We start from the raw sequence: 60,948 nt of genomic DNA, 5'->3' as shown, positions 1-60,948 counted from the left end.
TTGAGATCACATTTTTTTCTGAATAAAGCAGGAGCCCGAGCATGGCCTGACTCCCCTCGCTGTCCATATTAATATATTAAAATACCAGAGGTTCTCAAACTACCACACTGGATTTGCAGCGGTGTTTCCAACATGAGTTAGAAGCAGCAGAAAAATGTTAATCAATAAATTAAATTATCTGCTAAATTAAAGGGTGTTTTCCCTGATGCTTTTTTTGTATCGAAAGTGAGAATTCCTGCATGCGTTAGGAAGCAGTGGTGAAAAAATGAGCCAGCGTCTTGGCAGGATGTTTCACAGCAGTTTTTGGCCTGAAGAGCTCTGAGTATTGTAAGAATGGAATATCGCAGGGTTGGAGCACAGCGTTCAGCTCCTCAAACAACAGTGGGAGAGGAAAATATTTAGAAAAACTGAATTAGACACTTGCAAAAGCTGCAGTTTTGTTTTGTTTTGATCTGATCTTTCTTGGTCTTTCTAAGACTCCATCTGAGTAACACAGAGCACCTCACAGCACTCGTCCAGGTGCTGTTTGGGGATGTATGTGGTGATTTAGAACCTGGGATTTGGAAGCTGCTATTGGGGCCCAAGGACACTACTGGGGACAGGAAGGTTTGGGCTGAATGTATATTGGCACTGTTGCTGTTACAACCATTAACAATGCAGATTAAAAAAAAAAAAACAACTGTTGGTGATAACCCTCCAAAAAGTGGGCTACAGCACTGTGTCATTGTACCTGACCTTGACGGCAAAGGGTCAGGCTGCGAGAAGTGCTGGGCACTTACACCTCTGCTTTCTGTCAGAACCCTTTGGGTAGAGCTGCTCAAAGGCAGAAAACCCCGTTTATAAAGCCTTAAAACTCTTTATTAAACTCTTTTAGAGTCCGGGCGCATGAAGTAGGGTGAAGCATCTAATAACCAGCAGCATTTCTTTGCAGCCGGTGCTGAGGTGCCCGCGGATCCCCTCTGAGGCAGGCTGAACCACCACCCGCCGCCTTTATGGCGACCTCCCCCCCACCCCCCCTCACAGCCCCATCCCCGGCCCCTCACGGCCAGGAAATGGCGGCGGGGCCGCTCCCGCCCCTCTCCCTCCTCCCTCCTCGCCCCTCCCTTCCCCGCGCCACCTCGCGGCGCGCCCCCGCGGCGCGGCCCCGCTCGGGAGCGCGCTCCTGCCGCCCGCCCGTCCCCGTCTCCGTCCCCGTCGTGCCCGCGCCCGCCGCCGCCGCAGCGCCGCTCCCTGCAGCGGGGAGCGTGGGGGGGAGGCCGGCGGCCGCCGCCCGCTGCCACCGCCCCGAGCCCGGAGCCCGGAGCCCCGCAGGCGCCTCAGGCCGCGCCGCTCCCCCCGCAGGTAGGTGCGGGCCGCTCCCCCCACACACGGCCACGGCGAGCCCCGGCCCGGTGCGGGCGGGCAAGATGGAGACCGGGGGGAGGGGAGCGGAGAGGAGCGGAGCGGGGCCGCGCTGTGCTTGGGGACCGGGGGGGGCAGCGCGGATGGACGGGCTCAGCCCCGCAGCGCCATCGCCGCCCTATGCCGGGCGGGGCAGGGGGGAGCCGTACCGGGCTGTACCGGGTTATACCGGGTTATATCGGGCTGTACTGGGTTGTACTGGGTTGTACTGGGTTATACTGGGCCGGTGGCAGCGCCCTGCGGCAGGTGGCGGCCGGCGCCAGCCCCTCCGAGCCCCCCGCACGCCCGGGGCTGCGGCGCTTTTGTCTCCCCGCAGCCCTCGCCCGGCCCCCGGCGGGCTCCGGCCTCGCCTCCCCCCCCCCCCCCCCCCCCCCCAAAATCCCCGATCCCCGGGGGGCTTCGATTCCCCTCGGGGCTGGAGCCCCCCCGTGCGCTGTGCTTGGAGTTGCAAGGAGTTGGGCGCATCCTGCTCGCTGCGTGGCCCTTAATTAATTAGCGAGGAGTTGCGCCTTTAATTGGCGTGCGGTGCTCCCTGGCTGGCTGGCTAAAGAAAGCAACAGTTATGTTGATCCATGCGGTGTGTTTTTTTCAAAATAAAGGAAGGCGAGGAATCCGTGTGTTTAATCCATTTTTAAAATTACATCTCGTTCCTATTTCAATTTTTATGTACCAGGGTTTCTCATAGAACTATTATTATTATTTATTTTTATTTTTTTTGGTCTATATCCTTAATTTTTAGGTCCAACCGTAACCAGAAAACCCCGCATCTTTGTCCAGTGTCCGCTGTTGACGAGATTCAACAAGTGGACTTTGTCCTTTTGCTCTCGTGCATTGCAGTGGCAGTGTCTGGGTGTGTTGGTGGGGGTCCGGAGCTTTTGCACTGACCCCACGGAGGTGCCCGTCGGGAGCTCAGCACCGGGACAAGGAGGTGTCTGAGCCCTCTCCTAAGCTTTAAACCCTTTCGTGGGAGGAGGTTGGGGAAGGAGGAGAGGGTAGGTGAGAACACCCATGGAGATGAATGAGCACCTCTTGCCTCTCGGAGCTGTTGTTCTGTTCCCTGGGGAGAGGAGCGGGTGGGTGAGAACACCCAGGGAGATGAATAACCACCTCCTGCTCCTCAAAGCCCTTGTTGTAGGCGATGGCGAGGTCTGCGCCGTGTTACCTGGGAACGGCTCCTCCAGCTGAACGGACAATTTTAAAAACACCCGTAATTCTTTCTGGAAAAAAAAAAAAAAAAAAGATGTACCTCTACCTGCCCTGTCATTCATATGCATATCTGACTTGCCTTGAAGTTGGGTAATTACAGAACCACAGGATAATCAGGGTGCAGCTTCACAACCTCGCTCCTCTAAGCCAGCCCGTCTGGCCTGATGGCTGCCTCCATCCTCTGCGGCCCCATCCCAGCTGTGGCTTTGCTTTTCCTCAGCCTCCGCTCCCTGTGCTGTGTTCAGGACTTGTCCGTACCCTTCATGAACGTCTTCTGAGTTCATTGTGTTGTCAAAAAGACAAATTTTTGAGGTCTGGCTAGCTTTTTAACTTAATGAGGCCAAGGGGGTAGACAGTAGGTAACGCGGTGTAGGCTAACCTAGGCCTTCAGTCTGTGCCGATGAAAATTGTGTTCCTGTTCCTCCTCTCCTGCCCCAGTGCCAGCCAACTGTTGTTTTTTCGTCCTCGCCGGATTGTTTTTCACCTGGGTATTGGCTCGTCCTGCTCTTGCACAATAGTTAGTGTTGGCACAAGGAATGGGAATGTGGGAGAGGAGGAAAGGGCAAGATTATCCTGTTCAGAAAAGCTGTGGATTCAGAGCGGTTTCTGTTGATTATGAAACCAAGCGGGCGGTTGTGTCGATGTAATTGGCGGTGCATGGTTAACGAGATCATTGACATGGCCCTCCTCGATTTTTGTGGACCCGTCTTTACCCTTTTAAGTGTCCTGTTTCTCCTCGTCACATCGCTCCGTGGTTACCTGACCTTAATTTCTGGGTGGAAAAAAAGTCAGCTGATGTTCTTGCTGATGTTGGCATGTGCCGAAACAGCCCGTAGGTATGCCTCGAGTGGTTTTTAAGGCTGGAGAGCCTGACAGTTACTTGTTTGCCAGGTTTTGCAATCAAATCCTGGTATCTAAAAGCTCACCATTAGCCTCGTTAGTGCGTGACTATCTGATCTTTGTGGGGGCAGCGCTGACCTCCGTGTACGGCACCAGGCTGGTGTTTGGGCTCTGGGGAGCTCTGCTTCTCCAGGGGTCCCAAGACTTATTTCCTCTTACCGCCAGGTATTGTAAGCTTTTGAGCTCGCATTGTAGCGAACAAAAGCAGCTTTCATCGCCTGCAGTCACACATCTAGAGCATTCCACGTGTGAGAAGTGTGCCGATCCTTTACCTCCGTGTTTTCAGCTGGGCATTTCCACACCCGCCGTGCAGGCCCGGGGCAGAGCTGCGGGGCCAGCGCTGCTGCCACCAGGACACCGCTCACGCCGGGGTTCCCCATGTGCACGTTATTTATTCTCGGCTCCAGGGAGGGCCCTCAGGGTGTCTTGGTGTTGATAAGAGAGGCCGTGGGCCCTCTGATCCCTGCGTGCACACAGGGGGCAGAAATTGGCTCGGGCCTGTGCGCGGAGTTCCCTTAGAGGGCACTTTGGGGGCTGCTGCTTGGGGTCTGGAGCGGGGGCTGTGAGGGGATGGTTTGTGTGCCCCCACAGCTCTTCCCTCAGCTTCCGTCACCCACCTTTGGCCGTTCTTCACGGTTATGTAAGAAAATGGCCTTTGGTCATCAGAGAAAGGACCGTGCTTGTGATTTCTCGTGTTGCATGGGGAATCCTTTGTTCCTCCATCTTTTTGCACAAAGAGTAACTGAGACAGACATTGTGCCCAAAATTACGTTTTCTCTCCTATTTGCAGCCTCGTGTTATTGCACCGGTTCTAGCAAGCCACTTGTGTAAAGAAATTGTCTTATATTGGGGCTGATTTTAATATATTTTACCTCATGTCAGATGAGAAAAATCCTATTACGTGATCAACACTGGGAAGCCCTTCATAAGCACGGGTTAGAGGAACCGCTTACCTAGTGTCAGAAGTAGATTATATTTCAAATGTAGGTTCAGACGTTATGGTATATGTTGTGACACTGATAGGGTTTCTTATTTAGTGTTTTTAAAATATTTACATTTATGGGGATAGTCCAGGTGCAGTATTTTTGAAAACAAGCAGCTGCGGGTTTTTTAAAAATCAGGCGAGGCCATATTTTAGTAATAGTTAACACATAGGAAAGGAGCTGACGATAAAAGCACCACTTGAAAATTGTTTAATGTGATATAATTCATCCTTTCTACTGACTGATGAAAGTATATTTCTCCCACCCACTATCCTGAGAGGGAGGAGCGAAAGCAATACTGTATCTCTGCCGCAGTCTGCAAAGGCAAAATGTCTGTGCTCTGGCTTCTTCAGCTTCCCCCCGCAGCAAAAAGGAGCCCTTTGGCATTCCCCGGAGCCTGCAGCCCCTGCGTTGCTGGACGTGGCATAGAGCTCTCTTTATGCAGGGAGCTCGAACAGAGTTGGTCCTGTGCTTCCCTCCAACTATTTTAATTGGTAGGAGTGACGTGCAGGGTGCCAGTACAGAAATAATGCTTCTGTTGCTGAGTGCGATGTCATGTACTTTATGTGGATTTGCTGTAAGGAGGGCTGGAGGATGATGAAAACGTGCTGGTATGGTCTCCTGCAGCTCTGTCGGTGCTGTTGAAGCCATTGCAACCTCAGCTGTGGAAAATCGCAGAAGTAGGAGTGGGTTTTCTACGCTCGCTCTTACTAAAATCAAAATCGTCCCTGTTGGCAGTAGGAGTTTACCTCTCCTGGTATCGTCATTTGAAAAGCTGGAGGTGTGCTTCCAGTTTTGTTCAGAGGCTCTGATTCAAAGCACATTTCAGCAGCAGCCAGCAGCGCTTGCAGAGAGCCAGGTCTGCTCCGGTGCGAGCCAGGCTGCCCGTGCAGAAAGCAGGCGAGGGTGAGACCAGAGGGGCTGCCTGCTTCCCCTGTTGGAGTGGGTTGTTCTGTTTAATGCAGATACCAGGTTGCAGCTCCAGGACTTTATAAAATACTTGATGTTTGAGTGCCTGTTTCCAGTCAGCTTTTGTACTTTCTCTGCTCTTGGAAGCTGCCATCTGGCCTGCGCCGACCACGAGGAAGGCAAAGGAAGGGGGTGATAGCCCAAGAAGGGTGTTTTATGCATCGAGACTTGACTAGTTTTGGTCTTAAAGTCTTGTATAGCAAACAGAACATGGTTGTTGTGTGGTTGTTTTTTTTTTTTTTTTTGGCATAGTTTCAAGCTGAGGGAGGGATGGGCTGTACCAGTAAAAGAAGCCTTAGCAGTTGTAAGCTAGAAATGTGCTGTATGTTAATCTGTGCTTAGGGGCAAAAGGAAGCACTCTCTCTCTATCCAAGAGTCACAGTATCGTTGGAATTAGGTGACATTTCTTAAGATTCTTTTTGTCTGCTTTGCCTTTAATATGGCTTCTGTTTTCATCTCCCAGCAGAAAAGAGCAAGAGGTTGACTGTGAACTACAAAAATCCTCAGGGCAGCCTCAAACATTGTGTATTGACTGATGAGCACTGCGAGCAAAACAAAACTGCACGCTCACCTCAGGAGTGCTAACGCAATTAACTTTGCAGGTACTCAGAAGAATGGGGATGCAGCGATACTGCAAAAAGTGGGGTCATTACCGTGGCCCTCTGGTCCCCCCGCAGCAAAACCTTGCAGGTCCCAGGTGGATGGTCCCATTTCTTTCTTCGTTCTAGCAGCCATGGAGCTCCTGTGCTTCATTGCACAGGAAGCTCTAACGCTGCCTTTCTTTTTCCAAAGCTAGTTTATCCAGTTGTCTCCTCCCTTCCTAAGCATTTCTATGAAAATAGATTACCAGATAGAAAAAGATCCAAACAGAAAACCCTCTGCAGCCGCTTTCCAGTAAAAATCTTCTCAAAATGCAACCAAATTTGTTTACTACAGTGCCTCATCTTAACTATTTGTTTATGTGGAGACATCCAACCAGTTTTAAAACTGATTTAAGTAAACTGTTGCAAGTATCTTTTACATATCTATTTACAGGTTTAAAACAAGTAAGTTTTGTTTCATTGGAAACTTTTCTGGCTGCTTTTACTGAAGAATGCTTGGACACAAAGTTGTGTGCGTTTGGCTATACAATTTAGCTAGAGTGGGATTTTTAAACTGGCATAGCTTTGCATTTTATACCAATCCTTGTTTATACTGTACGTACCCCTGCCAAGAAGCCTGCTTCCACTCTGCTGATAGACTCATGCAGTGTGCCTACTTTTTATTCCCAACTGTAACATGAATGAAGAAAAATATGCTGGAGGTGTCCGTGTTAATGTAACTAAGATAAAGATTTCCAAAACTTTTCATTAAAATGTCTTAAAACAAAAACAGAGACCATAAGCTTTGAAATACTACTTGAAATTTTCATGATTTGATAGAAAATGACCTAGAGAAAAACAAATATTAAAAAAAACCATTGTCAGTTTTTCACAGACTGTATTTTTTTAAGCTTCCTCCTCTTGTAAGAAATGTTAGACAGTTAGTGATTTATTCTTCCTTCCCTGTTAGTGACGGTGATGCAGACTGCCACCAGATGCAAGGTAAACCAGCATCGGCCAAGTTCTGTACGTCCCGGCAGTGTTTGTCAGGGCTGTCGTGGCAGACACACACACAAACACACGGGTATGGTACTGAAACCCAGGGTCTGGCAGGTCCAACAGGATGCCTTCCTGGGATCTGAGGACCTGCCGTGGTTCTCCCCAGGAAAGGTGGATGATTTCATCAATAGGAAAAATCCGTCTGGTTGTGATGAGGAGAAAAAGCAGCGAATAAGAATACTGGCATAGACAGGAGTGAATCTGGAAGGTGGGCAGTCTGCTGAGGAACCTTGAGGGCCCTGCATTGTTCAGTGCCTCCTCCCTGGTCTGGTGTGTTCCCTCAGATACCGGGCAGCTGAACTGATTGGCCTTGTGGCAGTCGAGTTTGGAGCAGCTTTTTGGGGCCAAAGCTGGTGTTTTAAGTGAGCACTGAGCCTAGAACTAACTGCTCAAAGTGTCCTCAAGTGTATCAGCAAACAGCTGAATAGCCTTTCAGTCGCTCTGCATACCCTGTCCTCAGTAAAAATACATTACCACGGAACCCTTATGTTTGTAATTACGTATTGTGAAAAATCTCAGGTATTTGTCGTGACTTTGTGGGCTGTAGCGGGGTTAAAGGAAGGTAATGTTTTCTTGACTGCTACCTAACATTAAGTTCCATTTTTATTGCTGCACCAAAAAGCCTGCTTGGTCTCTTGACCTGTATCTTACTTTCTTTGTTCTTTGCTAAATGCAGGCTTGCAAATTATTCTTAGTTGTTTCACTTGCTAGTCAACACCTGCAATAACAGTGGGTTCGTATTTGTTCTACCATAGCCCCACTCAACATTCAGAACTGTAGCACGTGGATAATCTCCACTAGTACCATTTATTATTTAAATTATATTATTATTACAATTTGACTATTTGTCATGAAACTGTGTTCAGATATTTGCACAGGAGTAACGCACATGCTGTAATATGCGTTTGTCAGGCCAAGGTGAATTGGGAGTAAGAGCTGGGACTGTAACTATTATAATCAGAGGGAAAGGGCACGGGGATTTACTCCTGGGTAAACAGACCCTTCCTGTTGTATTCTTTTCCTCTGGCTGGGAGGAGACCTTCACAACTGCCAAATAAATTCCCTAATCAATGGTAGACTTTAGATGTAGCTGTTCTAGGTGATATTCCATATCACCTAGAACATATCACCTATTACTGCGGGCAAAATGCCATGAATATTCCAGACCTTATCTGCTAGAGAAATTTACCACAGCAAGAAATGTTTAGTCTCCTAAACATGACCGGGAGGCACAGAAATTCTCTCAAGAGCCAGATATTGATTGCATTAATCTTGTCTTCAGCATGGTTAAATGTTATCTTGGACTGAGTATTTTCAGTTTATTTGAGCTGTGGAGGCAACACAGGCGAATTGAGTGAGGAAGGAGATCCTCCTGGTGCGCCTCGCTGCCTCCTTCCACCTCCACGGGTAGGGAACGTGAGGCAGTGTGTGTGCAGCTGCTATTTACAAGTGTTAATACTCAAAAAGCTGTAGACCACCAGCAATGCAGTAATATTATTTGTTGTGACTCTGCCCCAGTATGTGTGCTGAAGGGATTTCGTAGCACAACTGATCCATGTGGAGGCAGCGGCCTGTAGTTCAGGCTGAGGCCTTGCATGGGCGCCGCCAGGCCGGCCCTTGGGCCTGGGGTGATGCAGCAGCATGCGGGTGCCTCTCCCTCCCAGCCTCCTGGAGATGAGTCTTGTTTGAACAAGCAAGCCTCCGAAATGTAGCACAGCTCGAGCCATGGTAGCCTACCAGTAAAGCACAGGCTGTGTAAAAGCGGTGCTTGGCCGTGGTGGGTCACATTTGTTCCCCACAATGCCGGGAGGTGCGTGGCAACACGGATATCAGGACAAGTTGTATGGCTTTTCCCAACATCCTGGGCACAGTTTTGTGTCACTTTGTACCTGCTCACCTAACTGGGACAGCGTTGGCATTGCTGTGGTCTGGCATCTTCTGCTTTGTGCAAGATTCACTGTGTGCCTCTGCTTCCCCAGCTGCACGTCTGACCCGTTTCTGTGTTTCTTACATAATTGCGAGAAGAAGCAACAAAACTGATTAGTGTTGTATTAATTTGCTGCACTTACAACAAAATCTTAAGGAGCCTAGATCTGCTAAATCAGGAGGAGATGGTATTTTTCCTTGGGTGGTAGGCTGATCTTGCAACTGGAACAGCTAGGAGTTAGATGAGATTCGGTTAGAAGGGTTTTGAAATCAGAATGGGTGGCTATTAGATGTTCTGGTTGCTGAAATGCTTTTGTTCAGTTCTTTAATGTACTTCTCCACTAATTATACCCACCTGAATAATACATATTTTAAATAGTTGCTTTTAACTGTGTGTAGAGGGTTACCAGTCAAACCCTCAAATGAAAGCTTATTAAAACTTTTCATTTAAAAAAGTAATTTACTGACATTGGTTCTGTTTACTGAAAAGAGACAAAATGGTTTGTGCTCACTTTAGGAAACAGAGGTAACTCTTCAAGGATTTTCATGTGGAATGCTGCAGAGTTATTGTATGCTGATACACATTTGTCTCTCTTGTTTTTGATAGAAAATGATGCACCCTGTCGCCAGCGGTAATGCAGCTTTCTGTGGGACCGGCAAGAGCTCTTGCCTTAACGAAGACACCGTGAGGTCTGCCGATCAGTTTGACTTGTACGCCACGCAGCAAAGCAAATACGGCCACGCAGTCAGCCACAAACCGATTGCATGCCAGAGACAAGACCCGTTGAATGAATCACACCTGCAGACCACGAGCGGCAGGAATATAGAGACAAAAGACGAACTAAAGAAAAAGAAAAACCTCAACCGATCCGGGAAACGTGGAAGGCCATCAGGGACCACAAAATCAGCAGGGTACCGAACCAGCACGGGTCGACCCCTGGGGACCACCAAAGCAGCTGGATTTAAGACAAGTCCAGGCAGACCCTTGGGTACAACTAAAGCAGCAGGATACAAAGTCAGCCCAGGCAGACCTCCAGGTAGCATTAAAGCTCTATCACGGCTTGCAAATCTAAGTTATACTTGTGGCAGTGCAGCTTTTCCCTATCCTATGGTGCATAACAGAGGCTTACATGCTGCTGGTGAAACTAGTGGCAAACTCAAACAGCCTAATGAATGAAAGGAAGGAATTAGTAACTCCTTACTAATCTGCTTTACTTTGGATTTTGGCATGTTTCTTGCATTTTATTGTAGCATTTGCATACGTTTGAGTTTCTAGATTTTCTTTTTATTCAAATAATGCCATAGTGTATGGGTGCAGTTCAGTAACTTTTAAAGCAATGTTGAGAGGGCACTGGCATAAAGGGTTTTTTGTTGTTTTTAAACCATAATTTATTAGCAAGTCTCAACTGATGCATATACCATGGTGTCTCTGAGTAATATTCGTGTTCCTAGTTTTACATTCAGTTTCTGGTAAATCTAGTTTTGTGATTATGCGTTAAGTAATTGAAATGAGGAGGATAGAATTAGCTGGCTGTTGGCTCGTGATGTGGCCTATCTCACAATAAGGAACTCATCCAGATGAGTTCTTACTTGATAAAGAAAATGCTTGGGACTGTTTAACTAGTAACAACTGCAAAATTCTGAGTTCCTGTGTGTTTTTTAAAAGGAAGGAATAGAAAGCAAACTATGTTTTCCACTCCTGCAGGAGCTTCTACAGACCTCGAACAGATACTTATAAAACTTATTAAAAAAAAAAAAAAAAAAACAGACCAAAAAACAACCTTTTTTTTCAGTGTTGATTTCAGGTGGCTTTTGTTTCTGGAGTTGTAGCATTAAGTTGATTTCTACTAATGTTCCAAAAATGTTTTTGAAATGATTAAAGAAAGCTGAAAGTTTGTGCAGCGCATTACAGCTCCACAGCGCCTTATTAATACAAGCTCGTTTGCCTTTAGGTGATAGCTGTTCTTTTTGTTATGCTGATACAGGATTCTTCTATGTAATTTCGAAATGCCTGATAGTACATATACCAAACCACAAATAATTCTTTAAAATTTGAAATATTTTGTAAGAAATTAAGTACTGTTCATTCCAGTTACGCACTCGGTTAATATTAAACAGTACATTCTTAATCTGTAAATAGCTATTTACACTGTTTTTTGCCTTTAAAATCTGTGCTTAGGTGGCGACAGTTTAATAGCTTTTAAAGTATTAATCTATAATGTTTACAAATTAAACTTTTTAAATAGACACTGTTGCCAAGTTTTCAGACTTAGTTTTGCCAGATATTCCTGGAAATACAGATATTTCATTGTTTGACACTTATACTATATTTAAGTTATGGAAGGTTATATATCTACCAAAGGACACCATTTTCATGATTTATAAAAGCAAACTGTATAGCTGATGCAAACAGGATGCAGTTTACTGCACTGCTAGACCCCAGATATAAAGTACTTCATAGGAATTCATCTATGCATGCAAGCTGAAAAAAAATGTTGTTGGTTGACTATAAATACCTTTCTTGACTCAAACTAAAACCTTCGCTCCTTCCAAAAGAAATGTTCCATTTTTCAACTGGGTGTGTTTAATTTTTTTTTTTTTTTTAAGTGTGAGAGAGAGTGTGTGTGTGTGTAACATGTGCACATACTTTAATCTAGACTCAAAAAAAAAAATCAGTCCTCAATGTTGCATATTGTTTGTTCTAAGTTTATTTTTACTGGAATTAAAGCGTTTTTTTCACCTGGAAGAAAGTTTATATTTAAGTTGTTTGAAGTAAAATGTGACTTTATGATAAATTTGCAGCTTCAAATATCTGGGGTGGGAATATATACAGCTTGGAAATCTGGGGAGCAGAAGAAAATGGGTTAATTAGAGCTTGTGCTGATTGAGTAATAGTACTGATAATTTTTGTTAATGTAATTGCTATTCTGGCCTGCTGTCATTTTGATGAGAACTCTTGATTTCAGTGATGACAACTTAAGAAACAGATGTCATGTTTCATACCTTTTTTATCAGGAAAAAAGCAGCAAGCCTTCAGGTGTTCCAGTGATGCCTAACACATAATGAGCTGGACTTTATGCTGTACTTTACAATAGGTGTGTTGAATTGTTTTTGGGGAACTGTGTATGCACTGGCAACTAAGACAATGAACCTCAACTGTACTGGATGGCTCCTTAGTCGATACACGAACTAATGGCAGCTAAACTGCTACTAAAATGGTTTCTTCATGCTGAAGCTATGAAATCCAGTTACACGTTCTGTTCCTCAACAAACTCGCAAGCCTGAAATTTAGCAATCTTTCTCAGAACGATGTCACTTCTGACACATGCAAAATGCTAACGTGAGTTAATTCACCCTCAGGATCCGTGCTGTATTGGCTGTTTTTAATCATGATTTTTCAACAAAAGACTGCTTTAAGTTCTTTCCTGAACTCAGCTGGGAAAGCAGTCCTCTTCAGCTGAATGTAGTAACTACAGGAGTGTCACACCTCGCTGGCAAGGAACGTGTTGCATGTCACCACTGTACCTTGGAGAAACTCCACTTCTTACCTCCTTCTGTTTATCCCGTTTGCTCCTGTTTCATTTCTCACTTGTGCATCGACTCAATGGTGCTGTGCTGTGTGTCAGGAGATAATGCAGATGTATTGCTGTTCTGCTAGTATAATGAATTTTGTATTCAAGTATGCTGATGAAATAATGAAATCATCTAAGCAATTTCTGTTCATTACAGTGTTTATTAATTATATCAGATGAAATATAATCCCGGTAAAAAAGCAATTAACGTTGTCAATTGTGAAATGATGAGCATAAAGTAGGAAAGTGTTGGTGGAGTCTGTAAAGGGCTGCTTGGCACCCAAGCTTTAGCAAGGAGACCAGAAGTGTGCTGCTGGGCATTGCCCAATTCTGGTTTGTTTTACATCTGACCGTAGCTTACTGGTGCCATGCTGAAAGGGGATGAAAAAAAAGAAGTAAGAGATTCAAAGTGAAAAAGGAATGGAATTTTCAAATACTTCTGCTTTGCCTATGTATAATCTAGAGAATACATTGTGCTTTTTTAAAAAAAAACATTCTTCTTTCCACGATAAACACTGAAGCAGCATGTTAATGCCTAAACTTTATTAGTACCAGTGGGAAAACTGGCCTTTTCCCCCATAGTATGAAAACATAACTTGTAAGGTAAATTGCTTATTTTATATGATATATCATAATTCAGCTATTCATAAGCTAGGATCACCGTTGTGTGTTAACACTGTTCAGAAGATCGACATGTCAAGTTTGTTTTTTAATAATTTCTTTTAATTATCAAGTTCCTAACGTCTTATTTATACATAAAGGAAATGTATTCGCTTGCTATTATTCCTTACTGATGCTATACAAGTTCACTGTTTAATATACATATAGTAACTACTATTCAGTTTCTGATTAAATTTACTTAAACTTAAACCAAATAATTTTGCTACTATAAAGTCTTGCACTGGACATATTCAAGATGCTAGCACCATATTTTGGCAGAAATAAAACAGATACCATCAGAAGTGGCTAACTTTGATATTAAATATAGTATTTTTAAAATCAGCTGTTAGCCTTGTCACTAAGGCAATGTTCTTTATATCTTGGATTTAGTTTAGACTATTCAGAATAACTATGTATCGAGAGCCATTAAAGATCTCTGTTCCGAATGAATATATTTTCATTTCGTCTGAAAGAACTTAAGAGTTTGGTCAGGACAAAACCAAGCCTTGTCGGTGAAAAGTGATGTGAAAAGAATTACTTGGAACTACAATACACAGAGTAATTCAGATGTGAATTGAACTCCCTCCCCCATTTTCGAAGAGCTTTAAAAGGCAGAGAGCAATGTGAAGTCATTTGTCTGATGGCTTCATTAGCTGTGACTCTGCCGTTCTTTGTTGTGTGTATAATAACGTTTCATGCTATCCCTAGAGTTGACAGTTAAAACAATTGATAATAATCGTAAATACTTTGAACTGCAAACTTAATTTCTGACCACAAAAGAAGTTTATTCTTCTCTATTTTAATGCATATATTTTAACACTGCTTAAATATATTTATGACTTTAGTAGAGACTAGACCTTTCTCCTTGTGATTTTTTTTTCCAAATAGATAAGTCTGTATTCTGAAGTTTGAACCACTTTATGATATTTTAATCTTTCATCATTTGCTTTTCCACAGGTTTACTTTGGGGGAAACAGTAATCTGTTAAATAACTAGTATCAGCACCCTGTCCTCTGCTGTAAAAAGCCTGATTAGATACTGTGTATGTTTTTATGTCCATGAACTTGAGCTACTCGTGTGCAATTATGTGTATGGGAATGGAGTAGTGTTCATGATCTGTATTTACATCATCATATGGATGTATATTTATTAATAAAGTTAATACTTTAAAACCTAACAATTTTTTTCCTCTTTTGTTAATATATATTTTTTAAATTCTGGCTTAAGATTCCTATTGGCAGCATATCAGACCAATAACTTTAACCTGTCTCTGTTTTAAATGGAAATGCAGTGATTTTACCATTTGTTCTCCCGACGTCTCAGTCGTAGGTAAGTGTAAAATGTTAAGGTACAACTTGTACAGATTTTGCTTAAAATCAAATGATCTGTTCTGCTTTGTCCCTTGCCTCCCTGAAGTGTAGCTGAATCTAGCTCCAACAGACTGTGTTTGTGCTTGTGTGGACTTAAAAATGCACAAAGAATCTGGGAGAGTTGGAGGACCACTTACTGTGCAAGATTTACGTAAAATAAATAAGCCCACCTTTCCAGCATGCTTTGCTTTCTGAACTTGTGTGCATTGCTTATAGGCAAGTCCCATAATTTGCATTAAGGCAAAAAGCCTGAATGGGTTGCAGGGTGCTAGGAAATAGAGGAATGTTCCTTGTTTTTCAATAAATTGAAAGTGCTGCAGCAGTAACTTAATCATTCTTATCCCTTCACTCAGATATGAGAAGAAACAAGGAAGGGAATGAGTGCTGTGTATACATGTGTAGTAAGTTTTTAACTTTCTTTCTCTGTTGCACGTGGGAATCAGTTTGAGAGTACTTGCTTTTACTGGAATAGTGGTCGTTACTCATTATTGAATATCATATTTATCCCTTCATCCTAGTAATATTCTAGTTTATTTTTATTGCTTATGTGCTCTGGATACAACCGACCCCCCCTGGTTTTGCCCCTCTACTGAAGGTTTTCAATAACTATGAGGCAAGATGGGCAGTCCGATGGATGCAGAGCTACAATCCAGTTTGCCAGGACTGCTTCCTTTCCTTGCTCCCCAACACCATCCATTTTCTATTCCACATACTTCCAGAGACCCCGAATATTTCTAGTATTGAAACATTTTAGAAGTCATAGTTGAAGCTTCTTTACAGACTTCAAGTTGCTTTTAATCAGAAAAGATCAGAAAATACATGTTTTTGTTTGTTTGTTTGTTTGTTTGTTTTGATTGTAAATGTTTGGCTTTCAACAGATTCATTTTACTGGATACATTCACAACAGAGTTAGACTACAGTCTGTTGTGTTTTGGTCTAAAGATCAGTTGCTGGATGTGATTTCTTGAAGGAAGTGAGCTTTTTTTTTTTTTTTTTTTTTTTTTTTTAATGAAAACTTGAGCATTGGATGTTGTCATTGATAAATGATACCATGCAACAATTCAGGCTCTTTATCTGTATTGGAAGGTGCTTCTCTGATTGCATGATTGTTGTGTAATAAACTGAAAGATAAAAATTGCAATGCGATCTGCTCCCTCGGTATACAGTTGGTGTGCGATGCCAGGTGCTGCGTTTCTGATGACAGAATCAGTTTATGATTTATTCATGCAGACAGACCAGCAGTGTTGGCTTGTTTGCTTCACAAGTTGGATGTCTTAAAGGAAGCTTTAAGGTGGTTATATCTTCCTGATAATTCCATTTATGGGTATGATTAGACACCAAAGCTTGCTTCGGTGCTGGACTGGCATCTTTTTGCTTTTGGAAAATACCTGTCTCGATGGTATCTCTTCAAGTAGCTCAAATAGTACACTGTGAATTAGCAGTATCATACCCATGCAGTATGATAGCTCAGTGGTGTGTCTTTTTGGACCAAGACGAATGAAAATTGTTTTAACTGGTAATCATGTAAAGCTTTAATAACTAAAAGTAAAGGGCTGACTTGCATTGTGTGCTATTTTTATCAGAGTTCTGCCTGTGGCTCTGTGTTTATTGTTTAACATTTAAGAGAGGTGGGGCCTGACCATACTGGATTGGCAGCCCGAAAGCTACTGCCTTCTGCAGCTGGCTGTCACCCAGGTTCCCTGCGTGGCCTAAGGATGACAAGGGCTCATTTTTTCCCATGAGTGGATAGATACGTGGCTTATCTTGCAAGGTTGCTGGAAGGAATCATTAGATAAGAACTTTTAACTACTTTGAAGCTGAAAAATGTTGTGGAGTTGTTAGGTGTTATTTAAATGATCTGAGGCAGATAAATCTTCTTGCCTTTCATGTTGCTTTTTTTTTTTTTTTTTTTTTTTTTCATACCACAAAAGCTTGTTGTAATTAGTGAAAAAATATCACAGTAACAATTAGTGCGAGTTTGATTATTTAGAGTAGGCCTTTGAGATGTGCATAAAACTAAAAAGTGTATTTGCTGTTTCAAGTGGTCATGTTCTTAAATATTCAACTGCGGCCATGTTGAGAAAACAAAGATTACAAAGGCACACATCCCAAATTCAGGTGTAGGTTAAAGTTGTTCATGCAACCTCAGCCTGTGTTCCAACTCAAATGCTTGTCTTATTTTCTCCTACCTAATCTTTGTACTGTTGAATACACAGAAAATCGTAGCTGTGAGTACGTGTCAGGATTACATAGGAGTGGAAACTTGTCTTGAAGACCACGGCATTGTCTCTGTCCCAGTCTCTTTCACTCCTTTCCTTGCCACGATACCTGTGAAGGATCTTGCCCAGCATTACTGAAATCTGTGGTGGTGTGTGAAATTCAGCTGCTGAAATATAAGATGCACAGATGACCGCAAAGTTTTGGTGTATATCCATGGGTGCAACAAAAGACTCAGTTACGCAAATCCTCCCCTTTGCTAAATTTCAGATCCTTCCCTAACAAACAGAGCTATTCTACTGTATCCAAGATTTTTGAATAGATGCAAAACAATGTATTTTTTTTTACTAGTTCTTCCTGAAAACAGACATTTTGCATTAAAAATCAGAAAAATGTAAGCCACCAAACAGTTGTGCAACAAAACTGGCAGGCATCTTAATGTGCCTTGTCTGTATAATGTGTAAGCACTGGGCTAGTACATTTGTTGTGACTTAGGTATAAAGCCTATCTATAATTCCTGAGAGTTAATTTGTTACATTAATGCTTTTTTTATCATCAGCATAAAAAGTATGCAATATTGCACAAACTTCTTGCTTTCTGTTCTGGTAGGAAGAATATTATGTTAGGATTAAATCTGATAAGTGTCTCAGATGCAGGTATGTTGCCACAAATGTATCTGTTAGAGATCTGGAACGCCATCACTGGTGTTGGAGATCTGACACCACCCAGGGCAGCGGTAGGTGAAGGACTCTAAGACTGATGGCACAGAGCCATGAGCTGCAGCCACACGTACTCCTTCACCAGGAGGAAGAAAATGGGGCTGAGCTTGAAAACGCCACTTTTCTTGCCACAATTAGGGCTGGGGGAGCTTTTTCCTGACTAGCCCACAGCAACGTGGATTCGTATGTGTGTTGGCTCTCAAGTTTGCTTGCTTGATCTGTATCAACCAGTCTAATTAAATATTTTCTATTTGCAAGCCTCACTTATGTTTTATATCTTTAGGCTACCATAGTTTCAGTATTAATATTAATGCAAATGGGACTTGGAAGGCAAGAAAAACAAAAACATTTTTCCAAGAAAGAAAATGTGCGCTATAAGAAAGGAGTTGATGCGCCCCACAGTAAAAGCAAAGACACAAATCCCATTTCCATAATAAAGCTCTGACATCCATATTAATTTATGTGCATGGACAGTGTTTTCCTGGGTGTTTTTTTCTCCCCAGTATGTACGTGTGGTGCCTACTCTCCTAGGTCATGCTCTTGGCTCAGTTCTGACATGTCCCAATCATGAAGCTTCAATATTAAATTGAAAGTGAGTTAGAACTAACTCTGTGACAGGATTTTTCTTTTTTTTAAATAATATTCATCTTGCCTTTCAGTTTGGAAGCTTTGCTTGATATGACAGACAGGCCCTCTTTTATTTTTAGCTGTAAATATACACACACACACATATATATATATATATATGCCTGTAGTCTGTGGGCTTTTTACCCATGGCCGTCCGTAAAAGCTCCTCAGGAGCCAAACCACCGTGAGGAGGTGGAAGCAGCCCCAGGCTGCTGCCCCGGGGGACAGTGGGGCGGTTCGGGGGACAAAAGCGAGAAAATTGGGTAAAAGTTCTTTATTTTGTGCAGTTTATGTGAACATTTTACTGTCCTGGAGCGCCGAGCCCCGGCGGTTTGCGGATAACCCCGCCTGAACCGCGAGGCGTTCTCGGGACAGCGCCCGCCTCAGCGCGCCCAAGATGGCGCCCGCCGCCCTCTCTCCCGCCCGCCACCGCGCACTGCGCAGGCGCGGGAAGCGGGGGCCGCGCCGGAAGCGGAAGCGGATCCCGGAGCCCCGGCGGAAGTGGCGGTTGTCCGGGGAGACGGAGCGCGGCGGGGCCGGGATGTGGCGGCTGCTGCTGGCGCTGGCCGGGCTCGGCGGGGCCCTGGCGGCCGGTGAGGGCGGCGGGCGGCCGGGGAGAGGGGCTGGTGCCTCCCCTCTGATGTGCTCCGAGTCCGGGGCCGCCCCTCGGTGCTGAGCTCGGTTTGGGGCCTCAGTGGACAAGGCCTGTGAGGGGCGGCTGAGGGAGCTGGGGGGGGTCAGTCTGGGGAAGAGGAGGCTCAGGGCAGGCCTCATTGCTCTCTGCAGGTACCTGAAAGGAAGGTGTAGGGAGCTGGGGGCCGGCCTCTTCTTGCAGATAGCCAGTGACAGGACCAGAGGGAATGGCCTCAAGTTGGGCCAGGGGAGGTTCAGGCTGGAAATGAGGAGATATTTATTCTCAGAAAGAGCAGCCAGGCATTGGGATGTTTTGCCCAGGGAGATGGTGGCATCACTGTCCCTGGGGGCGTTCAAGGAAAGGCTGGGCGTGGTGCTTGGGGACATGGTTTAGTGGGTGATGGTGGTAAGGGGTGGTTGGGGCAGGTGATCTTGGAAGGCGTTTCCAACCCTAATGATTCTGTGATTCTGGTGCAGGGGATGTGACGGAGCTGAGCGCCGCGGGGACCCCCCCAGCTGCTGCTGCTGGCTCCGCGCAGGTTGGTGGCGGCGAAGCGGTGCGGTACCGGACTGCAGAAATGGCCGACGCGATGCTGGGCAGCGGGCTCCCAGCCCAGCAGGCCAAGGGGCTCTCGGTGGTGCCAGGGGATGCGAAGGAAGAGCAGGAGTCCGCTTCCACCACGACTGGGACTTGTGAGGCAGCAGCAGGCGGCAGTGGGGAGTGTGAAGCAGGGAGCAGGCCCTCAGCTCCTCTTGCCCAGCCCGACACGCAGGGCCATGAGCACGCAGTGGGCTCGCCCGTCGTGCTGGAGACTGTGCTGCCCGGCACTGCTGAGGAGCCCAACAGCACTGAGAGCGTGAAGACCCCCAAGGTGGCCTGCGAGGAGAGGAACGTGACTGGGATCAGCAACTTCACGCTGCAGATCCTGAACGTGTCCCAGGTAAGCAGGCCACCCCTTTTAGGGCTCTGTGCTGCGTGTCTGTTTCTTCAGTATTTGACTCGGTGGATTTCCTTGCGTTACAGCCTTTCTGATATTGACAAGGGAAAAAATCTGAGTGAGAAAGCTGTTTGTGTCATTCTGAGTAGAAAAAGTGGAGAAATGGCTCAATCCACGAGCCTGTGTGTGCCTGTAGCAAATGGTCAGCCTTCATGCACTGTGCATTAGTGTCTCTGGAATTGTTAATGGCACTTATTGCCAGTAGCAGTGCCTATTTCTAGTTCTTTCTTGTAATAAAGGATGTTTTTTTAATTAATAAACTTGTTAACCTCTTGAAAAGTTTCTCTTAAACACTTGTCCGTTTATTTTAAAAAGCTTTAAAACAAATGTGCAGCTACTCGATAAATCTTGTCAAGTATCTGATTGTTTGCTGAATTATGCGTTTCTATGTAGGATTGTTCTGTTAAATATTTAATTATCTGTGTCTGTTCTGCTTTCTTTAAGGATCTGATGGAGTTCCTAAACCCAAACAGCAGTGACTGTACCTTAGTCTTGTTCTATACGCCGTGGTGCCGCTTTTCTGTTAGCCTGGCCCCTCATTTTAATTCTTTACCTCGAGCATTTCCAACTCTGCGCTTCCTGGCACTGGATGCATCACAACATAGCAGGTAATTTACATGTCCCATCCTCTAATGTCTTATTTACAATAGCAAGTTTTGTGTTTTAAAAACAGGAGTGTTTTGTTTTAATGTTTAATATAAATAGTTATGGGTCCCTTTTATTTTTGGCTGTGCCCTTTCCTTTTTTTTCCTATGAACAACTTTACAGAAAGGAACTGCTACTCTATCAACAGCTATAATGAACCTGGAAGTTGTGTTCTGTTATCTACCTTTTTCATTATTCTGAAAAGTGCTAAATATTCCATTCACCCCCATATATATCCTTTGATAACAAAATTTGTATGCATACAATACACGTGTGAAGAAGCAACGTACTGATTCACTGCTGAATCTTACATTATTGACATAATTCATTAGCAAACCTCCTTAATACTGCACAAAATGGTTACACGTTTTCTTATGAAGGGAGAAATTAATTTAGTAAAACTGACACATTGTGGCTATCTTTGTTCCTTTCTCCAGTGGATTTCTTTTCCTTATACCTTGCATTTGCTTTGTGTTCAACAGTTTATCAACTAGGTTTGGAACCGTAGCCGTGCCCAATATCCTCCTTTTCCAAGGCGCTAAACCTATGGCGAGATTTAATCATACAGACAGAACGCTGGAAACACTGAAAGACTTCATTTTTAATCAAACAGGTTTGTAAATCAGCTCTGATGCATCAAAAGGAAGAACAGGTTGGCTTTTACCTCCAAATGCAGCCTTCCTCCTCCTGTTGGTTGTTATTTAAGATGAATTTTATGAAAACCTTGAGAGGATCTGGCAGAGGTGGCTGCAGTCTGCTGGGTTTTGGGGCACACTGAAACCAGGAACTTAGTGGGTTGCTTTCACAGAGAAGGGGGAAACTGAGGGGTTTAGCTAGAGGGACTGAGAACATCTTCACGCACAAATATTTAATTTGGGATAAAAAGGCACGTAAATCGTGGGAACATTGCCATGCATGTTTGCATTTTTGGGGAAAAAGACAATTTCAGTTCTTGTGCTAGAGGGGACAAAAGGACTCCAGTTTCCTTGATACGGCTGTCCACATTGTGAGCTCCGTGCCTCTCTGGTCCTACTGTGCTGTGTTCAGGAAGGAAAACCAAAAACCCCATGCACAGCCTTCATTAGAGGCCAGAAGGTGTTATATTTGCTAATGCAGCAGAGATATTTTAAAACAACCCCCATGTAAACGTACAAAAGGCCCTGCTGTGGAAGAACAAAACAACCCTTTTCCTGTTAAAAACATTTGCATACACTTTGATAACATTTTGCCTTTACATTAGCAAACTACATACTCAACGTGTTAAAACACAAGGACTGTCAGCAAAATGCTGAGTCTAACTGTGCACGTGCCTTAATTTGAGAACGAGAACAAAGCTCCAAATACATAAAGCTTCTCTATATTTAATGATCATTACGGGGGTTGATCAAATGCTTTCTTTTTCAGGTATAGAAGCTAAAAACGATGTGACTGTGACAGAGGAAGACTGGGCTGGGCCCCTGCCAAGTGTCCTGACCAAAGGAATAGACTGGCTGCTCCTGTTTTCCTTGCTCTTTCTTGCTAGCTTTATCATGTATGCTACCATTCGAACTGAGAGCATTCGGTGGCTGATCCCAGGACAAGAGCATGAACATCAAGAATAATCTGAGATGCTGAAACATGGACAAAATTTCCTGGGTGTCAGTAAAGCGGGAAGTTGTGCGGACTGGAACTACATAAGAATGAACTATTGAATTTGTTGGTTGTAATTTATAATGTTGACTCAAAATTGGCTTTATTTATCAACTACTGAATCTGTAAAATGCCAGCTGAGGCAATTAAAGCAGTGAGTAAACAAATACGAAGAAACACAAACTAAGAAAGTATTTATTGAAGTTTTCTGACCTGCTTATTTTTCATGAACTTTAATGTAAATACGTGATGCAGTTCTACTTGGCTCTTCTGAAGAGGTCCCCAGACTTTGTAGACAGGATAAGATTTCTGCAGTACATCGGCCTGTGTACGTGGTACTGCTCGGCTCAGGAGTCGAGCTGCTTTGATGGAATGATGGAATCTTGTACAGAACCTACGGATGTATGAATTTATGCTTCCACATGGACGATGTGGTAAGCATGGTGGAATTAGGATGTATTGGCCCACACGGATCGTACTCAACTTTTTGCTTATGTATTCCTGAAACAATAAAACCTTACAGGGATATGCTGGTGAATGGTGATGTTACTAAATTATTTTGTCAGTAAAATGAACTACAAAGAGGAAGAATAAGTTTTAAAACACAATGTACTTCAAATGAGTTATTCCACTGTCTGAAAAAGATTTTAATATTAACTGTATGTATTTGCTTTGTACTGTGGGGTACAGTAATACCAGCAATAATAAAAATTCTGAAATTTGTTTTACAGCTCTTGCCAGGTGACTGTTTTCCACCTATGATACACGGGGGTTAGGTGCTCGCTGTATTCCATGACTTTTGACTTAGTGGCAGTTCTTTGTAAGGTGTAAAATCATTTCCAAAGTTCATTGTGTGTGTGCAATTTATTTACCGCTTCCCTCTAGAATGAAATTGCATTCATTGTCCTTACTTTTCAGAAAAAAAAAAAATCCAATTTTTAGTGTAATCTTTTAAGGCACTTAAAGCATTGAAAAGATGACTTCGGAAGTACAGATCACCTGCCTAAATTAGCAAGACTAGTCTTGAGATTTATTTAAACTTTACTAATGTGTTTGCAGGTTGCAAAGCCTGGGGGTGAGGCTATGTAGATAATTTTTTATTTTTTTCAGTTTTGATTAGCATGGATCAGTTTATATAAGAAATACACTTTTTTTTTTTTTCTTTGATTATCACTTGGGGTGTTACAGCAAACGTCTGCCACATATAAACACTGCCATGAAGTTTTAGGGTGTGAATTAAAGTAAGAAGCAACAAAGCTATTCACAAGATTTGTTGACAAAGAGCTCCTCTCCCCATGTCGTAATGCTTTGGGAACTTTTTTGCTGCCTGTACCTTTCCGCTTGGGAAAGGCCAGGTCCTGTATTTCTGCATTTAAAAGCGCCGATACAACTTAGGTATTACTGCAGATAAAGATGGGAAGTATTTCATTAATAACCCAAAACCTGACGCTTTTGAGCGATGAGGGAGCTGCAGACCTCCTGCCTCGAGCAATCCTCTCCCTCCCCATAAACCCAAACCCCCCCGGGAGACCTTCGTGGAGACAAATTTCGGCCAAAACTCCCCCAAAACGCCTCGGTGCCCGCTGCCGTCCCGCCCCCAGCGGCCCGGCTCCTCCCGCTGCCCGCAGGCGGCGGGGCCGGGGGCGATGCGGGGCGGCGGGGCCGGGCTGCGGCTGCTGCTGGGAGCCGGGAGGGCGGCGGGGAGCCGGGGAGCCGCGGCCGGCAGCGGGGCCGCCATGGTGAGGCCGGGCCGGGGCCGGGCGCTGTGGGGCCGCGCCGCCATCTCGGGGCCTTTCCTCCCTGTGTGTGTGTGTGTGTGGGTGCGGGGCAGCCCCAGCTGGGGCTGTTTTTAGTAGAATGACTGCGTGGCTAATTGGGCGTGCTAATGAATCCCCCTGTGCCCATCAGGCTTGGCTGTGCGGTGCTGTGTGGCTCTGCTGCTTGCGTGTTCCCTAAATCCTTAATTCTTGCTGTACCCTCGCGTGTTGCAGGCCCCTGGGCTTCACGCTGCTCTCCCAGCTCCTGCTGTGTGTCCGTGCCCTGCTGAAGCAGGTGGCTGTGGGCACAGCTGGCTTGGACGTGGGCTGAGCTGCCACTATCAGCATGCACCCAAGGCTCCATCACGCTCTGTATTTATATCACGGGGGACATGAGCAGCTTTAGGACATCCACGTGCCCCAGCGAGGCCGTGGGCAGCTGGCTGTGGTGTCCCCGAGGCTAAGCCGGTGACATCTCCCCTCCTGCCAGGGCACGGACTTTGTGCTGCCTCCTCCACGCAGCCCTGGACTTTGCGACCTCCAAAAATCTCCCCCCATGAGTTCTCTGCTGCGGGGTTCACCTTTTGCCAGAGAACAGCTCTCGGCAAATTTAGGCTGAGCTTCGGCAATACTCGCATGTGCTTGAGGAATTCCTGCTTGTGCCTGCTGCTGCAGCAATGCTGCGTTCAGCGCTTGTGCTGCTGCAAGCCCAAAGTTAAAATCTGAAGCAAAAAGAGCCTGAGTGGGCTCAGTGGGGTGCATAAAGCCCACCTCTTGTAAATGAGGCGTCCCACTGAGTGCAGACGATTGCAGTGATGCTGCCACGTATCTCTGTCCCGAATTATTGGTGAAAATGTTGCTCTGTGGCCATTGCAGAAGTTTCAATTATTTTCTCCATGCATCTGCTGTTATCTCCCACGAGGCTCCACTTGCTAATGGAGAAAGAGCTTCCCCTCTTGCTGGGGCGGCATTAATTGCGCTAATTTCTGCGCTGCCCAGGCTGACAGCACCACCTGGTGGCCCGGGGGCTGCCGCTGGGACCCGCAGCAGCTCCGAGCTGCAGAGCCCCGGCGGTGGCCTTGGGGTGCTGGGCGTGTTTTGGGGGTGCTGGTGCTGAGCCCTGACACCCAGCACATCGCACCTACCTGCAAGCCCTCTGAACGCTGCTCCAGCACGGAGCGTCCTCCCTTTCCAGCCTTGCTTCGTAGCTTGAACTTGGGACCAGTCTGATCTGAAGTCTAGCTCTCCACTCACACACTTGGCCTTGTCTGTGTCCCAGTGGCTTCAGGAGGGCTCCTTTTGTTTAAAATAAGGCATACCTGAACAAACGTGCTTTGCAGAATCGTGTGCTAATACCATTAGATTGTAACTTCTAATTGTGTTATCATTTGTATTTCTTTCCACTCTTCGTTAAGAAGCTCTCTGTTGCTTTTAGTATTTCACCGTGCTTGCTGTTTTAAAATCTATTCCTGCTTTTCTAGGAATAACAAAGTACAAGTTGTGTATATTATCTATTATTGTTGTTTCTGCCTTTTAAAATTCAGATATTCCCCTGATATACCTTTCAGCCTTGTAATTGTACATTTAGCGTATCATGTAAATAATCTCTAATCTATATGGCAAAGTGGAATAGCTGAAAATTAATTAAAGTGCTACAGCATCTGGACAATTCAGATGAATGAGGTACTGGGCACAGGTATGCTGCTATCCGTGTTCATTGCCATGAAACAGCCTGATGCTCTTGTTTAGTTTGTCCAAAAACATTTATCCAAATTTAGCTGACCAAACAGAAGCCGTGCTTCTTGGTGTTATAAGTTCCGTGAGTTAAGCAGCTCTCTGAAATTATAAAAAATAAAACACACTACAGTGAATTTTCCACCTCTTGCATCTTAAATACTTACTTTGCTACAATACATCACTGTCATTTCATCATGCGGTTTTCTTATTGCTGTATAAAGGAACCTCAGTCTCACTAGTGTAATGGGTTTTATTTGTTTTTCTTTAATAGTCTTCCCAGTCTCATTGGCTGACAACAGAGGAGAGGAACCAAGTTTTACTGGATCTCAAAGCTTCAGGCTGGTCTGAGCTAGGTGAAAGAGATGCCATCTACAAAGAATTCAACTTCAAAAATTTTAATCAGGTAATTATTGTTATATACCACTTTTAATATAAAGGAAATATAATTGCTTTAATTTCCATATGGTTCTGATGGGAAAGTATTTGTATTCTGAAAGCTGGGAGTATCCTGTTAGGGCCAGCCCTGTTGGGTTTGCCTCAGTGAATTGGTCTCTGATTCCAATCTCATTAGGTGGAGTAAATTAAATCCATTTTGTAGTTGTTAACTAGATTTATTATTCTAACTTTGTAATTTCTTGATTATAATATTAGGGTCAAGGTCAGGGTTGGTATTATGGGATTAGACAAATAATATTTAATCCTGATTTTTTTTTCATTACTAGCACTCTAGAATTATTACTAGAAATACATAAATGTTGGATAGTGGAGTTCATTCTTTATTTTTTTGTGCAGAAAGAATGAGAAAAATGGGTAAATACAAGAACACAAACTTTTGGGAAACAAGGTGGGAAAAACAGCACACGTTTCATCTTCTAAGCAGAAAGCCAGAAGTCTGATATGTATTCTTGAATGAATTGTAGCTGATCTCGTGATGTCTTCGGTACAGCAGATTCCTGGTCAGACCCTGCCGGGTTTGTATTTGAAGTCCAAGTCCTGACCACCTTTCAAATTGTAAGAACGTGTCTGTGACAATGGTTACAAACTTTCTTTGGAAATACTGAATTTTGCTTGAGATTACGTAAATTCAGTCTTCTGAGCAAAGTTGCAGAGAGTTATAATATGTTAACATTTTATTAGTAGGACAGGAGGGGAATGACAAAAAGCTAACTTTCTTATAATAACAGAAAACAGTAAGAGTGTGGAATGGATGGAGGACAATTCCCATTCTGCTTTATTTCTGAGGCGCAGTGAGCGCTTCCTTGCGTGGCAGAGGACACGCAGGGTTTTCTTAGGGTGATTGCTCTCCGCGGGAAGGACGTTGCCAGCTCCAGGCTTCAGGCCGTGCCTTTTTCTGTGTGTAGTGACTGAGTGAGGTCCATTAATTTACGTGGCACTGCCTAAACCCAGACCAAGGTTTTTGGGAAATCCCAATGAGCTGGATAAACCATGATTTGTAACGCTGGCTGTGTTTGTGTTGTTCCAGGTTTGGGAAGCCTGGGCAGCAGAGAGCAGGTGGGAGCAGAGCTCCTGGGCTGCTTTGAGCAGGGCGAAGGAAGACGAGAGAATAATGGCAGGGAAACACGGCCCAGGAGCTGGTCGGTGAGCACAGACAGAGCCCTGGGCACATTTGTCCTGGATCGCACTTCAGTCCTGAGGGCTTGTTATAGAACAAACAAAACCCTATCAACTAATTCATAAGGCAACGCAGATGGGGAAGTCCATGAGAGGGAGCTCACATGAAACCTTGGGGAGGTGCAAAGGCAGCTCAAGGAGCTGGAACCACCAGGAGGAGGACAGGACGCTTGACATGATGAGATAGACTTGGCAAGGCAGGGTGGGAGGTTTGGCCCTTGTGCTTCAGATATTCATGAAACGCTGTCCCTGCCAGCACACGGTCAAAATCTGTTGGTTCAGCACAACCATAGTTTTATTCTAAACTTAATGAAAAGTATTTTTGCACGCTGTAAGTAAAGAAGTTGATTTGACAGGATGGACTCAGGCAGTGTGCCAATGGACAGGTCAAGAGACAAGGCAGGGGGACCCCCCACCAGATATCTAGAAAACCCACTGCTTCAGTAAAAACCTAGAAAGTTGTTTGTTTTTTTTTTTTTTTTGACTGTATAGCTTGATCTTATGAAATAGGTAGATATTCTTGGTCTTCCTAACTTGAAGATTGATAAAGCGTTTGCCAGTATACAAAACTGAGTATGCTCGGTAAATTAAGAAGTATACATGAATACCTCTAATGTGTCATCTTAGAAATGGTACTCAAAAAAAAAAAAAAAAGCCACTTGAACTGCTTGGAAGGTGTTGGTGCAGTCTGTGCCGTTCCTTGGTGCCCTTCACAGGCATCATGCTGGGGCCATCAGAGCCCACCTGGGCTTTCTGCTGGGGGGGCAAACCGGAGGCAGGTCCTCTGTGTGCCTCCAGTTAGGATCGAGGCTTTTAGGTGCAACTCCTTTTATTTCCTGTAGTAGGTTCTCTGTTTACAATATCTAAAGTGTGAGTATTCAGGAGACGTCAGAGCACTGAGAAATGTTATTTCCTCAGTGGTCTTCCTTCTGCTCATTGCAGATGGCATAAAATCAGGTGTGTAAAAATCCGAGTAGTGGAGCTGACTTGAAAGGTATTTCAGATTTATGCTTTGCAGATGATACTGGTATGATTAATGTATTCATTGCTTTTTTTATTGCTTCTCACAGATAATGTTCATGATGCATGGAAAATTCTGTGGCTTTAAAATCTATGCCAGGTTTACAAAGTCTGTGTATGTCAACAGATGTTAAGAATATAAACACAACTTTTATTATAAAGTCCTGCAAATGTGTAGACATGAACTTGGTTTATGTATATTATTTTCAGCATGAGAATGAAATGAAACTTCTGTGAAACAAGAGTTATTTAGATTCCTGAAGCTTTCAGGCTGAGATTAGCTCGGTTAAAAGCGATCAGAAATGGGCTGCCTTTTTAACAACTGACAAGCTAATGACACTTCTGGCTTATGGAATTATTTTGTAACACAGAGCTTGAAACTGCTGATGCTGTTTGTTAGTCTGAAGATACATTTTCATGAAAACGGGCTTTGGAGGCACAATTCCCTAAAACAAGCTGGAAAGCAGCCTGAAGCCCCCGTTGGAAGCTGTTTGTGAGCTGTGGGCACCCACTGTGCACCGATCCTGGGTCCTGCTCCTGCCTGGGCACGGCTGGTTCCTCTCCCACCGTGGTGGTTTTGCTGATGTCCCTTCCCCGTCCCCTGCAGCTTGCCCCTGAAGCATGGTCATGTCGCCAGACAAGGATTTTCTGCATCCTCCCCAAAGATCCATGTTCTGTCTTCCTTTAGGGTGAGGTAGGCTTGTGGTGGGTATGTGCTCTAAGCTTGTAGAAAATACAGAATGTGCTGAGTAGAGGGAAGAAACACAAACACAGCTCAGCTGTAGAGGAGAACACGTTGCCTGGCTGTGCTGGCCCTGTTGATGTGCCCGTTCTGCCTTACCCACGCATCACTTCTTGGTTTTCCTCTGCTCTTCCTGTTCTCTCTTGTAGGAGGGAGAATCTGGCCCCTGAAATGCGTTGCAGAGAGCCGTTGTGGGGAGAAAGGAAGAGCAGAAGAAGTTGCCAAGGCTTTGGGGCCTCTTTGTGCCATCAGGAGGGCGTGCTGTAGAGCCTGCATGGCCCTGGGTGATGGACACAAAACGTTCACCTCCTGTCTGTAGGGTGAGCCCTCTGCAGCATTCAGAATAGGGACAGAAATGCAAGCAACCTCTGGTGGTGCTGCTGGGATCCCAGACAAGAAACTGCAGAAACTTTAGGGCTAAATGTTAAGAGTTGATCATCGAGGGAGGGTGGCGTGCTGCAGACCTCGGAGCCCTGGTCTGGATCTCAGGAGTTTCCATGAGTTTCCCCAGTATGTCAGTTCAGCACGCTTTGGGAGGAGTGAGCAGTCAAAGGGGACAGACCTCACTTAAAAAAAAGCAGAATTTCTGCTGAAAATGCCATGCCTTCCTGTTTGCACAAAGCGCACTTTGAGGTAATGCAAAAGTTCTGTTGAAAGTCTCCTGAAAAGTTTCTTGCACGGTCTCTGCGGGCAGCGGTGATGCCTGCGGAGCAAGGAAACTGCTCTGGGAGCAGTGAAACAGCTGAGACCTGGGTTTCGAGGGATTTGTCCTCCCGGCCCCTCTCCTCCATGGCTTTTGCCCCAGCTCTGCGATACCTCCAGCTCCTCTCATGCGTTCCCAGCTCCGTCTCTGCGGCAGGTTGGGGTCCCTCGTCCCTCTGCTCATTTTCGCCAGACCCGCAGGAACATCACAACGCCGAGACTTCCATGGTTCTTGTCAAATTTGGCTGGATTTGGCTGGAGGGCTTAAGGGGCAACTGCCTGTGTGATTGCATTTCCTTAGGTAATCACGCCAAAGCAGAAAATGCAGTTAGGAAATTACGAAGGTGGGCATGTTTGCTGATGGCCAGGTTCAGTATTTACAGCTGCTTTCTTTTACTGGGTAAGTTTTTAATTAAAGTTTTTTGTTTTTTCTTTTCTCCTAAATTTCACATAGGAAGTCTCTGTAAGACCTCTAATGTCATTTTGTGAAATGACAGGAAATCAAACGTTCTAAGACTTTTTTAGGGTTATTTTAAACGTGTTTTGTGTTTTGGGGATGCAGGACACAGGTGAAGGATGAGCCTGAGTGGAGATGACAGTGAGGAAACGCTTTGGACGATGGCTCGGGGAGGGCGGAAGCACGTGTTTCATTGCAGTTGGGCAGCCTTGTGTTTTAAGAGCTTACTTAAAGATGTGCAAAAAATTTGGAGCTGTTAAATAAATTATTATTCTCCCTTTGCACGTCCCTTCCAGCGTTGCCAGCTCTCTAGCAGGAATCGGTGCTGTGCCCGTGCTCCAGCTGGAGCTGTGCTGATACTTCCCTTTTCTCCTCCGGCACGTTGCTTTGTCCTCTGTGTTGATCAAAGGTATTGGAAAATTTGTTTTTATATGTGTAGGCAGTGGATTTCATTGCTGCTTTATGGACATAATCTTTTGGCTGCTTGGCTGAAATATGTCCACGCCTTTTACGTATTGAAAACATAATAGCCTTTAACCTACAGTCTGCAGAGTTAAAATGAATTTCATGTAAAATATTCGGTTGTGGGCCACATCTCCAGCTTTTTATATGCCACAGTGGTCTTGTTTTTTTTTTTTTTCTTCTCCATTGTCTGATAGTGAGGTCATTTTCAGTCCTCTGAGAAATTTTATTCCCAGCCAGATGCGGGCCATATATTAAAAGTAGCACCTGTGGCTAATATCACAGCAGCTTACCATAAATTTACATGGTAACTAGGATTATATCTGTCAAGACTGTTAAAAAATGTCTAGATTTAATTTGATTTCCAGTATTGAAGGAGCTCTCCAACATTTTGCTTCATAACTGTATTTTAAAAGTTAAAATCACTCCATTGTTAAGTTTTATAGCACTCCCAGTGCCCATTAAGTTGATTTGTTAAATGGAGGTCAGAATAAAGCAAGTTGGCTACATTAGGATCGGAAACCAACCCATTTGCGACAAATTTAGTCCTCGCGTGTGAATCTTCTCAAAGCCTGGGCACTGATTGGTTTCAGGTGTGGCTCATGTCGGTTGTGGTTAGCCTCAAGGAGTGAGCAGCCTGCAGAGCTGCCCCTTCTCATCAGCTTTGGTAATCAAAGGACGAGCCCCTTTTCATTTGTTCGGGGGGGAATTTGCTGTTTTTCACGTAGCGTTTGTCTCCTTGCCCCCTCTGCTAGAGTTCTGCCTTAGGTTGAATGAAAAGAATCGATTTTATTTTTATCCGCCTAGGTAGGTGCTGTTTTTCATATACTCCTTCCTAAACCGCTTCGTTTTCCATTATCCTTTGAGTCCTCTCCCATATGCCGTGATTTGTGCACCTGCAAAGTTATGAAAGTATTTCTTTTGGTAGTTACGTTGGTCGCTGACTTCCCTGTGTTTATGAATACAATAACTGATTGGCAATAAATCAGAATTATTTACGAGCGGCTTTGCAGAGTGGAGAAAATCTTGGTATCTGAAAATAATGAATTTCTGGCGTATCTGCCCGCTGACATTTTCCTTTATTGGAAACCGATAGCGAAATTCTTGAGACTGGCAAAGGTTAACCTGTGGGCTAAACCAGCGAGAGCGAGCTGGTGCCTGTGGGCTGAGGGGATAGCACCCAGGGTCGGGCTGGGGGGTCAGCTGTGGGCCTGGGACCCCATCCATGCATGCATCCATCCATCCATCCATCCATCCATCCATCCATCCATCCATCCATCCCCTGCACAAGGCTGGGTGCTAGTGCCTGGAGGTGCCATTCAGGTGGATCATTTGCAAGCAGAACAATCTCCATCCTCAGCTTTAAAGGAGGAGGAGGTGGTGCCTGTCAGCGTGTCCTGTTTCCAGTAACACTTCCAGTTTAGCCAGCAGCGAGTGTTTTTTCTCCTGATGAGCAATACTGCAAAGCCGCAGCGGTGGAAACGTGCTGTTGGGTTGTGTCTAGGCAGAAAGTAAATCCTTGGTGCTGGGAGTTGGGAAACACCGGATTTATTTTCATCTCAGGGCACAAAAACATGTGTAAAGTCAGCCTGTGCTCCAGGATATTTTCAGACAAATGTTTTGCACTTGGCAATGTTTTTTTTCTGTTTTAGATGAAGTTGCTGTAGTGCATCAGCTGCCTCGTGTGTCTTTTTAAAGCCCTTGTCAGTCCAGCCTCCCCTTCCACGCCTGGGTATTGCCATAAGACCCACTTCGTTTTAGCCCTGGTGTGTGCATCAGTCGGGTGTCACTGTGCCCGGTGTCTTGGCTCTCCTCTAAGCAAGGTGGGCTTCTCGGGAGCCATCCCCTCCTTTCAGCCCCTTCATCCAAGTTCTGTAACGTGTTGGGGAGCTGCTGCCTGGCTGGGGATGTCCCCTCCTCGGCCATGGTCCCATCACGGTGCTGCAAGAACTTGAAGGCCGGGAGCGGGCCCGTGGCCGGGTGCCACCTCCCAGGGTCGCATGAGTGACGTCTGCTGACCCTTCCCTTGGACCGAGCCACAATTAGGGATGCTCGTGTCCTTGATGAGCTAAGTCACGGCTCTCTGGAGACAAAACCCGTGTTTTATGGCTTATAATCATCGGGGGTGGTGGCATTTCTAATTGCTGAGCCTGCCATGCCCGGCAGACCTGTTGGGTCTTGACTTAAGCAGGCCCTGCCGACGTCTGTCCGGCTGACTGCCGGGCTGCTCTCCAGTTGGCTTCCCTTAAAAGATGGATTTATTATCACTTTAGTAGAAATTATGACGGCGTTTGCTTGCTGCTTGTTCCAGGCATTACGCTGTAAGCGCAAATAGGAATTATTTGTCCAAGTGCCTTGTGGGTTTCACAAGGCTCCTTGTAGATCCGAAGGGGAAGAAATGTTTCTCCCTCCTCTCAGCTGTGTGTTAGGCACACGGTGACTGTCCCCTCTGTCTGAGGTTCAGAATTAAGTGCAATAAATGTTGGAGCAGCCACACGGGCAGGGCCACCGTGTGCCTGCACCCAAATGCAGCAAGTGTGAGCAGGTCGGTGCTGGTCGCTGGAATTTGGGCTCCCTCCCGCTACCTGCCCCGGGTCCAGAGGAGGACTCACGTTGCCTCTTCCGAAGAAGATGCTCAGCCAGAATAACGCTTTAGCTTTTCTCTTAGGGAAACCTCGTGTCTCATAACTCCTCGTGCATTAAAATGTATGTTTACAGGGGTGCTGGAAAGATGCTGATTGAGTAGCACATCTCTCCCTCTTGGTTGCTTAACTTTCTGCGTCCCCATGCCCTGGGATGATGCCTGGCTACATTTCCAAACCGTAAGTTGCTTTTTGCAGTTTTCCCACTTGCTCACAGCCGCTCCACAAAACAGCACGAAGGAAAGACGTGCTTCGGGATGCTACCCTCTGCCACTGTAATTCCAAACGGACTCTGGCTGGCAGAATAAAACAAAATAAGATGGCAGCGCACCTATTTAAAAATTAACCATTACTTGCCAAAAGCACATCAGACCCACTTAGCGGACATCCGTTAATCCGGCGGTTAGCCGTCCCGGGCTTTAATGCACACTGTTTTACACGTTAACGGTTTTGAAGTCGCAGGCCAGCGCTGACCTTTCACATCTGCTGCTCTCACAGTAGGAATCTCCACTCGCTGCTTCCTGTCAGGGCGGATTAGAGTGACGAAGCCCAGCGCTCGTGCTGGCTGCAATTTCGTTTTTGATCAGAATTATTTCTTTCACAAACAATCACATTTGCTAAAATGTTACATCTGCTCTGAAAAGCCACTGGCAGACCCACAGTTTATCAGTGTGATGTGAGTATAATTTTTCATTCGTCTTTCATAAAGCTGTAAACCAGCTTCAAATGGGGAGAACTTCCCGTCCTCCCTTTCCCCTCTCCCTGCTGCCCTTTTTCTTCCTTTAACTTGGTTGGGCTGAAGATGACAAGTCACATGTATTTTGAAGACCATGGACTGGTGGATGGCTTATTGGGGCTGAGCGAAGAGCTTGCCCCGTGCTGAGTCAGGTTTGGAGTCGTCGTTCATTCATTTCAGGGTCTGGTGTGAGATTTTCCTTGTGCTGCGATGAGAATGGCACAAAGTGCTCACATCCATGTCTGTGCAGGACCAAGGGATACCTTGATGGGAGAGGCTTTATTCCGTGGTACAAGAGGTGGGTGCCTGCAGTGAGAAGTCCCCCTGTCTTTACAAGCTCATTTCGCTGTGTTTAGGCATGCTTCTTTTAATGCCCCATCTAATGGAGAAACAGAGCTGTGCAGTGGATTTCCCTTCATGATGCGCTCGTATGAATTTCTAAAAGAAATTCGATGTTCACTAAAGGACCAAGAATTTGCCTGCTCTTGAGCCTGTCTGCCTGTTTCCAGGTGCAGGGATGTACAAAACGGGCTGGGTTCCCCAGGGGAACCCTTAGGAAACAAACAGCCAACGGGAGCACCCATGGGTCCTCTCAAAATACAGCACCTTGAATGTACCCTGCTGCTTCCAGGGACGTGCGTGGGGCACAGGGAGGGCTGAGGACAGCAGAAAGTGTTAAACAAGGGTTGTGTACTTCTATCCAAACCGTTGGCAGTTAGCAATCCTTTTTTTAATAACGCAGCTTCACGTAGCTCCCTGTGTCCATTTCTCTGCTCCCTGCACCAGCCGTTCTTCCAGCCACCCGGGTGCAGGAGACGAACTACAGGTTGGGGTGCTCGTACGGACCGCAGAGGTTTCATCACACTGAGAGAGGTTTCATCACATCTCTCCTAATAAAAGAGGCATACAAGCCTGCAGACTTGCTCTGACAGTACCTGAGGATGTTTTCAGCAGCTCAGCTGGGTAAAATCCCTGAGTAGACCCGCAGGCAGTGGTTATTTGTGGTATTTCATGGCTTTGGGTCCTTTAGGCTCTGGCTTGGCCAGGAGACCCCTCCAAACTCCTTCCACCTCTGTCGTGATTTCTTCTGTTGCATGTGTGAATTGTTGACCTCGTCTTTAAAAAACACAAACCAAACCAAAAAAGCTCACAGGGCAGTGGTAAGAGGGTAGTGAAGGATGATAGGATTGTGAGACCAGCTGCTGCTTTTCTTAATCCATCATAAAGCAATGCCTTTCTTATCACTCTTTGATGTTTTCTTAGGATCATAAATGGCAGAGATTTAAAGGATTATCAGCAGCAGGATATGATTGCCCTTGGATACTCAGCAGAGAATATTTTGTATATTAAACTGGTAGTATGTGTAATCTTGGCCAAAAGACCAAGGAAAATTTGGTCTGAGCGCTTCTTATTGTTATCAGCGGCATATATGGCATGCAAACCTCATTTTCGTGTCTACAGAATGAAATCATCCCTTCACATACAAGTCAGAAGCAGCATTGGGTAAAAAGAGGAGAATTTTGTTCCACTGTAGCCGGGTCTGTTCCATCCAAAGAGCGGTGCGATGGGATAGTGAACTTCCCTGCTCTTTTGCACCAATTCAGGAAAGTTTTCCAGCAGAGAAAGCACCCGAGCTCTGTACAGGAGGGTTTGGGGACGTTGTTGAAGTTGGGGCATCGCTTACTTGGGTTCTCATTTGCTCTGTTAGAGAGCAGCTTTGTGGGGTGGGCTGGCACGGCGTGGGCACGGCTGTTTTTCTGCCTCTTGGTGTGCAACAAGAAGCCCCTACGGGAGCGGAGACGTGGCACGGGTCCAGGGGTGGGAATGGAAAAGGTGGGAGCTGGGGGCTGCCGGCATCTCGCTGCTAGTTTATTTTTCCAGTGTTTGCTGTGACAGCTTCATTCAGCTAGAGTTTTGATTTGCTGGGCCAAACATTTGTTTTAACAAGTAAAATTATCATTGTTCTTTCAGTTGCGCAGCCAAGAGAGTTTATTATTTTAAGTTACTGATTGCTTTAGCAGGTGCCCAGTTAATGGGGGCTTCGTTGTATTATTTAATGTTTATAGGCTGGGTGCAAAAAGCTCATTTAGGAAAATCACGTTTTGTGAAATTGCCGTTTTATTTGGTGTAAACCTCCTAAGTGCAACCTTCACATTCCTTGTTTGAGCTGGAGGATTTCTTCCCCGTTCCAGTTCAGTCCTGAAACCTCTGATTATTTTCTGTCTTTTTCCTGTGTTGAGCAAGTAAGAATGATATTAAGGAGAAGGACAAGTGGAGCTTGTTAAAACTGGGTACAGATCTCTAAAATCCAACTGAACCCAATTTTTGAATAAATAAAATAATACTTATGAGGCTATGTTTGCCTAGTACTGAAGGAGCTGGAACTGCAATAATAATTTTAAAAAGGCATTTATTTAGAATGCTTCCATATAAAGTAATACATCACAACTGCCATGTATGAAAACCCTTGGAATTATGTCTGATTTTAGCTGCCGTGGGTTTGACGCTGAAGCTGCTACGATGGGATTAATTTAGCAGCGAGTGAACAAAGTGTCACTAAACTTTTTTTTTTGCTCCCTCCTGTCATAGATCTGTGTTCACCCTGAACCAGTTGACTTCTACCTGGAGGCACCCAGCGTTACTGGGACTGGGAGATGTGCCGAGCTTAGGGTCGGGATGGGCACCACGATGGGACCGTGGCTGTGACACGTGTGGGGATCAGCTCTGCCCCAGGGGGATAGCATGTTCTGGAGTGCCCTTGTCCCAGCTCTGGCTGGGATTTTAAATTCAGGACTTCCACACATTTTGCAGTAGACTTTATGGGCAACTGTAATTGCTTTTATGTGTCTGCAAGCACACGATGCGATGTGGCTGTGCTGAGCCTCGAACCCTTCGTCCGTCACAGAAAGAAGTTGTAATGCTGGTTTAAGACACCTCACTTCCACTCTGTTGAGTTTATAAATCTTTTTGGTGGATTAGGTGATTAACTTGGGCGTGAAGTCTGTTCCCTGAATCACTGCGCGCATTATCTGCTGTCTGTTGGTGAAACCCAGGTGCAATCACTTACTGTAATAAAAAAGGAGAATGGGAAAAATGATCCCCGGCGCTGCTGGAAAAGTAAAAATGTGACAAGGAAGAGGGGAACAGATGTACCATTTCGTATCATCTTGTCACCAGTCAAATAGGCCCGAGCTCAGCAGTTAGGAAAACGCTGACATAAGCCAAAGATAAGGCCGGGATTTGTGGGGCAGATGCCGGGCGAGCATCTCACGCAGGCAGCGGACACGAGCGAAGGCTCGAGCCAGGGGAGCAGGTCAGGGCTCTTACACCTTCCCCTGACCCTTTCTCTTCCACTGACTCCCCGTATCCCTTGGCCTCCATGGAAAACGTGTAATTTAGGGCCTCGGATGGGGCAGGTTAGGCCTGCACCTGCTTTATGGCCGGCTGATGGCACCGCTGAGGTTGATGCTGGGCTCGGAGGAGCAGCTCGGTGGAGGAGCTGCTTGGTGGAGCATCACACCACCACACCTGGTCGGGGTCGCCCCAAACTCCCCGTGCTGCCGGCGGCTTTCCTGCGGCCGGGATTGCCGAGGCTGCCGTCTGTCATCTCCTGCGGCGCTTGACATTGTGCCGGTACCTGCGTGAGCGAACGCCCCCGCCCCGAAAGGCCATGCCTCAGAGCTCCGGCTCTGCTCGCCTCCATTTATTCTTCATGTTCTTCAAATTGGTAAATCATATGACAATAAACAGAAATACCCTCGATGAAGAGAGAAGGGGAAACTGTTGTTTATCTGGTCAGGTGGTTTAGATTAGCAGTGATGCTGGTCTGTATTATGTTACTTTAAATCATAGTGTCCCAACAGGACATAAATTATGAAGATTGTTACAGTATGTTTCATCCAATGTAAGATCAACAAATTGGAATAATTTTTTTATAGGAAAATCAGTGCTTTGGCAAGGTTATTGTTGAAGAATTTAATTTAACTTGAGCTTTGCTTGCATTATTTCTTAATATATAAAAACTATTTGCATAATGTATGAAGTATAAACATTTTTAGAATCAAAGGCAGGAATGCCTTTTCCAAGATTACATAGAGTGGCAAACTACTTAGAATAGATCAGTGTTTGTGCTTTTGCTGTCAAAAATGTTTGATATAGAGCTGGCTAGCTAGTTTCTTCACCGACATAATTGTAAACAAGTGTTGGGAGACAGACCCCGCGTTCTTTGTGCAGCGCAGTGTAAAGGTTTTCACATACGCTGCCGCAGATCTAACGGCGAGCTTGGAGAGCAGTGTTTACAGCCACCATCTGAATATAAATAGGTAACTTTTTTTTCAGAGAGCAAAGCAACGTTTCACGTTTGTATAAATGATGTGTGCAGCTAAGCATGGGGGATGTGAGCAGTCGGCTGCGGGTTGTAAAAGGGTATTGTAAATGCAGGAAAGTGTAGACAATTAAGTTGGGAATTTTTTATTTTTTTTTTAAATTTTTTGAGGGGTTTGCTTTTTGGTTTTGTTTTGCTTTGTTTCATACAGCTTCTTTATGGTGACAGCAATGGCAACTCAGCACAGGCCAGCACGTCTGCAGCGCTCCACTTCAACCTTTGCCTTTATCGGTGTCCTTCAGGGCTGTGCTTGCTCTTGTCCCAAATCCTGAGCACTGCTTGGGCAAGGAGAGAGCTGCCTGCACTCACTAAGTTTTGCTGCTCAAGCCGCTAAAGAGGAGAAAAAACCTTTTCTCCACAGTTTGCTGGGGGCTGTTGCCCTCCCGGCTCCTGCTGGGGATGGAGAGGATGGGGACACGCAGCCACAGCTCGCAGCTCCTCCAGGACGAGATGGGGACGTGGTTTGCCCGGCTCCAGGCAGGCAGGTGAGGGGCCGAGGAGCAGTTCTCCAGGACGTGCTGATGCAGGGCATGTTTGCAGGAAGGGCTGAATCACCTGGGGTTTAGCTGTGGTTTGGGGCACGGTCTTGTTGTGGTTTGGGGCACGGTCTCGTTGGGTTCTTATGCAGGATGGTGCTGCATGAAACAATGGTAAAAGGGGGAAAGAACATTGCAAATGCATTCCCCTGGTTCATGTGGTGTGTGAATCCAGGCAGGATGAAAGCCCCAAGGCCAGCCAGTTCCCTGGGGTGGTTCACACAGGCCAGTGGTACCAGCAGGAACCAGTCCTAGACTGGGCACGTGGCTTTGAGACTGAATGACTGTCCTCGTGTGCTGCCTTCCCTTTCTCAAACATTACTTAAACACTCTTCCTTATAAGACGATTTTTGCATATTTATAAGTTAGAAGTATTTACTAATGGAGCAAGTAGACCAAAAATAAAACAAACCGTGGGTTTTTCTGGTGAGCAAACCACAAAATGTCATGAGGTTGAGTTAAAACCTCGTGACTAGCTAAACATTGCTTACTATAGCTTGCCATCAAAGAGCTTTTCCCTTTTCTCTGCTGACCCATAGCTCACCAGTAGGTAGTAATGGAAGCTGGCTATGTGCAAGCTTGGGAATGAACCTTAATGATCTGCGTTTATTGTTGTAAGTGTCAAACTGCCGAGGAGAACACGTGCTACGTGCTGTGCACAGGGGTATTTTTTATTTGGGTGAATGGAAAGCAAATGTGCAAAGAGCAGTCGTCTCTTGCCATGTATGACAGCACCGCCGTAACTTGTTTTATTTATTCCTTTCCCACTGATAAATGGTACAGACGCAGCCCGGATGGGTGGGGAAGGGAAGACAGGTAGCCCTCACACTACGCAAGGTCAAGGTTAATGCTACCTCCAGCGTTATAATGACAGATGGGAGGCAGAAACCTTAATGTATTCGTGATTAGCATATGGTTTCCTTGGCTGAGCGTCTGAAGGATTTAGGAAGCCTGGGTACTCTCTTTGTAGCTCGCACATTTTAAAACAAATAAATAAAAAACCTTGCATGGTTCCACTGTTGAGCCTTTCGGCTGTTTTTCTTGAATATCTCCGTTTTCGAGGCAAGTACTGTCAGCTGCTAGCTCTGGAGGTGCACGGCGGTGATCGATCACTGGGGACGCGTCGCGCGGTGATAAATTAGCACGACACATCGACCTGCGCCGCTTTGATGTAGAACTCATCAAGATAATGTTGGCAAGCGCCGTACAAAAAGCAGCACGTTTAAAAAGCATTAAGACGAATGGATTCCTCGCTTAAGAAGTGTGAGAGGAAGAATAATAGCAGATTAGCTCCGGGATCCCGCGATTCTCCCGGAGCCGCTAAGCGCGGCGCGGCGCAGAGCGTTGGATGGAATTTCATCTTTCCTCCCACCGCTGAGAGCAACGCGGCCAGCCCTGGTTTTCCCATTCTCAGGCAACAGAAGTCGCGTTAAGTCTTATTTTGTGATAGCAGTGTGTTTTGTCACTTTCCAGAGCGGTTTGGCCAGCCCTGAAACACCCTTTGAGCAAGATGTGACAGCTGCGTTTTTTTAAAGTTGTGGGTTTTCTTGTTTGTTTTGTTTTTTACTTTATTAGGCTAACTTACTCTTCTGAGAGTGGCTCTGATTTTTATCTCATGGAAGCACTGTGGCTGCTAGAGTTTCAAAACTATTTTAGCAGGGATGCTACGACTGAAACACCCGTAGTTTTCAGTTCTTTTATGACCTGAAAAGACACGAAGGAAAGAGACGTACTGCACACCTACGGCATCTCCTTGGCAGTTCGGAGTTGCTTCCCTCCTCACTCCCGTACTGCTCTTTCTGGCTGGCTGCAGGGATTCTGCTCTCTTCCATGACTTTGGTGATGTGGTGAACTTCCTTAGGGTAACCTGTACGTCCAGGTCTTACTTCAGCCAGAATGCCCTAAAAGGTTTAGGCTGGAAATACCCACCAAATATACCTGTTACTGAACTGTCAGCGTAGTTTATAGTAGTTAATACAGCAAACTCTCTTTAAATGCTTCTTCATGGCTTCTAGAAAATGCACCAATCCTTTCTTGCCCCTCTTTCTCTTTCTTTTTCAAGGAAAGGTCTGAAAAAGTTCCCGTTGGTGGCTGAGGGGCTGCAAAAGTCTGTTGTTAATACAGAGAAGCTCGTGATCACGTTGTGCCTTGCTGGTGTAAGCAAAGTACTTGTCCCACTTTCATCAAGAAATGTGTGATGGTCTGATAAATTTTGCCCACCAATGCAGTCTTGACAATGATCTTGCACTGCAGACTGCTTAATAATTTTCATTATTTTTAATTAAAGTTGAAGAAGTGCAGACTCCTGCTCAAATTAAGGTTGGTTGTGTTGCCGGAATGTGGTAATTACTTTAATTGATCACAAGATAGTTTCCTTGATCACCAATTAGACCAAATTACCGATCAAGTTTCAAGACGTGAAGAAATGTCCAAACTGATTTTATGTAATAGTGTTTTCATATCTAATCAAGCCTAAATATCTTTTCCTTCCAGAGCCAATTGTATTTTCTCAAAGCAAGGTTACGGCTCTACAAATACAAAGGTGATTCATAAACAATAGCGTTCCAATTCATTTAATTAGCAGAGGAAGCATTTAGGACCTTAATGGAGATTGCGCTGGTGAAATTGCCCGCTGGAACTGTAGCTCATTTTCTTAGCGGGGAGATGCTTGCGTTCTGCGTAGAAATAAAATAAACTGAAATACGAAAAGTAAGTTGCTCGGGGTGGTTTGCAGCGAGGGAGAGCGGCGGGGCACGCACGCGGTGCTTTGTGCATGGCCCCCGAGGGTGCCAGGTGCCCCGGCTGGGACAGTTGTGGCTTCATGGCAGGAGCTGGCTGTGGAAGCCCTCCTGGTGGCACGGGGACCCTCGGCAGGGCACGTCGCCTTCACACCAGCACCCACAGCCCCGGGGGAGCGAGGAGTGAGGGGTTTGCTGGCCGGCAAGCAGCACGAAGGAAGGTTGCGGAGCGGATGGAGTGAGCAGGGTAGTTCGTGTGCCCAGCTCCTGCCTGCCTCCTGTCCATGTCCAAGATAAATGTCCTGCAGTAAATGAATCGCGCTTGGCCCGTGTAACTTTGTGTGTGTGTGCACATGGATGAGCTGCTCGTGTGGGTGGATGGAGACTGGGAGAGCACACACAAACCCAGTCGGGTTTTTTGTAGGTTTAATCTGCTTTTTCCTTCGCTGTTTGTTTGTACCAAGGCAGCCTAGTTGCAGTGGCATCGCAGTTTTAAACTTCTGGGAACCTTTCTGCGCATAGGCTGCTGCAGAAACGTACAGACTGTTGGAAATAACTTTGCTATTAAGACCATGGGCACTCCAAAATCATTTAAATGAAACTTGTTTTCGAACTGTTAATGCGTGCGTGTTCCCAATTGTCACTGCCTGGTGCACAACTTGCCGCGTTCTGCTTCAAAGCGCGCTGCCGAAACATTTGAAAATTTTTAAAAGTAATTGTTCACTCCGAGCAAAATTAAACTAAACAAGAGCTTCAAGGGAAGTTAGGTTTCCCGAATTTTGGAATGCTCTTGGGTCAAAGAAAAAAGCTTTTTAATTGCTGACAGTTTGGCGATTTCCAAATGACAAACCTCATTGGAATGATTTTCTCTGATTATAACGTTTGCATTCATTTGACTGGCAAAGCGACTCACAGAGTCATACTTCATCCAGGCACCAATTCTTTTTTTTTTTTTTTTTTTTTTTTTTTTTTTCTTAAAGGTTTTTGTAATTTGTGAGAGGAAAAAAGACTGAAACTATTATCAACCATTATATGTTATTCATTGACCACATGTTTGTTTGAAACGGCCATCGCTTGGTGGAATGTGGGCTATATACATTCTCTTCCATAAATTAGCACTAAAAACCTACCTAAATCAGGTGGGTCTTTGTTGAGATCGTTGTATTATAATATGAACCAGACTATAACGTGGATGTTACTTATGCTTTGCATGTTAATTGAGGTCCTGAACCCCGATGGATGGAGCGCAGCACGAACAAAGCCCATTGACTTGGAGGCGTTCTGCGCACGCACTGAGGCCCTTTGGGCCCCACTGTGTAATTGCATTCTTGATTTACATGGACATTCTCATTTTCTTTATAATGCAGTGATTTGCTCTTAAGCATTTTGGCAAGGGTACGCTATTATTTTCTTCTTGAGCCTGTGATAAAACCTGCATCCTGGGGGAAAGCGCCGTGCAGAATATAGGGGTGGAGGATTGGGAAACCTATTTTAACTCACTTAAGGTAAAATATTTTCTCATAAAGCAGAGAGGCAAAGCCACCTGCCACCTCTCTCCCTGCAAGTTAAATAAATAGCAAAAGAGTTCTGTGAAAGGACGTGGTTCTGGAAATGGTATCTGTCCAGTGCAGGACTTCTGTGGCGTGGCGCTTAATTAGAAATGGCGTTGGCAAAGAGGCAGCGAGGGAGGAGGGCTCTCGGGGTGGATGTTTAAAATCACTGTTGGATGCCAAAGGTAAAATCACTGCCCCCGTGCAATGGCTTTGAGTCCTGGAGTAAGTAACGTTGAGCAGAGTGATTTACTGGGACCTGAAGGGGATGATTTTCGGCAGTGCAGAAACACATCGGTGGCTGTAGAAGGTGAGTTGCTCCTCCAACACACCTCAGAATGGGGTGCAGTAGTCTGGAGCAGCTCCAGCAGCTTTTGAGATCTTGGGGTGAGCCTTGATCAGCTTCTAGAGGAACTTCCATCAATGTCCTTGCAGGTGGAGGAAGGCTTTTTCCTCTCTGTTCTTTCTCTCCTAGGCTTTCGGGTTTATGACGCGAGTTGCTCTACAAGCGGAGAAGATGAATCACCACCCGGAATGGTTTAACGTCTACAGCAAGGTAACGAACGTGTCCACCAGCCCTAGTCACCACCTTTGCACGTTAAGGAGACCAAAACTCTGGTACATCCTCGGTGCCTGTTCTGTAGGTTATACACAATGGAAGAGAGAAGGGAACGGAGAGAGGCTGTGTCTTTTTAAAGGGATTTGAGTCGCTAAAGAGACAGAGATGGCACCAAGAGCCCATTTTTGGCAATTGTTTGCTGCCAGCTGCATGGTTCAGAGCTGGCAACTAGTTAATCTGCAACAAACTCAACAATTTCGTCACCTCCAGGTGTAGCAAAACACTTGAGCCACAGACTCTGCTTGACCCAAATCCTTCATGAAACCGATATGTAGAATTTAAACGTAAAGAACAAGTTATTTAATCGGACACCTCTCCTTGGGGAAACCCAGGGGTGCTAAGCCAGTTTTAGTGTGTGGAGCTTTAGTCCTCAGGTTCTGCTGAGCCTCCTCACCTCCCACCTCCCCTGGGCGATGTGAGCAGGGGGACACAGCTCGCTCCCTGCACAGCCCCCGGGGCTCTCCGTGAAGCTCTGGCCTTGCTGCCTGCCGGGCTCAGCGTGGCTGTCCTAACGCCTCTCTTTCCCTTTCAGGTTCAGATCACCCTCATTTCTCATGACTGCGGTGGGCTGACGAAGAGAGATGTGAAGCTGGCTCAGTTCATTGACAAAGCTGCTGCCTCCGTGTAACACAGGTGTAAGGAGTTTTAACACATCATCCGTCTGTATCTTGTGTTTAATTGCTGTTCCTCACTGACTGTAACTGATTTCACACCCCTCTGGGAGGACAAGGGATTTTGTAAAGGGTGGTTTAGCTTCGTTTGCTTTTAAGACCTTTATCTGAGAGACCCCTCTGAATGTCTGAGCTCGTCTTTTTACACTGCTGGCACCACATGAGGATGTAGGGGATAAAACAGCAAAAAAATGGGTTGGAACAATCCTTTCCTAGAAAGCAAAAGAAGCTGCAGTGAAAGCTAGCACCCGGCCCCAAGTGTCCACATTCCCCAAGCCCAGCGGAGAGTCGGGGCTGGTGCCAGCTGCCCTACAAGCGTGCCCCACGCCTCCCACTTCCATTTCTCAGTTCGCACACCCATGTGCTGCAGGGGATGGGATAGGGGCCAGGCGGGGTGCCCCCAGCCTACGGGCTTTGTCAGGGAAAAGTGACACTGCGTGCCGAGGAGCTGTCCCCGGCCTGAGATGCGGGGTCCTGCGCTGGAGGAAAAATTCCAGCTCTGCTCCAGCAAATAGCAGCACATCCCGGTGAGCTCCTGGCACTGGGACAATTAAACGAAGTGCACTTGGGTGCTGTGCTGGGTCAGGCCATGGCCATGCGTTGCAGGACGGAGCTGTTATTTCTGCTGCAGTGCTCGTACCTGCAGGAGAGGAGGGGGAGCTTGGCCGGGCGCCCGCAGCCGCCGGCAGCGGAGGAAGAGGCATTAGCAGGATTCTTGCTAAGCTGGGCTCGGCTGAAGCTATGCTCACCCTCCTTGTAGCTGCAATTACTCACCGGGAGCCTTGTTCTGAGAGCGGCGGATCCCACCGACCAGCTTTAAAATAATTTCTTCCGCGCTTTCGAAGTCTTTGTTTTTATCCCCTGATCCCCGCCGGGACGGATTTCCCTGCCAGCAGGGAGATTTCAGCCCAAGGAAGGGCTGCAGCAGGGCCTCCCTCGTGCTGCAGCCTGCAGCCGCGTGCCCTGCGAGCCCCTCGGGGTGCAGCCACCAGCCTGACACCTGCGAAATGCCCAGCACATAGCTGGAGGGGCACCGAAGGCAAGCTTACAAACTGCTGAGGAATGAGGTGCATGCCGAGGGGGCAGGCGCTGCCAAAATCTATATCGGGCGCGTGTGCGAAGTGTGTGGTCTCTCAGATATTCGGGGTGCAGAATGCCAATAGCTGACCCTCAGATGGCCGTGCCGGTAAAATAAGAAAGGTATTTTTTGTTAATCCTTAGCGAGCATACTGCCACATGCTAATTGTTAGCGGGAAGCAAGATGGAAGAGGTGGGGATTTGCCGGCGCTGACCATACTGGGGCTATCAAATCCAAAAGAAACCCAAATTCAGGCTGCGTGCTCAGATGTTCCGTGCTCCGAAGTGCCTTTCCCCACTGAGGCAGTGAATTTCCCTGATTTCCCTGATATGGTTTGAAATCGGTCGCTGTTGTGAGGAATGAGTGCAATTAAAACAAACAATCAGGCTGGGATGTCTCCTGTTACTGGTGGGGAAATGAAACGAGCTTCACCCAACGTTTTGACAATGTCTCTAATGAACTGTGAAAACTCTGTTGTTGGAAATTGATATATAATGCAAACGCTTTGAATAAAACCAATAAAATCAAATTCCTCCTTTGTAATTTGTTTCTTTATTATTATACATATGTGACAAAGCTGTTTAGTTTTAAGATAAATAATATTTAGTTACTGGGAGGTCTTTGGTTTAGAATATTGATATTTATTTACATACTCCGAGGAAAAAATCCCCACCGACTAGTTTTCCCCTGCACTGTCTCGCTGTGGCACAGAGCTGTGCAGCCCATGTGTTCTGAGGCTCCCAGCCTGGTGAAGAGGCAGAAACAGCCCCAAAAGAGGAGGAGGGCTTCAAAACACTCACAGCAGCGTGGTTTCCATGTCAGTGCTTGCTTAGCCACTGCTTGCTGTTAACTTCTGGGGCATCACGAAGACCGGACAGTGCCTTTTGTGAGCAGTGCTGTGCAAATCTAATGGCAATAAAATAAAAATAGCAAGTCACAAGTCACCCTTGGGCTGTGCTGCGGTGCCTGCCCCCCATGCAGGCCGGTCCCGTGGGATCAGCTTGGGAAGCAGCAGCCCTGCCCTGGGGTTTGCTTCCCCTTGCAGGCACCGGAGATTTCTCCTATTATAAAAGTGCTTTTGTATTTTATTTTTTTTCCTTTTTTAATAGAATTCCCAGCATTGTTGAACCACAGCCCAAATCTGCAGTGAACCCCCGCTGAACTCCCCGTCCCTGCAACCCCCCTGGCTCGCTGCTCCCTGCAGAGCTGGGCAGGGGAGGGAGCACCAACTCCTTCTCCTGTGGCTCCCTAAATCCCTGCTGGGAGCCCCCCAGTCCCGTTCCTGCATCTCCTCAGCTCTCCTCCACCTGCGTCTGCTGGTGGTGCGCAGCGAGCGCAGGATGCTGGGGGCACAGAGGGGATGCAGGGCACAGCCTCCCTGACCCAGCTGCAGCTCCCCGGGAAATGAATACAGCACAGACACAGCACAGAGGAGTACAGGTGAGTGCAGCCGGGCTGGTGCTGGTGCCTGCTCCCCATCAGCCTGCAGGATCCCACCCTCGTGTGGGACACTTGCAAACCGAAAATGTTTCCATGCTTACTGTGAGGTGCAGTGCATGGCTAGCAGCCACCAGGTCAAATATTCCTCTGGAAAGAGGAATGCTCCCTTTCCCTTTCCCTTTCCCTTTCCCTTTCCCTTTCCCTTTCCCTTTCCCTTTCCCTTTCCCTTTCCCTTTCCCTTTCCCTTTCCCTTTCCCTTTCCCTTTCCCTTTCCCTTTCCCTTTCCCTTTCCCTTTCCCTTTCCCTTCCCCTTCCCCTTCCCCTTCCCCTTCCCCTTCCCCTTCCCCTTCCCCTTCCCCTTCCCCTTCCCCTTCCCCTTCCCCTTCCCCTTCCCCTTCCCCTTCCCCTTCCCCTTTCCTTTTTTTCGTCTCCCTTGTCTTCATCTTGTCTTCTTCATCTTCTTTTCTTCTTTTCTTCATCTTTATTATTTATTTATTTATTTATTTATTTATTTGCTTTATGGCTGATTGTGGTATGGGTAATCAATCTCAAAACGGCCTTCTCCTTGGGAGTTACTTCCTGCACCTTGGCTGTTCCCTCACTGTGTCCCCCACCAGCCTACCCCACGGTCCCTGTGAACCCCTGTGACGCTGCTCTGTGGGCACAGGAAATTAAAAACTAAACCACGAGGCTGAGAACAGAGCGTGAAGGATGCCTGCAGCATGCTCCTTGCTTGGGGTCGCTGCTGGGGTCCTGTAGGGTTTGGGGGCTGCTGCTGCTCAGTCCCCCGTGGGGATGGCACCTTCACAGGGTGCTCCCTGGAGCAGGACCAGAATTATCCCTTCCTCTCCCCAAAATGGGAGCCTGGGCCCAGCAAACTGCCATGGTTTCAGTGGATGTAGCCAGGAGGTGGCCTCCTCCTGACACAACGTGAGGGCTCTTCCTTGCCTGTGAGTGCTCCCTGTGCCTCCAAAACAGCTTTGAAGGCCTCGAGCTTTCTGCAGCTTCTGGTAGGTGCCTGCGCCTCCTCTGGCCTTTTCAACCTCAGGTTAATGAGGCTGCCATTTAACAGGAGCTAACAAGATCATCCGTGTTAGCTAGTTTCAATTTTTCACGATTGTTTGCATCAAGCACCCAGTATTTGTTATCCCTGGGACAAGGCAAGCACGTGTGTCTCCTGGAACAAGTGCTCGCAGCGCGGCCAGGCGAGCAGGCACGGAGATGCTGACTAACTGGAATAAATTGGCAATCGTTAATTCCCTTTCTCTTTTCCCTGAAGAAACAAGGCAGAAAGCAAACATGGATGTGAGCTATCCCGCAGACATCAAAGCCCGTGTTTACGTAAGCGCTGCTCATGCTGAAGATCTGTTGCAGAGTTGGACCCTTTGGTGAGGAGCTGACAACTCGCCTGTGAACGGACTTGGGAAATAGTCCAGGCACGGCTGCCAGCGAGGCTCTGGTTCGAGCCAGGCCAGCCCTAAAGGCTGTGGGGCTGTCGGATCTGCAGCAGGGGCTGCAGGACAAGCAGAGGCTGTGCCTGGGCTCCTCACCTTCCCCAGGGCAGAGGTGGGAGCAGGAGGAAGGATGGCCCCGTAAAGCTCGAGCACTCAGTGTTTGGCCACTGGTGCTGGTGAAGGTTTCTGCCCCAGGGACAGGACGTGGTGTGCGGGGAGGTTTGGTGGCTTCTGAGCATCCCAGCATGGAGCTGGCTTGGGCAGTGCTGAGGACACCACTGCCAAGGGTCCCCTCTTCCTGGCTTCTCACTCCTGGATAATGGGAGCTGCCAAGCAGCCACCCTGTGCCTTGCACTGAGGAGCTGGGCAGTGTCCGGCCACAAAAGAGGCAGCTCTCTGCTGTGATGATGCTCCTCGGAGGATCTGGCATCACTTCAGGTTGCACCAGGGCTGTTTCGGGCTCAGAAATATGCTGGGGCACTGGAGAGGTGCTCGAGCTTCCCTGTGCAGACAGAGAGGCTCTCATTTTTGATCTGTTTTCAACAAATTAGGAGTTTAGCTAAACTACACCCGTGGCTGGAGGAGGCAAAGCCTCTGGGAGGCTGTCAGTGCCTCTGTGATCTGCCCCCGGTCCAGCGCTGGATTAAAAGCAGTTTTGCCAATAACAATTTCCATAAATCTCTAGCCAAAAGCTGTATTGTTTGCCTAAACTACTCAGTGATGCGAACCCAGTTAATTAAGGACAATCAGCATCTGCCTGTGGTGCCGAAGTTCTGTTTATCCTGGAGCTGGCCCCAGCGTCTTCTCCTTGGCTGGGGGCGGCCTCGTGAGGCGGTGACATCGGACGGCAAATTCCCCGTGGAGGAGCACCCGGCTGCTTCACGGGGGGACCACAGAGCTTCCCGACTTCCAGGCTGGATGAGACATCCCCAGAGACAGGACGAGCGGCTGCAGCACCTTGGATGCCATTATCCTCACCTCTGCCATCTGCCTGGATTTCGACCCCATGGCCACGGCTGCTGGTGCCAAATGGAGGTAGCCAAAGGCCTCCAGGCTCTCCACATCTTGAGCTCTGCTCTCTGGCTGAGCCGCAAGAGCCCTTCCCCTTCCTCATAATCACCCTGTGTAAATAAATCCAGCCAGACCCGAAGGAGGGACCAGTTTTGGCCAATCCCACTACCAGTGAGCGCCCCGCAGCACTTTGCTGTGGCCCAAGAGGGGCTGGTGCTTGCAGTAGCTCAGAAATCAAGGAGAAAAACGTGTAATTCCTGATTTTCTGATGGACTCAGGCGTCATTCATTTCCCCTGTTTCTCCTTCCCCCACAGAGGGGAGAGATTTTCTTTTTTTACTACAGCAGAGCAGACACACAAACAAAAAACTCCACCACCACCCTGTAAAATCCAGGTCACGTCCTACTCTTGGTCAGTGTGTATTTTTCTCTCCAGCACACCATCTCCTACTTACTATTCTCCTGACAGCTCTGGAGGTTTGTTTTCCAGCAAGGAGCTTATGTGGGCAATGAATGCTCCACCAGCATTTCTGCGTGTGATTAATTGGCGGGGGAGCCCACCAGAAGTGGGATGTTTATGGGCACAGGGCTCTTATAACGTTCACTTCTGAGCCTTCATTCCACTGGTTTGGATCGTAAACTTCACTTATCACCAGACTTTTATATGTTAATTATTCCGTGTCACCGGGAGAGGGGACATGGAGGAGTGCATGAAATAATGAGTGGCTTTGGCGTGGTGAATCAGATGCTCCTGTCTGGGCTGGCTGATAATAAGGGATCACGCGGATGTATGGCAAAATGGGGAGGATGTTTGCCTCGGGTCAGGACACGTGTGTGTGCTGGTTTGAGCCTTGCAGTGCACATTTGCTTCGTGGAAGTCGCTGCCCCAAGATGCCACAGCTGGGGACTGAGAGTAAGAGCTGTAGGGTAAGATTTGGCACCGTCCTCCCCCGAGGCGCTTAAAATATTGAGGTGCTTTGAAAAATCGCACGTGGCACAGATCTGCGGGTTTAAGAGCCTAAACACCTATGAAAATCTGGGCTGTGCAAAACCAAGTTTTGATGGAAGTCAATGGGACTTAGCACCTAAGGGTCCGGGGCCATGGGGAAACCATATCCTGACTTTGGGCAAGAACGCCTCGAATGGCATTATTTGGGGAAAAAACACTGAAGAGGTAAATCCTTCAGGCTCTCAGAGTCCCTTCCTCTTCCAGAGGTACTCGAAGTAGTGCGCACAGCCCTGCTATGCCCCTGCTCTGCCACCCCAGGGCACTGGGTGCCCACCTTGGTGTCCTGATCTAGGGGACAAGAGCCCTGGGCCGTTTGGCATCCCAAGGGACAGCACCTCGTGGCTTCGCATTTGGTTTAAAACGTGATAGGGCTGTCAAAATACATTTTGCTGAAGGTGCAGGAGGCTGTTTATTCTCTGTGTGTATAGTAATTTATTAATTGAAGTCTAAATTAGCCCTCAACAGGTTAGCAGTATTTAAGGCAGAGAGCTCAAACATGCAACACATTCTTGGCACGTTTCCCTTTATTAATTAAAAACCTCTTTAAAACACTCTGCCTTCCACCTTGGAGCAATAAATTTCCACCTTGAGGAAATAATTTCCTTGTTGTATTCCATACAGAGACGTTCTGTTAGCTGCAACCCCTCTTCTCGTGTAGGCCCCATTCATCTTTCTTTCGATTTCAAAATAAACCTTAAGAACGCCGAGCTGTTCTTTAAAAAGAAAAAATTAACAAAATAAATCGACTTCTCTGCTTTTTTGAAAAAAAAATATATATTTGGGATTAATTCTGAGGTAGTTTACTACCTGTGCAGCCTGCAGGCCACAAAGCTCCTTCTTAATAAAAGCTCAGAGGGCTCCGGGGTGGTTCCTGGAGCCGCTGGGGCCATGGGCAGTGGTGACGGACCCGCACGGGAGGCATCGCCGCTGCCGGCAGCATTTTACGGCCCTCTCGTCACCTCGGCTCTGGGTGGCTGTTTTTCTTTACGACCACGTGCCACGGCCCCGACCTGCCCGACGCCGTGACATAACTTGGCAAAAATGCCGGGGGGAGCGGCGCTGGATCCCTGCGAGTCCCTCCTGGAGGTGTGGAAAGGTCGAGGCTCCGCCATCCCCTGGGAGCTTGGAGCAGATGGGCTGGCTTTTGGGCTTCTGCTTTGATTTTGAGATGTTTCTGCGTGGGGTGTCCTCAGATTGGATGCTGCTCATGTTGACTCTTTGGTGGGGCTCAGCATCACCTCCGCTGTGCTTGGGGTGGTTGGCACCTTGCTCTCAGTGGGTTTCAAGCTGTATGTTCAGGGCCATGCCTACGCCACCTGTGGCTGAGTATCATACGGTGCTGGAGTTCATCAACACCTTGGGCATTCATGCAAATTTGGGCTAAAAAACATACTAGAGCCCATGGGGATGCTGCGAGCTGCGGAGCGCCCTTCCTGGGTGCAGTGGAGGTGTTTTAAAGCAGCCTGCTCCCGACTGCCGAAGCACAGGGGCAAAGCATCTGCTGAAGACACTGGCAGGTCAAGAGTAGGTGAAGAAACACTGTGCTTGGGGTGGTTTTGTGTAAAATGCCTTTGCTGCTGTCACCCATCTCAGCACAAAGCCCAACAACACGGCCACAAGTCCAGAATGTCTTTATTTTTACGTTACTCATGGCAAAGTCAGCAACATCCCCGCTGCTCTCTTCAAAGGTTTGGTTCAGTGACCATCAGCACAGCATTTTCCAGGCTGCCTCAGCCAAATGAGAGACTCTGGATCTTGGAGTGCTGCTGGAGGCCTTCAACCAACCTGTGAGTGCAGCAGGGGGAGCGTGCACTGCTCTCCAGTGAGCTCATGTTCCAGATTCCTGGGAGAATTTTCTTTAACAGACAAACTTCCCTACCTGGTGCTGCAAATTCAGAGGGGAAAATCTCCCAAGCCAACAGCAACGAGGCCTGTGCTAGCTGAGCTAAACCCTAACCTCTGAGGAACAGAGAAACTGTGTTCAATTTAAAAAAAGAAAGAAAAAGAAGAGAAAGACTTCATACGGCTCGTGAATTATGCTGCGGTTTGGAAGTAACTCCCGGCCTGCTTAAATACATTTGCAGGCTGATGGTTGGACGGACTTGCAGAAAGAGGTGGATGGTTACGGGTGTAGCGATAGCTTCTTGTTCATCACCACATTCGTCTTGCTGGGCCACCTCATCCTCTTCAACAGTTTGTGGCGCTTGTGAGTAACTCCAGTGAGGTCGGTGAGCTCTGCACGGCAGGGCTCGGAGGCCCCATCGCCGTGGTTTGCCTTGGCAGGGCTTCACTCAGGAGTACAAACGCAATCACAAGGCAAAGAGGGCGGCTGCCTGTTGGGCCAAGAAAAAGGAGATCCTGAGAAAGCAGAGGGCGAACGTGAGCAAAGTCACACACTGGCAGGTGGGCTGTGGGCAGCTGCGGGCTGGGAGCTGCCTCTGCACATTTTCGGTGCTGTTTAATAGGGTGAGGTATGGATGAGCCCTCTTCAGCAGATGAAAAAGTTCCTTTTTTTTTCCTTTCCTTTCCCCCTTTATTGTACTAAAGCAGGCTGTAGCATCTGCGGGTCAGTTTGGTAGGATCATCGCATATGTGCAGCTGGAAGTATTGCGAAGGCTTGGAGTGGTTAAAACATTACAAAGGTCTAGGAGAACTCCTAATCAACTCTGATGTGTTTTGTCTGAGTTTGTTTAACTTCAAAGAGAAGTTAAAGAAATCCTTTTAGGTCATGTCAAGCCAAGAGTCCTGTCCAGAAGCGCCTTGGACTCGCTCTCTGCTGGTGCTCGAGGGAGGTCGCGCTCCTCCCTGCACAGCCCGGTGGTGCCAAGTATCCAAAATGTTACTGAGGGCTGGGAATTCACGCTGCAGAGCCTATAGGAGAGCTCTGCACTGCTTGATAAAGGGCTTCTGCAAAGCTTACTTGAAATGAATGCATAAAGCTGTCACTGAGATGTAAATGATTGGAGCGACGTGACTCTCTGCTTCCCCCGACTCTTCTGCTCTTTGTTGCTTTTAGCGAGTGTAATCTGAAAATAATCAGTTCAGGATGGCTCCGTGGTTCCTGCCCTCGGGCCAGAGAGCTGCTGGTTCCAGGACTGGCCAGAGGCACTGGTTTTGGGGGGCTTTGGGTGGTGGCCTCGGAGCTGCGGGACCTGCAGGGGTGTTGGGGACCCCCTGGGACCTCCTGCACCAGGACACGGCCTGGCTGATCCCACAGCGCCATGGGGATGGGGTACAGGTGGCCCCACTGCCAGCCCACAGCTGAGGCAAAGCCCACTGAGGAGCTGGCAGGTGATGGTCCCGTGTCACCTCCTTGCCAACAGTATTTTTTTTCCTGGGCTTGTTGTTTTTCACCCCCAAAAATCACGCCATCTATAGAGTTCAGTTTGCTGGCGGAGGACATCAAAAAGGTTGTGTGGCTCTGATGCCATCGTTATGGGGGGATTGTGTTTCAGCATCTCATTTACTGACCTGGGTTTGGTGGTTTGGAGCCTCCAGGGTTACGAAATGACCAGGTCAGTAATGTTGAGCATGAGAGAGACTCCAAGTCACAAAAAAGAGATGCCCTTTTGATGTACCGAGTTATTCCTTCGGAAGAGGTGAGGGTTTTGAGGCCATAGTCCCTTAGGAAAATGCTGCTGGTGTCAGCACGAGCAGTGCTGAGAGCCTAGGAAGCTCCCAGCATAGGGCACGTGCTAGAAACAAGACTGGTTTCTCTGTTGGGAGGGCTGCCACCACCTCCCAGCATTGGGGAGAGCCTGAAAAGGATGCAGTGCCCGTGTGGGATCGGGCTGTGAGCAGGCAGGACGTGTGTCCATCACCAATCTGCTCAGTTCGTGGCCGGCAAATTCAATGTTGGGCAGGGCTCCTGTGCTTCTCCTCCAGCATCCCTGGGAGAGCAGCAGGAGCACGTCCTGGACTCACAGCAGTGGGGCTGGGGGAGGTGTTTGGCCCCAAATTCAGGAGGCTGGGGAGGCAGGAGCACAGGGCTGGCCAGAGCTCTGCCTCAGCAGTGGACTCGCTGCAGCCCGCTGAGGGAAATGCCTAACCCCAGGCACTTAGTTTAAACCGTGTAACCAGAAAATCCTCCCACAAATCCCCCAAATGGAGACTGCTGAATTTTACATGTCTTGGGTTAACCTTAATGCGATGCAAGCCTGTGATCACAGCTTGGTACCTATTGTTTAAGCGAGCTGTGGTCTGGCCTGGCGCTCTGCAACCTTTTCAGCTGCTTCCCCTGCCCTCTGCTTGCAGAGAGCTGCAGGCTGCCTGGCCACAGTGCCCACCTCTGCCACGGAACTGTTATTTCCAAAATTCCCCTTTTCCCCATTCCCCAAGCAACCCAGGTTCCTGTCAGGAGTCCTAATATTACTTTTCCCCCTGTACTTTGAACACATGGGTCAGGAATAATGCTTCTTAAAATCTCTGTGTGAATGCAGATGCTGCTGATCCAGTCCCAGGTTGCACTTCTGCCGTTCATGTCTGATTTTGGGGACAAAAATAGATAAAAGGATGCTAAAGAAAATCAACATTTTCTCATGGAGAATCAGTGGGAGCTTTTCACCCTCCAGGCAAAGGGAGCGGAGTTCGAGGGGCTGCTCTCTGTCTGCCTTACACCCTGGCATTTTGCATGGCATTTGAACGCGATCCAGCTGCCAGTGGGATATTTTTACCATGCTCTTCTCTCACTGCAGGTTGCAGCTTCTCTACCATGAACTCACTAGCTTATTGAGACAGATGAAAGCAAAACATTTGCCAGATGAGAAGACAACAAATTAAGAGCTCTGCTAGGGGGAACTAAGGGGCTGCTCAGAGCTTCAGAAAGCAGAACTGTGCTAAGTGGGTCGTAATATCTCAAGACAAAGCAGCTCCTCTCTGTGCTGGGATGCACTTTGCTATCTTTGAGTAACCTGCTCGGATCCATCCGGAGGTTTTAACGCACATCCAGCCATGTGGCCTCAGGTAAGGACAGAGGAGCCCTGCGGTGTAGTGTGTACCAGTCAGGGGTATGGCTCCTTATCCTGCCCCGGGTATGACAGCGGTGAGAGCAGAGCTCGACCTGCCCGAGGTGACAGGGACGAGCCACCGTGACCTGCTCTGGCTGTGCAGACAGCCGGGATTAGCAGAGCAGGGCGTGCTTGTACATCTCTGCTTACCTGCCACGCTGTTCCCTGCTGGCACACGGTGTCAGGAACTGAGAAATCAGAGTTGGAGGGGGATGAAAGCACCTGGGGGTGCTGGGTTTTGGGGGTGGGACATCTAGAAAACATTCCTGTAAATCCCACCAGCACCAGCAGCACCGTGCCCCATCCCTCGTGGTGCCATTGGCAGCAGAGCAGCAGGCAGCGGCCCCGGGCCCCGAGCGTCCCGAGGGGGCTCGGATCTGCAACGGGAGCTCCTCGTAAAAGGGCTGGGGAGAAACCCCTGACACGAGATCCTGCTAGATTTGTTTTTCATGTTCTCATTTGTAATAATTTTGCGTTTTATGAGGGATACTTCCTAAAACTTCCCCGACATGATGGAAACACATGTGGTGCTCTAGTACACGATGTGGCCTTTTTTGGGGGAGAGACTAGATCAAAACCTGCTTTTCCCTGACAGCTATATGGGATTCACTCCACCAACCCAGACAAAAGGAGGAGTGCAGGTACCAGGCCTTCCTACTGCGTGCCCACACCGCTCACCTCTCCAGAAATGTTGTATGTGCATCTTTGCATCCATGGTCTCCAGCTAGATTCTCTTGCTAATTCATTATTTATTTATTTTTCTCCGTTTTTCTCCAGGTAATCCACGTCGGTGCCTGTGCAGGTCCCTGTGCATCACTTGGGATTTTATCCGAAGTGCAGGTTTGCTCCTGTGCTCTCTCCAAGGACAGAGCTGAACAGGGGGAAAGCAAACACTCATTTGAGAGATGGTTTCTGCAGGCCTCAAAGCTGATAATGCCAAGGTTACAGGAACTTTGCTTATGTGACTGAACAAATCCCCCTTAGGTGGGTAGGACTGAGACATCTGTGGGACAGCATCACTGCCCTACTGCTGGTGTCACCACCAGCAACACCGAGCCCACAGCAGCTGGGTGTACCCAGCATGGGATGCAGGCTGGTGTAATCCTGGTTTTCATTATTTTAATGGTAAGATAAAGCTTTTGTGTAATGTGTAAAACAATCCTAAGCCTCTCTGTGTTTATAAGAAGGGCTCAGGCAGGCTGAAAAAATGGCACACAGGAGGCAGAGGCTGCAGGACAGAAAGCAGTGCAAAAGGATGCCAGTCACAAATGGTCTGGGATAATGGTGAAATGGTGAAAATGAAAGTCTAAGGACAGGAAAGTGCAGCAGAGATATTGGGATATTGATGTGTGATTCAGGATGAATGTAGAGGACAGCAGTCGCAGGTAGCAACCAAAGAGGTGGAGAGTGTTAAAATCTCCAACCTGCTGTTGGGTTTCTGATCTGCAGCTGGAAAAGGCAAAGCAGTCTCGAGTAATTCAGATTCCTTAAAATACTTGTGGCCGTGCCTGATGGCCAGAAATGTTGCTGCTTGGGAAGAGCCCTCTCAGCCTCTCGTTTTGGTGTGGAGTGTGTGTGTGTGTCCCAGGTTGGGAGCTGCAGAGGGCTGGGGCAAGGTGTGAGCTGTGGGCAGCTTTTTGGGTAGGAAAAGCCTCAACACCAGGGCAGAGAGTGGGCAGGCTGTTGTATGGCACCTGGGGATGTGTGGCACATGGGCAGAGCAACCTGTAAATTACATAAAATAACCTGCATTGAGCAGGAGGCTTGCTAGGGGACAGGCTGCCATTTGGAGACCAGAGGAGTCACCTGGGCAGGCAGCTTCATAGCTCTGCTTCCCCTCTCTCTGTGTCAAACAGCCCCCTCGAGCCGGGCACACAGCTCCTCCTCTCCAGAAATGACCCAATTTCTCTGCTAAAGTGGCCAAAAAACAGAGCCCAAGGGCCGAGCATCACACAGCATGATGCTGCGCCTCGGCTTTGTCCCAGGGCAGCCAAGTGAGGCCTGTGGGTGCTCAGCAAAGAGACCCACATATTAATGAGGAAAATTAATGTATTTGTGAGTGTGCTTCTCCTGCTCTTCGGGCCGGTGGAAATTAGGACCAGGCCAAAGAAGTCAGGAGGGCTGTACCAGTGTACGCCGGCCTCCATAAAATAAAGAAGAGAGGCCCCTTTTGTCAGGCGATGGCTTTTCCTCAGAAGCTAAATGATACATAATGTTTATATAGTGTTTTGCCTCTCCTAAATGCAGGCTAGACATTAATTGATTCCAGGTTTGCTCTGTGAAGTAGGTCAGCTCTTTCCATTTTGCAGATAAAGGAAGGGCCGGGATTGCCAAGGGGTGCAGGGGTCAGCGGCGGCGCTGGGACACGGCTACGAAGCGCCGCGCTCGCCCTTGCCGTTGGACCACGCTAAATATACAACACCCCTGATGTATGGCGACATGGGCTGCGGGTCTGTAAACCCAGCTACATTAAGCCCAGTTCAAATGAAATCTGTTTATGTCTCCAACGCTCAGCGCTGGTCAAAGCAGGACTCGGCTAACCTCGCGCTGTTTGTGTTCAAAGCCTCTTAAACCTCCGCTCCGACCAGCTCGGAGTGAAATATAAAGCACTGGCCGGGCCCTGGCCAGGCTCCAGGGGGCCGCTTCAGCCTCACCCTCTCTGCCTTCTTCTGCTCGTGGGGCCATTTAGAGAACACATCGCACGTTTTAAACAGCGATGGAAAAAATAATTTTAATTCACTTCTGTTTACATAGCTTTGGAAGCTTGCGAGGGTTTTGTGGAGATGATAATTCATGGCTGAAACCGGCGTGGAAAAAACGTCGCCTCGCTCTGCCAGCAGGAGGCTGGCTCTGGAGCCCCGGGGAAGGAGGGACTCGTGCCTTGGTGGGTCCCATCACTGCCTTTTATTTTGGCATTTTGGAAGTGTCTTCCCGCCCGTCCTGCTAATGTTGAGCTATTAAAGAGTGGAACTTGGATCTGGGGAAATGCCTGGCTCCTGCTGGTTGCCTCCGATCCTGGATGCCCAGCTTGCAGACCACGGTGGCCAGCCCGTAGGGACACGAGGGGTCCCCGGGCACCTCTCTCCAAGCTGGCCCAAAAAGCCCTGATGGAACCATGCCCTTGTGTGCACTGGATGGACATGAACGGGGATTTAGGTCCATAAAAAGTCCCCAGTGCCTTTCTGACCAGCTGGGGATGATCAGGCACAGGCACACCCATGGCACGAGCCCAGCCCACATGTCACCCGCGTCCTCGCACGCATCCATCAGAAGACTCAGACATGGTTTTACTGTTCTATTGCACAGCGGGAACTTGTACCTATAAAACCACTCTTAATTACTTCCTAAGTCACTGAGCAGGGTGATGTTGATTTTGTCTTATAACCCAACAGGATCGTGTCTATTTAATACAACCCCCTGCCCACCGTAACTTCCTTGCCTAGGCCTGTTGCTCACAGGCTCCATGCCCCCGTGTCTGCAGCTCCAGGCTCAGAAAGGGGTGTCCACAGTGGGAGAAGCACAACTGGGAGCTGAGAGCCTTCAATGGAAGGTGCTGAGCTCGGGGTCCTCCCTCCCATCGTGGCTGGATGAGGTGCACAGGAGGGATCGTCCCCTGTAGCAGCGGTGCTGCCTCTCTGCTTTCACTCTGCTCCGCCAGGTGACTTGGAGGCAATGGCTGTGATAGCAAAAATCCAAAACACCAACAAAAAACACTGATGGAGAGAGCAATAGCTGGGAACTACTCCATGCCAGCATCGGTTCCTGCAGCCTCCAGGCTCTGCTGTGGAGCTCTCTGCTCCTAACGCCACCTCTGTGATCCTCAGCGATTACTGCACAGCGTGGCAAGCGGCCGAGTGCCAGCATTGCCAAGCTCAGAAGCACGCAATTTAGCTGCCTGCTTTGCAAGTCAACCCTGCACAAGAGCTCCTGGGGGTGCCCGGAGGCGTGCTGGCGATAGAGGCTGGATGACTGCTATTATTGCCACTTCTGGCTCTAGCTGAAACAAGTGTGGGGCTAATCTGCCTCATTAACCGGCTCTGATGTATTCTGAAAACTAATCTGCGATGTGTGAAACGTTGCTTTTAAAAGGGAAGTATCGTTTTATGAGGATAAAGACTTTTGGAGGATTTTGCATACATACCAGAGGCTGGTGTTGGCTCCCTCGGGATCTCATGACGAGTGTTCCTGCGGGGCTGCAGGACCCCACAGCGCTGTGGGCAGTGACATGAGGACAGCAGTGGTCCTGGTAATGGCATCGGAGTGGGGTGGAGGTGTAAGGCACACCCAGGACCATCCCCACCATCACTCCCCTCTGCAATAACGGGTGCACCACGGTTTTTGGCTATGGACACGGCAGAAAGACCTGTGAGTAGCACACGGGCTGAGGAATATTTTGTGTACTTAGTCATCCTGCATGTGATTCAGCCTTTATTGAACAAGATCACCCTACCCCAGAGGGATTTTCCTTGGAAGTCTCCAAATTTGTTCTGAAACTGTGCTACTGTGTGAGTCCAGCCTCCTCCCACACAGGAGGCACTCTCCAGAGGGACACTGTGTCTGGTACAGGGCTCACAGTAGCACCACGCTCTGATATGTGAATGATATGGCACCCACAGTCGGTCTCAGTGGGGACTTCCCCAGGGTCAGCCACTGGTGAGCTGGGTTAAAAGGAGATTAATAAAAGGCCTGCAATGATATTTTTGTCATAATAGAGACAACTACCTGGCCAAAAGATGAATTAATTGGTTCATATTCCTCTTGTGTACGAGCATATCACCATTAAGTTATTCTGTACTGATCCTGGCATGGGAGAAGAGTCAGTCCCAGAGTTTTCAGACCTGATGTTAATGCTCAGAGGTGTGAGAGCACATGGGAGCAAAGTCCTTGAGGATAAGAAGCAAAATAGAGTCTCAGACCAGCACAGAAACTGCTGTAGCCCTGGCCCAGAGAGCAAGGGATTGCGATGGACATTTTATCTCCTGCTGTCCGTGGCACGGGGTATGGCCCAGAGGCCGTGCTTCCTTTCCAGCTCTCCATTTTGTGTAGAAATTGGGTCCTTACGAGCACTTGTCTGTGCCATTCTGCTGACCTGATGAGCTGGGGGTCGAGGTGGCTCACTATGCCCCTGTACTTGATTGGGAATCAAGCCTGTGCCTGGCTCCTGCACCCTGCGGGGTGGCTGCCGGGGGGCACAGCTTGGCCAGCCAGGGGGAGGCCGTGGGGAGCCAGGTCCTCGGCGTCTGCGCCCAGTGCTACGAGGAAGAAAATGGTAAAACAAAACATTGGGAAATCTGTTTCTTATTTACTGTACTGCCAAGCTGCTCTGTGCTGGAAGCACAGTCCCAGAAAAACAGAAAGAGGAAAGGATTTTCCTGCTGAGCCTGGTGGTGGTGGGAGAGAGCCCTTGGCCTGCCACAGACTGGGGCAGATGGGGGACAGGGTCGGGGTCTCTGCGTGCTCAGGAAGGTGAG

General features: G+C 47.4%; 3 protein-coding genes across 4 annotated transcripts; all 3 read left to right on the top strand.

Moving 5' to 3' along the window:
* Nucleotides 1–1,138: 1,138 nt before the first annotated feature.
* LOC311214609 (UPF0461 protein C5orf24 homolog) lies at nucleotides 1,139–14,428 on the top strand. Of its 2 annotated transcripts, XM_084295283.1 has the most exons (3): nucleotides 1,139–1,341; nucleotides 9,633–10,062; nucleotides 12,041–14,428. In XM_084295283.1, exons 2-3 carry the CDS (start codon nucleotides 9,636–9,638, stop codon nucleotides 12,079–12,081), a joined length of 468 nt encoding a protein of 155 aa, XP_084151409.1. In that variant the 5' UTR covers nucleotides 1,139–1,341; nucleotides 9,633–9,635; the 3' UTR covers nucleotides 12,082–14,428. The 2 variants fall into 2 exon arrangements, with proteins under 2 accessions (XP_084151409.1, XP_084151408.1); XM_084295282.1 differs by lacking the exon at nucleotides 12,041–14,428 and having other exon boundaries at nucleotides 9,633–12,005.
* Nucleotides 14,429–18,681: 4,253 nt separating this feature from the next.
* Nucleotides 18,682–22,789, top strand: TXNDC15 (thioredoxin domain containing 15). Its single transcript, XM_084295281.1, has 5 exons — nucleotides 18,682–18,783; nucleotides 19,301–19,764; nucleotides 20,266–20,429; nucleotides 20,949–21,079; nucleotides 21,871–22,789. Exons 1-5 carry the CDS (start codon nucleotides 18,732–18,734, stop codon nucleotides 22,065–22,067), a joined length of 1,008 nt encoding a protein of 335 aa, XP_084151407.1. The 5' UTR covers nucleotides 18,682–18,731; the 3' UTR covers nucleotides 22,068–22,789.
* Nucleotides 22,790–23,723: 934 nt separating this feature from the next.
* PCBD2 (pterin-4 alpha-carbinolamine dehydratase 2) lies at nucleotides 23,724–46,076 on the top strand. The gene is made up of 4 exons (XM_084295291.1): nucleotides 23,724–23,834; nucleotides 25,861–25,992; nucleotides 43,666–43,746; nucleotides 44,342–46,076. Exons 1-4 carry the CDS (start codon nucleotides 23,742–23,744, stop codon nucleotides 44,435–44,437), a joined length of 402 nt encoding a protein of 133 aa, XP_084151417.1. The 5' UTR covers nucleotides 23,724–23,741; the 3' UTR covers nucleotides 44,438–46,076.
* The last annotated feature ends 14,872 nt before the right edge of the window (nucleotides 46,077–60,948 follow it).

The sequence above is a fragment of the Netta rufina genome, assembly GCF_964035555.1.
Source record: "Netta rufina genome assembly, chromosome: 14".
In the NCBI taxonomy this organism is placed as follows: Eukaryota; Metazoa; Chordata; class Aves; order Anseriformes; family Anatidae; genus Netta; species Netta rufina.
This window is presented reverse-complemented; position numbering and strand designations above follow the sequence as displayed.

Excerpts from the sequence above, each read along its gene's own strand:
- LOC311214609 (XM_084295282.1), top strand. The coding sequence starts at position 9,636 with ATGATGCACCCTGTCGCCAGCGGTAATGCAGCTTTCTGTGGGACCGGC.
- TXNDC15 (XM_084295281.1), top strand. The coding sequence starts at position 18,732 with ATGTGGCGGCTGCTGCTGGCGCTGGCCGGGCTCGGCGGGGCCCTGGCG. Across the intron at positions 18,784-19,300 it reads CGGCGGGGCCCTGGCGGCCG|GGGATGTGACGGAGCTGAGC; the intron begins GTGAGGGCGGCG and ends ATTCTGGTGCAG. Across the intron at positions 20,430-20,948 it reads GATGCATCACAACATAGCAG|TTTATCAACTAGGTTTGGAA; the intron begins GTAATTTACATG and ends TGTGTTCAACAG.
- PCBD2 (XM_084295291.1), top strand. The coding sequence starts at position 23,742 with ATGCGGGGCGGCGGGGCCGGGCTGCGGCTGCTGCTGGGAGCCGGGAGG. Across the intron at positions 25,993-43,665 it reads ACTTCAAAAATTTTAATCAG|GCTTTCGGGTTTATGACGCG; the intron begins GTAATTATTGTT and ends TTTCTCTCCTAG. Across the intron at positions 43,747-44,341 it reads GGTTTAACGTCTACAGCAAG|GTTCAGATCACCCTCATTTC; the intron begins GTAACGAACGTG and ends TTTCCCTTTCAG.